Source organism: Colossoma macropomum, unplaced genomic scaffold, assembly GCF_904425465.1.
Source record: "Colossoma macropomum unplaced genomic scaffold, Colossoma_macropomum, whole genome shotgun sequence".
NCBI lineage: Eukaryota > Metazoa > Chordata > Actinopteri > Characiformes > Serrasalmidae > Colossoma > Colossoma macropomum.
Window position 1 is genome coordinate 22,229,869 of NW_023494795.1, and position 72,089 is coordinate 22,301,957.

At 38.6% G+C, this 72,089-nt stretch overlaps 3 protein-coding genes and 2 non-coding genes across 8 annotated transcripts; 4 read left to right on the top strand and 1 right to left on the bottom strand.

Annotated features, from left to right (window-relative positions):
• Positions 1–18,791: 18,791 nt before the first annotated feature.
• Positions 18,792–23,792, bottom strand: rnaseh1 (ribonuclease H1). Of its 4 annotated transcripts, none has more exons than XM_036581870.1 (9): positions 23,687–23,792; positions 23,296–23,400; positions 21,997–22,118; positions 21,714–21,875; positions 21,488–21,587; positions 20,456–20,510; positions 19,658–19,742; positions 19,367–19,491; positions 18,792–19,097 (listed from the first exon to the last, which is right to left on the bottom strand). In XM_036581870.1, exons 2-9 carry the CDS (start codon positions 23,361–23,363, stop codon positions 19,011–19,013), a joined length of 804 nt encoding a protein of 267 aa, XP_036437763.1. In that variant the 5' UTR covers positions 23,364–23,400; positions 23,687–23,792; the 3' UTR covers positions 18,792–19,010. The 4 variants fall into 4 exon arrangements, with proteins under 4 accessions (XP_036437763.1, XP_036437765.1, XP_036437764.1 ...); XM_036581872.1 differs by having other exon boundaries at positions 23,296–23,388; positions 23,736–23,754; XM_036581871.1 differs by having other exon boundaries at positions 23,296–23,388; positions 23,687–23,753.
• An 894-nt stretch (positions 23,793–24,686) lies between these two features.
• On the top strand, positions 24,687–27,973 carry rps7 (ribosomal protein S7). Its single transcript, XM_036581873.1, has 4 exons — positions 24,687–24,760; positions 25,434–25,517; positions 25,786–25,857; positions 26,268–27,973. The coding sequence occupies exons 2-4, from the start codon at positions 25,443–25,445 to the stop codon at positions 26,475–26,477; spliced, it is 357 nt and encodes a 118-aa protein (XP_036437766.1). The 5' UTR covers positions 24,687–24,760; positions 25,434–25,442; the 3' UTR covers positions 26,478–27,973.
• Positions 25,949–26,169, top strand: LOC118816349. The gene has a single exon (XR_005007865.1). It is a non-coding gene; the product is annotated as a small nucleolar RNA SNORA73 family (small nucleolar RNA).
• On the top strand, positions 27,424–27,642 carry LOC118816350. Its single transcript, XR_005007866.1, has one exon. It is a non-coding gene; the product is annotated as a small nucleolar RNA SNORA73 family (small nucleolar RNA).
• A 3,266-nt stretch (positions 27,974–31,239) lies between the features above and the next one.
• On the top strand, positions 31,240–39,788 carry allc (allantoicase). The gene is made up of 11 exons (XM_036581874.1): positions 31,240–31,476; positions 31,609–31,659; positions 31,742–31,829; positions 35,743–35,862; positions 36,225–36,310; positions 36,400–36,532; positions 37,356–37,511; positions 37,824–37,897; positions 37,975–38,083; positions 38,229–38,356; positions 38,516–39,788. Exons 1-11 carry the CDS (start codon positions 31,387–31,389, stop codon positions 38,684–38,686), a joined length of 1,206 nt encoding a protein of 401 aa, XP_036437767.1. The 5' UTR covers positions 31,240–31,386; the 3' UTR covers positions 38,687–39,788.
• The last annotated feature ends 32,301 nt before the right edge of the window (positions 39,789–72,089 follow it).

Consider the following 72,089-nt stretch of genomic DNA (forward strand, 5'->3'; position numbering starts at 1 on the left):
TAATTGCATTCAGCCAGAGCATTTGTGAGATCAGGTACTGATGTTGGATACTATGGATTAAAACATCACTCCATATGTGACAAAAGTGCTCCATCCCTCCAGTATGCAGGTCCACTGCTTCTAGAAGACTTTATACCCCTCTAACTGACACACTGGGCATGGTGACTCATGTACAGTCGCTCTAGAGAATCCCATTCTATTGCCAATGCTTTTCTATAGAGATTATACAAGCTGTGTGTATGCAGTTGAACACCTGTGTCAGTAATGCGTGGACCGTACAGTAGATGAATTCACTAATTAGAGGGGGTGTCAAGATAGTTTTGGACACATGGTGTACATTCCTCTGTTCTGTCTATCCCATCCTCTGTCCTTTGTCCTCACTTCTCTTTGTTAATCACCAAAAGGAGGACTGAAGGTCCCTTACAAACCCTGCAGTTTCCTACATTTTCACACACACACCTCGCTACCTTATCCTCGGCTTTATCTCATTCATGTATTTCTCCTTCATCTCTATCTCTTTCTCTCTCCGCTAATGCGCTGATTCTCGGCAGGCCCCAGCACCCTGCAGTGTCTCTCCCTGTATCTTGCTCTCATTAAGATTAAACGCGGGTCTCTGTCAGTGTGGACTGGAAGCCTTGGGCTTGGAGGCTACTCAGGTTCACAAGTTGATTGTGGCAATTATGATTTTATTTTTGAAAGCCCCTCAAGTGCCAGGGGAGGACCATTAGCACAATTTGACGTCTAAATGCAACTCAGCGTTATTTTTGCTAACAAAATCAACTTGCTTCAAAGATGAGCGTCACTAAGAGATGAAATTTCATGCTGCTGTTTCTCCCTCAGTAAGAGCCGAGTTAGTCGAGTTTCAGCTCTGCTGGCATGAATGTTTTATTTTTTTGGTTTAAAGATTTAAAGGAATATATTACACATTTTTTATTTCTCTTCTTTATTTCTTTGATAATTCCCTTATGACTTATGTAAATATTTTTACATAACCATTTTATCTCTTATTTAAAAAAAACTATGACAACATAACTGTGATGAATTCAAGGTTTTGAATGCAACCAAATGATTGGATTAGTATTCAACCCTTTTAGACTAGTACTTGGTAGAACCACCTTTTGCTGCAATAACAGTTGTTGTTGATGCTGCCACCCCCATACTTCACTATCAAGATGGTGTTTGCTGAGGAATGAATAGTGTTAAGCTTGCACCATGAAAAGAGTTTTGCCTTTTGGCCAAAAAGCACCATTTTTGGCCGATCTGACCACAAAACTTTATCTCACATTTTATCTGGGTCAATCTGGTGCTTTCTGGCTAACCCTAGACATGCTTTGATTTGGGTTTTCTTCAGTGATAGCTTCTTTCTAGCCACCCTTCCACACAGGCCAGATGTATGCAAAACTCTTGATACCGTTGACTGGTGCACCTTCACTCCAGTCTCAGCCACTCTATACCTCCTTTAAAGTGATTGTTGGCCACTCTGAGGCTTCCCTCTCAAGTCGTCTTCTTGCTTTGACACTCCTCACAGTTGATCCTCACAGTGCCCACTGTGATATACAAACACTTGGATATAATTTTGTAGCTTTTTCCTGTCTTGTGCGTGTCTGTTGCTTTATCTCTGTTTTCCTTAAAATGATGTTTGGTCTTCATTTTCACAGCTTTCCTTCAGATTCACAGTGACCAACAGTACTAGATTTAAGGGGTTGTTATATCTAGAAAAAGTGACTTTTTTAATCATTTACAGTTTGTGTCCTCGTTAGGGCAATGTCTGTGTAAATTCACAGCACAGGTGTTGAACACTTATGCAAACAGCATTTTTCAGTCAGTATTTTTTGTCACAGATGTTTTTTACATAAAAAAAATACCACTCTCTACTTTTAGCCCTCCTGCAAAAGCTACTCCCCAAAACACATGAACATGCATGGCCTACATAATTCAGGAAAATAACAAATTCCCCCATAAACAAAACAAACCAGATAATTACCTGTCCAACAGAAAAACAGCAACTTTGGTGTTACTTTCAAGGCCTTTCAGCTCCCTCAGGTTTTGCCACTATTGGAAAGCCACACTGATGTTCACTCTGGTTTGATCTCTTGCTTTATCCAATTTGTTTTTCTTCTAAGCCTTTTGTAGTTCTGCCTTTCTTTTGTTCCTTTAGCAGTGCAAGCTGTGTAGCGCACTACTTTTTGTAGCTAACTACATATTTTTGTAGCTAATAGCTGTAGCTGCTACAGTTTTAAGAAATGCAGCTACTAGCTGTAGTGCCTGAGGTGCCAGAACATAAAAATAGGGAAAATAGCTACAAAGTAGCTAACTACTAATGTTTCAGTAGCTAGCTACTTTCAGGGCAGGTACCCAGGTTGGCCATCCAATCATTACACTCAGTCCAAATGAAATGATTGGACAGGCCTTTTACAGTGCCAGGGCCTCCACAGATAGTGATTTTTTTTCTTTTTATTGTCAGAGTATTTGATTTAAATAAACCACCTATAATTTTCAGTCTTTTAAAATAAGAAATGACAGCATGGTACTGAATACTCGCAGAATCTTAAAGGACCTATATATGCTTTTGGAATCTTGTCTGAATATTTTGGAGCCATGTACAGACAGGCACATAGCCTGTAGTCTGCAAAGTAGAATGTTGCACTGCTTTAGTAGTAGAAAGCAACCTTTCATATATTCACCTTTCTCTCATTTAATGTGTCAAATTCAAACACACCAAATACACAAAACTAAGCTAAGCTACCAACTTGGTCAGGCTAAGTGAACTTCTTGCTAAAGGAACTGTGCATTTATTCACATATTTATTGACAATAATGGAATTTCAGTTTAATAATTTCTTGTTAAAACGTCCCACTGTCACTTCCCAGCAGGGCCACCACTCCATATGGCCTACACAGAACACAAGCTGTGCTGCAGTTAGGGGATGTTGGTAGGGTTCAAACTGTAGGAGTTCAGGATGTACGGTTGAATGAAGTTATGTATAGCAAATTAATTTAAGATGTTAAACATAAAACATTCATTTACAAATGGATAATTATTATGTTAAAATTTTAACCTAATGACCCATTGAATGGACCCCAGCCTTTTGTGTCATGACATTATGTTACGACGAGTGAGGGGGAAATGGTATGTCTTGAAACTTGGATGTTTACATAGTACATCAAACTCTTGTATTTCAAAAAAAGAACAGGAAATTCTGTTTTTTTTTATGTTATGGGCCCTTAAACTGAGGCTGTGCAGCTCAGTGCAGGATGCCCCCCTGACTCTCTCTCTCCTGCTCTCATCATGATCAGCTTCATTGCCCTCCTCGCTGAAGATGGTAAGGAGGGAATGGAAGGTTAATATACAGAAGTGAGTGGATCCAGCTCAGCGCTCCTGCTAGCGTCCCCTGCCAGGCGGACCAGCAAGCGTGTGCTCCTGATCCTGAGACGGAGGGGGCCTCTCCCATCAGGGTAATGATATCTCACGCCTGGTTAGAAGCCGGCTGCATAATTAGAGGAGCAGGGGACTGATGGATGGGGGAGCTGTGTGGAGTGGCGGAGAACGTTGCTGCCCCGCTGACCTTGTCATCATTACGGATGGCAGGGTCAGCCCAGGCAGCATCAGCTCCTGCAAGCAGCTGCTTCCTTTAATGGTACCATTTGTTCTTCACCTTGTCCTCACTTGCTCTCCATCTCTCTCTCTCGTTCTCTATCTCCATAGATTCATGGTCAAGGGCAGCTGAGAGCTTGCCAGCTGACCACTGGCCTCTCTGCAGGATAATGGCTCCTGCTGGTCAGACAGTAGTTAGAGTAGAAAGTGGCCTTTGCCGACCTCACGACTTCTTGTCTGCTCACCTTTCTTTTCAGTCCCTTTAGAGAGACCATTCAGTAAAAGGGCTTTCAGAATTTTTAAAAGTTAATATGCGTTTGGAATTTTGAAAAAATGTATATGCCTTAGGAATCTCGGAAAGCTTATACGCTTTTTGAATCTTCAAAAGAATCTTGAAAAGTGTATATGCTTTCAAAATCTTAAAAAGCCAGTTTACTTTTGGAATCCTGAAACTGCTTTTGGAATCTTGCAAAATGTATATGATTTTGGAATCCTGAAGTCAATTTGCTTGAAAAGTTTATAAGCTATCAAAATATTGAAAAGCCTATTTAGGTTTAAAATTTTGAAAAGAGTATACGTTTTTGGAACCCTGGAAAGTCTACACGCTTTTGTAATTTAAAAAACAACCACATGCATTCAGAATCTTGAAAAGTCTGTATGCTTTTGGAAATTTAAAAAGTCTTAAAAAGTGAAGGCTTTTGGAATCTTGAGAATGTGTATGTTTCTGGAATCTTAAAAAGACTACATGCTTTTGGAATTTTGAAAAGTCTGAAGACTTTTGGAATCTTAATAAACGTGTATGTTTCTGGAATCTTAAAAAGACTACATGCTTTTGGAATTTTTAAAAGTCTAAATACTTTTGGAATTTTGATAAATGTGTATGCTTATGGAATCTTAAAAAGTCTATATGCTTTTGGAATTTTTAAAAGTCTAAAGACTTTTGGAATCTTGAGAACGTGTATGCTTCTGGAATCTTAAAAAGTCTATATACTTTCAGAATTTTGAAAAGTCTAAATACTTTTGGAACCTTGATAAATGTGTGGTATGCTTCCAGAATTTAAAAAGTCTATATGCTTTTGGAATTTTAAAAAGTCTGAATACTTTTGGAATCCTGATAAACATGTATGCTTCCAGAATCTTGAAAACTTTATATGCTTTTGGAATCCTGAAAAGTCTAAATACTTGTAGAATCTTGGAAAACGTGTGCTTTCGGAATCTTGAAAAGAATATATGCTTTCAAACTCTTGAAAAATCTATATGCTTTAGGAATCCAGAAAGGTCTAAATAATTTTGGAATTAGTAAAATGTAAATGCTTTCATAACTGTCCTCAAAAACAGATAAAATTCTTTGTCTTCGCTTGCTCTACATTTCTCTCCTTCTCTGTAGACGATAGGTACACCTTCAGCCCCTCCTGGGAGAAGAAACAGTCAGAAGCTTCTTTTGGATGCTATGAAATATAACTTCAAGCTCTTAAAAATTCTAGAGGAAGCATTTACTGACTGGTCAGTTGATATTAGTGTTGTAGAACTCGTGTCTGGTTTCTAAATAAATGGTCTCAGTCTCAATATTATTTTTACTCAGTCTTGTCCTGGTCTTGAGGTAAAAAGGATTGAAAAATTGTTCATCATTGTATATGATCATCATTGAATACAAACAACATCTTCACACAGAATAATCATTGCTTCCTCTAAGCTAGTTTTAGTTCTTTTTTTGTCATATTCTTAATCTGGTCCTAGTTCCCCCTAATGGCCTTGACTAAACGCTATTTGACATTTCAAATGGTCTTTTATTGTATTCATTTTGTTTTCATCCCCATGAAGACCATCTCATTGAATGAGATGTTCCATTAACAGGTTTGTGGAGCTACCAGCAAATCTTAGATTAGGGACCAAGGATACCCCTAACACAGCGATGGAATGATAATGGGCTCTTTTTCTTTTCTCTTTTTCTGTATTTCTCTCTCTCGCACGCACATACAGTGTCTTCCTCAGTATTAGGAGGATGAATCTCCTGCCGCAGGGTTCAACTCAGCTCTCTGGCGGCTTGATGAGTGAGTCGCAAACAGTGTGAGGCAGCCTGGAGGCCACACGGCACTGCACACACTCTACTGAATGCTCACGCTCAAGTGGCATCTCATAACCTGGCCATCTGCACGATTCGGGTCAAGGACACAACGTCTTCATTGTACACACCAACCGCAGCCAGTTTTGTGTACTGAAGAAGAGCAAGGTGACATTCTCTTTTAATGTTGAAGCACTGCAGTTAGAAGTTCAGCATATAAAATCTGTCTTTTACTGTAATTCACAAATTAGTTAGAATGATCACAGCTTAGTGTGTTTGGATGTCTTGGAAAGCTATGTTCATCTGGGGTAACATGAAAGCTCCACAATAGACAGTGTTCACCGCCGCCATATTGTTTACTTACCACTGGTTAGTGTGCGATGACAGCGGCCACTGTTTGTACACTAATAAAATGTAGCTGTTGTGTGCTGCACGGCTCATGGCTATAGCAACAACAGCAAGAACAAACAAAATGGTCTAAGCTTTTTTAGCATCCAGCTGCCTGATGTCATGAGGGGAAAGAGGCCGAAGAGCTGAGCCAGTGAAGAAAAAATCTTTGGATGGTGAAAATAAACAGGAGAAAACATTATTTTGTCACAACTAGACAATAAATGCAGTTGATGCCAGAACAGTAGCACAGCTCATGTTAGCTTAAGCTAACGTCAACCTAACACTGGTTGACCACATCAAACATACAACCCCATTTCCAAAAAAGTTGGGACACTGTGCAAAATGTAAATAAAAACAAAATGCAATGATGTGCAAATCATTTAAACACTATATTTAATTGAAAATAGTACAAAAACAACACATCAAATGTTGAAACTGAGAAATTTTATTGTTTTTTTTAAAAATATTTGCCCATTTTGAATTTGATGCTAACAACACGTTCCAAAAAAATTAGGATGGGGGCAACAAAAGGCTGGTAAAGTTGTGTAATGCTAAAAAAAAAAAAAATCACATGGTGGTTGACTGACAACAGGTCAGTAATATGACATGGGTACAAAAAGGCATCCCAGAGAGGCTGAGCCTTTCAGAAGTAAAGATGAAGAGGGGTTCACCACTCTGTGGAAGACTGCATGATCAAATAGTGCAACAATTCAAGAATAACATTTCACAACATGAAATAGCAAAGAACTTTTGCTTTTCATCATCTACAGTGCATAATAATATTAAAAAATTCAGAGAATCTGGAGAGATCTGTATATGCAAGGGACAAGGCAAAAAAATAAAAAAATGCTGGCCATGACCTTTGGGCCCTCAGGCGGCACTGCATTAACAGACACGATTCTGTAGTGGAAATCACTGCATGGGCTAAGAAACACTTCTGAATACCACTGTCTGTGAAAACATTTTATCACTGCATCCACAAATACAAGGTAAAACTCTCAAACATAAAGAAGAAACTGTACATAAACAGGATGCAGAAATGCTGCCACCTTCTCTGGGCCTGAGCTCATTTAAAATGGACTGAGAGGAAGTGGAGAAGTGTCCTGTGGTCTGACAAATCAACATTTGAAATTCTTTTTGGAAGTCATGGACATTGTATTCTCCGGGCTAAAGACCACTCAGCTTGTTATCAGTGCACAGTACAAAAGCCAGTATTCATGATGGTATAGGGATGCATTAGTGCACATGGCATGGGTGACTTGCACATCTGTGAAGGCACCATTAATGCTGAACGATATATACATGTTTTGGCAACAAATGCTGCCATTCAGACTATGTCTTTTTCAGGGAAGGCCTTGTTTATTTCAGCAAGCCAATGTAAAAACACATTCTGCATGCATTACAACAGCATGGCTCTGTCAACAATATGGCTTTTTCACTGGATTTTGTGAATACTATCTGTATATGCTTTTTCAGCTCTTAATCCTTTTTCACAATGACCATAAAATGCAATTTCTGCCTGGTTTGGAGGATGTCCAGTTTATAATTATTAATTTTTTTCTTCAATAATGTTGATGGAATGTTCAATAATGAATGTTCAATATTTTAGTGACTGTTTAGGGGATTGACTGTTTAGTATAGTGACTGTTTTGTGTAGTGATTGTTTTACTGTACTGATTGTTTAGTGTAGTGACCGTTTAGTGTAATGACTGTTTTAGTGTAGTGACTGTTTTGTGCAGTGATTGTTTTACTGTACTGATTGTTTAGTGTAGTGACCGTTAAGTGTAGTGACTGTTTTAGTGTAGTGACTGTTTAGTGTAATGACTGTTTTAGTGTAGTGACTGTTTTAGTGTAGTGACTGTTTTGTCTAGTGACTGTTTATTGCAGCGACTGTTTAGTGTAGCGGCTGTTTTAGTGTAGCAACTGTTTAGTGTAGTGACTGTTTTAGTGTAGTGACTGTTTGGTCTAGAGACTGTTTAGTGTAGCGACTGTTTTAGTTCAGCTCTTAATTCTTTTTCACAATGACCATAAAAATTTCTGCCTGGTTTGGAGGATGTCCAGTTTATAATTATGAATTTTTTCTTCAATAATGTTGATGGAATGTTCAATCATGTATTTTATTGACTGTTTAGTGTAGTGACTGTTTAGTGTAGTGACTGTTTTGTGTAGTGACTGTTTAGTGTAGTGACTGTTTTGTCTAGTGACCGTTTTGTCTAGTGACTGTTTTGTGTAGTGACTGTTTAGTGTAGTGACTGTTTTGTCTAGTGACCGTTTTGTCTAGTGACTGTTTAGTGTAGTGTCCGTTTAGTGTAGTGACCGTTTAGTGTAGTGACTGTTTTAGTGTAGTGACTGTTCAATATAGTGACTGTTTAGTGTAGTGACTGTTTTAGTGTAGTGACTGTTCAATACAGTGACTGTTTAGTGTAGTGACTGTTTAGTGTAGTTTAGTGTAGTGACTGTTTTAGTGTAGTGACTGTTCAATATAGTGACTGTTTAGTGTAGTGACTGTTTAGTGTAGTGACTGTTTTAGTGTAGTGACTGTTCAGTATAGTGACTGTTTAGTGTAGTGACTGTTTTAGTGTAGTGACTGTTTAGTATAGTGACTGTTTAGTGTAGTGACGGTTTTAGTGTCTGTTTAGTGTAATGACTCTTTAGTGTAGTGACTGTTTTAGTGTAATGACTGATTAGTGTAGTGACTGTTTAGTTTAGTGTCTGTTTAGTGTAGTGACTGTTTATTGTAGTGACTGGTTAGTGTAGTGACTGTTTTAGTGTAATGACTGATTAGTGTAGTGACTGTTTAGTTTAGTGTCTGTTTAGTGTAGTGACTGTTTATTGTAGTGACTGGTTAGTGTAGTGACTGTTTTGCTAGTGCCAATTTTAAGCATAACTCAAAAACGCTGGCTAGTACATGACTAGCAAACACACATAAAATCATAATATTGTACATTACATTATTTTTCATTACAACACAAAACATTTACTTAATTACAGAGAATATGTGTTTCTGTAGTGACAACTCTTAAGGTTACACCTGATTTACAGACTTTGTGACACATTTACTTCAAACCAATGTGATCTACCTGGTCACCATGTGGCCATGAGGGACAGGGATGCAGTCTCACTTCCTGCTCTAAAATGCCGGGTTGTGGCTAAAATAAGGCACCGCCTATGAACTAAAACCTAAACTAAACTAAAATGTGGTACAGCATTTTTTGAAATTTTTTATCTAATATCAAACTTATTGTACATCTAAATCTTTCATATACACTTTAAAATAAATTAAAAACATCTTTAAAAACCTAAAAAACACAAAAAAATAAATTGACATTTAGGGGTTAGGGTTTGGGACAGCCACCCCCAAATAGAACATGCCCTATACATGATGATTTTGTGTATTAGTTTTCAGTTAATGCCTTGAGTTTAAACAGATCGTAAAGTAATCCTTGTAAATATCAAAGGCCTGAACTATTAGTTTTTTTTTTAAGTTTTTTTTTTTTTACTAATCCAGTAGAATGGTCCTTGCATGAAATTATGAACATTTTGTGAAGAATGAATAGAAATAGACGTTTTTGGAGATACAAGGTTTTGTAACAACAGCAGTGATATCATGAAATTCTGTCTTAGAATTATAACACTTATATTTCATTTTAGGTACATTTTCAAGCCATTATATTTATTACCTCTAATAAGGCGGGACCTGTACACCAACATACTGAAATAAAGTGGTTTGAGAAAAAAACACTCAACAATTCTTCCTGTGCAAACAATGAGCTTTTGTTGTTCTGAATATGGAGGTGTGTGTTTATAGGAGCATTCCTGAACAGGTGTACTGAGGGCATGAGAGGGTGGAGGTGGGGAAGAGAGAGAGAGAGAGAGAGAGAGAGAGAGAGAGAGAGAGAGAAGGAAAAACTCAGAAAAAGAGAAAAACAGAGCAACAGATAGAGACAAGGGAGACAAGTGTCAGAAAGAGAGAGAGAGTGAGTGAGAGAGAGAGAGAGAGAGAGAGAGAGAGAAAGAGAGAGAGAGAGAGGATGCAGCAAAATGCCGCAGTGCCAATCCTCACCTTATTGGTCCCCCTCCATGAGTTTAACTCCCCTCACAACCATCTGTAAGCCAGACAGGCCAAACCCAGACCAAAGCACAGCAACATGCACTACAGGAACACTGGGGGAAAACAGCATCTTCGCCAGGCCTGATTTGAAAAGGTTGAGATCCTGATAGCAATTCGCCAGTACTGGATTGGTGTTCAGTGTCAGGCAGTATCTTTCAGACATCGATGTGAGAAGACACTGAGCATCGATCCAGTACGAGTGCTCTGTTAAGGTACTTGTATTCCATCATAAATATGCAGTAGAGATAAGTGGGAGATAATTACTATTTGTTCTATGCTGCCATCTTGACCTTTTTTGCTCATTATTGAAAATTCTCAAAAAAGTAATAGAGGTTAATGAGAAGGTCATATATGTTATGTTTTGTCATACAACATTCTTTTTGCAGAATTGTGCAAATTTTGAATGACATTATTTAAGAAGGTTTATAAAAATGCACTGGTACAATTTTATAATGACCATGACTAAGAAACGGTACTAAATGTGATCTCTCATTTCTGACTGATAATCAGTTAGTTTACTAATATCAGTATTGTCAGTACTGATACCAGCCAGGTCTATCAGATCAGTGCTTTACGAATTGCACCCTCAGATTGAATTTTTGCACCCTGTTGGGGTGAGTGTGCAGATATGTATCATATCTTTGTGGGACAGGCAGTTACTAATGATCTCAAGATAGATTTCTATGCAAACGTTTCGGTGCCCCTTGTCAAATGATTGATTTTTTAAAGTAAGTTAACACATCCTCTATGGAGAACACACTTTCTGCACATTTTAATGCACACTTACTGTTTATTTACTGAATTTAACATTGGAGAAAAAAAACAAAACACAAAAAAATAAAATGTGGCCTAAACAACAGTTAACACTTTCAAATTTTATATCTTATATTTTCTCTCAACACATAATCTGACCAGGGGTGTTTGATCTTTCGCATAAGACTGTACTTAGCCCAATACTGCTTTGAGACAGTATTCAGCAATGGGTCTGTTTAGTGTGGTCTTTTGCATATTAGAGAAATGGGGCACACCTGGACACTTCCCAGAAAGCACAGGAACACAAAAATGCACACAAGAACACAAAAACGTAAGCATGAACTCTGGGGCAAGGATGGGGGACAACTATGGTCACTTCATCGCTAATGCTGGATAACTTATGCAAACCTACACTCAAAAAAAACTTGTTTTATGAACTTAATTCAATTGTGCCATTTAATCGAACAGAGCACAGTCAGTATACACAAGTTTTGTTACCTCAACGTAAAGTTCAGTTGTTGATGGAGCAAAATTAAAACCCGAATGCCAATTTATTTCAGTGTTTTTGGAATGAAATTCTCTTTGGATCAACATAAACAGGTTTTCATTCACTGAAATGGACAAAAAACATTGGGCCTTATTTATCAGTATCTTCCTGGGTTTTTTCTTAAGTTTGTTCTTGAGAAAGAAAACATCTGCATCAGATTCATGAAGTGTTCTTAAACTGCACAACTGTTCGCACCTTCGTGCTCTTGAGCCTGTGTACATTCTGTTCTTAACTAAGATCAAATCCCAAATAATAAAACACTGGTGAATGTCAGAATCTTTGTAAAAGTCTTTCAATAATGTCTATAAATGATGGTAAATATCAGATTGCTCCTGTGGTTGGGTCACATGCCAGGTACCGAGAGTTTTTTACTGAACTGGGAAAACCTGTCTTTATTTACTGTGCACCAGCGAGCTGGAACTCACTACAGGAAACACTAAAGCTCAGCTCACTGGTGTCACTCAGTCATTTTAAACTTTTACTTTGTAACCACCTCCACTCTGTCCACAACGGTTTTACTTGATTTTCACTATTATTGTCTTATTTTCATTATTTTAGTTATGTTATTATTTTTCCCCTTTAATTTTTTTTATTTATTTAATTATTAATATTCTTACTCTTATTGTAATTATGATTATTTTCTTATTATTTCAGTCATTTTGGCTAAGTTCACATTACCAGGCTGAAGTGGCACAAATCCAATTTTTCTGCCCTAATGTCACTCAGATCTGATGTTTTCAGGGCTGTGTGGACACAAATCTGATCTTTTCAAATCCGACCTGAGCCACTTTCATATGTGGTCCTAGGTCGGATACGTATCCGATTCGTGGTCATGCGACCTTAATGAGGACGCTCAGATCGGAATTCATGTGCCTTTTTTCACTGCAGTGCGGGATCATTCAGCGTTGCCATGGCAGCAGCGCCGAACAGACGTTAAAGTCTGTAAACGGTGGAAAAGCAACACATCTCACCTTTTTCGCCTTCGTCTCGCTCTAATAATAAACAGCTGAGAGCAGTTCAGAGTTATCTTCACAGCCAGGACTCATTCTGCTCGTTTGTTTGTTGAAGATGCACGTGACGCACGTGATTCATTCACGTGAGTTACTGAGTAGGATGTGCGCATGCGGGTCACTTCAGGACGCCGGTTCGTTCACATTAATGACAGATTTGAATCACTTAAACACGTGTGAACCATCGAAGAAGAAATTACTTTACATTTTATGTAAACCAGTCACTTAAAGACAACACAATAGACTTATTTAATGTTGACACATTTCCAGTTTGTGAGTCCAACAACCCTGTTGGTTAATTTTTTGAGTGTAGCTACCAAACAAGCTTACCATCACCTTTATTTCTAATGCACTGATTTAGTTCTGAGCTGTGTTGTGAACTCAGTGAGTTAGTTCTCTGCCTGTTCTTCAGCACAGCAGTGTCTGCACTACTTCCCACTCCACTGAAACATCTCCCCCACACCTCATCTGACTAAGATCACTTCTACACCCGTGCTCACTCCTCTCATCTTACCTTCATTCCACGTGCTCTGATCCTTCACACACACACACACAGACACACACGCCCTCCCAAACTGCTCTCTTTACATTAGCGCCACCAAACAAAGCAGCCTTCCTGACACAGTCTTCTTCTCTCCCGCCTCCTCGTTTTTTCTCCTCCCGCTCGAGGTATCAGAAAAAGTCGCGCGAGTTCTGAGGCGGGAGTTAGTTAAGGCTCATCCCGCTCCAGACAGCTGTCATGGAAACAGATGTCTGCTAGGTGACGAGGCGCGCGCCTGGCTCCCATAGCAACGGGCCCGTTTGATTGTGACTCCTCGCGCCGGCTCCGCCATTGATGTTCCCGCCACAAAGGGGCCGCGCGCCGGATTCGTTAGCAGGAGATTCCCGCCACGCCGTCCTCCATGATTTGAGGAGCCGAGTCAGCTGCGTTTGAAGGCAGCGGAGAGACCAGATGTGCGGTAATGACGGAGGGTGTGCGTGAGCGCGCACGCCCCCCTCCTCCATCCTCCCTCCCTTCATCCTCGACAAATTACTGCGACGTGTCGGACTATCAAACGGCTCCTTTCATAAACGCACGCGTTGCAAGCAGTTTACTTCTGTAAGCGTGTCAGAACAGCCCTCAGGTGTGTGTGTGTGTGTGGCTGGGGTGGGGGTCGGGCTGGTGGGCGAAGTCTGCCTCATGTCGGGGGCTGGCTGATGTCAGAGCCTACTAAAGCTGAAATAGCAAATTTCTACTGAAAGTAAAAGTTTTTTTTTTTTAATATCGTACTATTACTTTATTTATTTAATAAGTATTATTTTATTTAACTTTACGCAAATCGGATGGCACATAATGACATGAGGTTTTTACTTTATCAAAATTAGCAATAAAATAAATCAGTTAAGGGGTGGGCAACATGATGATATTTTATCATTATCGTGATAAATTATGTTACAATATGCTTCCATATAAGCATATCATAGATATCGTCAGTACTGTTATTATTTATATGTGGCACTACAGGTTCTGTCTTGTCTGTTCCAACTTAAAAACTCTCAGAAAAACTAAAATTCATGCATCGAGTTTCTGACTGCCAGTATGGCAGTGAACCTCCAACAGCTCAGAGCATTCGTTACTGGTACCAACAGTTCCAAGAAAAAGGTCACCAGCATCACCAGATCTCACGCCGTGTGACTTTTTTTTGTGGGGGTACGTTAAGGATTCTGTTTATGTGCCACCACTCCCAACAACACTGCATGATCTTCAAAATCGCACTGAAAGAGTCGTGAGTACAGTGACACCCGACATGCTGAATCGAGTATGGGATGAATTTGACCATTGCGTTGATGTTGTCCGTACAGCTGGAGCAGGTCATATTGAGCATTTGTAAAATTACATGACTTTAAGCTCACCATTTACAACTTACTGCTTTGTTCTATAATGATTTACAAGTGAAATAAATCATTTTGAAATTGGATGAATCTTTTCGAATCCCCCTGTATTTTGACACGTTGCCCACCCCTAAAATAAATGCACCATATTGGTGTGCCTGAAATCAGTAGCCCTATTCACTAAATACTAGAAGAAAAGTGCATTTTAAGGTTGCGTAGTACCTCTGATCAAACCCTCAAGTGTGCTCAGTTTTTTACTTGGACTTGAATTATGAAGAGTTTCCACAAAATTAAACAATTTTCTTTCAAAATAAGGCAATTTTATTCATCTCTTATAATTAACTAAAATTGATTAAACTTAATCAACTCTCATGTTTCCAACACAACTCATTAAAGTTTATTAAACTTGATTTACTAGTGTTGGCTAAACTTGTGTTGGTCCAGCATATCTTACTAGAGTTGGTTGAAAAATGGTCACTATAGTGTCCAGTCAGGTTTTAAACCATACTGAATAGGGTAACACACCAACAGTGGCTAGGCCAAAAGAAAGACCAGAAGTTAACCAAAAGAAAGCCACATACACCCAAAGGAAGATAGCCTAAGAGTAACAGAACACATACATGGTGAATAAAACACAAGGGGAAAGTCATGTCTAATATGCAAATAGATGAACCCAGGACTCAAAATCTTATCTCCAGAAACATTCTCTCCAGCTGATAATGGCCTAAACTAAATGATAAATGATAAATGACCAAACTAAATTTCAGTATGCTGGTTCAACTCAAAGATCCCATTTTAATACATGAAATCACAAGAAAATCCCCAACTCAGAACAACTAAGAAATGTGGGATGCATCCTATTTTCAGTACCACAGATTATTTGGATATCTGTCTCATGACACCAGGTGGAAATCCCATGAAACTAGGAAAAACACAATTCATTCTCTTTTATTCGACTTGACTGAGTTTGGCTGATTTACTGCTTGGGATAATTATGTTCTTTCAGTGCTGATACTGTAAGCGCAACTTGAGCCAGTTCAATTAATATCAACTTCATTTGTTTTCTAAACACGTACAAGAGCCAGTTCAGAGTGGGTATGATGCTTTTGGACACTATTTAATACATAACTCCATCAGGCTGCTAGGTCAGGGATGGATTTCTGACTGGGCCAGTGAGGCCAGTGCTTAGGGGCCTTTGACTGCTGGGGGGCTAAGGGGTGCTTCAGACCACAAGACCCAAAGTGGCTCAAAGACTGGGGACAGTCCACTGTAGATGCAAAAATTAGATTAATGAAAAGCCATTGAATACGCAATGAATATATAATTTTTTTTCTGCTGCTGTTCAAACATAAACAAACACAAGCTATTCATTAAAGTTATTTTTCAGGTCTAGTTTTCTGTTATTATTATTACTTTTTGTTATTGTCAGAGTGTGGGGAGCCTCAGAAGACGCTTGTGCACGGGGGCCTCGTGAGACAATGACAAATACAGATTATTAAGAAATGTTGCATCCAAAATTGAGTCGCCAGCCATTTCACTTTATTATGGTTTACATAGCACAACATTCAAGTGAGTGTGAACTAACTTAAAGTGATAGTTCAGTGAAAAATCTAATTCAGACAATTATCCCCTCACTCCAAATAAAGCCAGTTACCCAAAACATGGGTTTGTGTCTGAAGTTTGTTTCTTTAGTTTTGCACAGATGAGCTAGCAAAAATGTAATGGAAGCTTTCACCTCAAAAGGTTTTTAAGCAATCTTAAAAATACTTGCTTATGTGGTTCCTCACAGTGTATGACATGCTGACATACAGACAAAATTCAGCCTTCAGTATGGCTGCAAGTTTTTTTCTTCTAGCATTGCGACACTCATTTGTTCATTTTTATAGATAGTAATATGTCATGTTGTGAGGACATCACATAACCTAGTTTGAGTACTTTTCATATACTCTGGTTTTAACTAATTTTGGCAAAGTGTTTAAAATATACATTTGAGATTTCAAATGCAACTCTTTCAACTCTAGTCTGCAGAGCTTCCATTGTGGACTGTTTAATGTAGTCTAAGGAAATTAAACCGACCAAATTCCATGTTGAAAGTTAACACTATAAATTTGGATGCATGTTATTGTTGTTATTTATTCATCATCTAACTCGTTTATCCTGGGTTGTGGGGGGAGATGCTGGAGCCTATATCACCGGTATCACTGGTGGAAGGCAGAAAACACACTGGACTAGGTGCCAGTCCATCATAGGGCACACACACACACACACACAAACACACACACCTAGAAGCAATTTAGTATTACCAACTGGAAACAGATATGGGGAGAACATGCAAACTCCACACAGAAAGCATCCTGGTCACCCAGCTGGGGAATTGAACCCAGGCCCTCCTTGCTGTGAGATGACAGCAATTATATTGTATTGTATTGTATTGTATCAACACTAGCATGTTAGCTTGAGGCTGGAACATTAGACTTGGACACCATAATGCACAACTGTTGTTTCAAATATCGTACTTTTATGATGTTGAGTACTCTAAAAACTAAAAGCTGAAACATTAACATATTATCATAAGACATATTTTCTTCCACTCCTAATTATTGCTGTATTGAAAAACTTTAATTGAGATGCCTGAATTGTGTGTATCATAGTCTGCCATATAGCTATAGTAACTACTCATGGAGTGGCCTATTTCAAAGATCATTTGGTATACAAAATACATTCTATCGGCAAAAGTATGTGGACATTTCTCCTAATTATTGCATTCAGGTGTTTTGAGCCACACCCATTGCTAAAGGGTGTATAAAGTCAAGCAATCTCCACAGACAAACACTGCATCAGACTGGGCTATACTGAAGATCTCAGTGACTTTAAGAATGGCACTGTCATAGGATGCCACCTTTGCCACAAGTCAGTTTGTGAAAATTCTGCCCTCCTAGATCCACCCAGGTCCACTGTAAGTGCTATCATTGCAAAATTGGAAGCTTCATAAAATGGGTTACTACAGCCAAGCAGCTGCACACTAACCTAAAATTACTATATGCGCAATGGCAAGCCTCGGCTGGAGCAATGGAGGGATAATGGTCTGGGGCTGTTTTTCAGGGTTTGGGGCCCTTAGTTTTGGTAATGTTAGGAGGGTAATGTTAATCATACACTTTACAAAGACATTTTAGACAAATACATGCTTCCAACTTTGTGGCAACAGTTTGGGGAAGACCCTTTCTATTGCAGTATGACTGTGCCCAAGTGCACAAAGCACGGTCTATAAAGATATGATTTGATGACCTTGGTGTGGAGCAACTCCAGTGGCCTGCACATGGCCCTGACCTCAACCCCACTGAACATCTTAGTGATGAATTGGAATGTCGACTGCAATTTCTGAAGAAATGAACAAATAAAAAAAAAATTATAATAAAACTTTACATGTCAGTTAAGTTTGTGGTCCAAGATGTCTCTGTATTTAAAATTAACAGGTTAACTTTTGACAGCGGCAACTATGAGATTCTTTTGAGGGGAGTCAGCTGTGTGAGGTGATGCACATTGAACCATGCTATGTGTAAGAAGCACCTTCTGTCTGGCCCAGAGCTGCTGCCTTAATATTCTAATGTCAAGGACACGAGTCTCCACAGGCAGGAACTCACACCTGCATTCTTCTCGAGAAGTAGAATATGTTCTCACTCTCTCTGCTGGGAAGCTTATCAGTATTTTAACCAACACGCAGCATTGCTGTCTAGACATAGGCTTACTGCAGAGGGCTGGGGAGAACAGTCATCTGGCCACAGAGTGGAGATAAATAGCTGAAGCTCAGAGGACACCATCATACCAGAAAGTGCTGCCCAAAGAGGCTTGTCTTTTCTAGGTAAATGAAGCCAATGCATGTAGGCTGCAATAAGTATTGATGAAGGATATAAACAATGTATGACTGTCATATTCAAACCATGCTATCTCTTTGGTTTTGACAATTAATCATGTACTTAAACATACCCAGTAATCAGATGTAAAAGCTGTTTCCCTCAAACATTTCGTATAACATTCTGTGGACACAGAAGAGTCATTTCAATATCTCTAAAGCAAAAACAAACTGTGTTTAAATATACATATGTATAAGAAAAAAAAGAAAATAGGAGCAGGTTTAAATAAAAATAAAATGTGTGATTCAATGGGCTAATATTCTGATGTTTACTTTTTTCCTCTTGATAATTGCCATAATAATCACAGAACAGATAAACATGTGAGTAAAAAGTAGGATAACTTGCTTGTAGACTTACAAAAATTAAGAAACGCAAAACTTTTCAAAGCGGAAATAAAACAAAAACATTATAGGTCCTTCCAGTGAAAGAGTATTTCAGTCCCACCATTCTATAGAATAACCTGGGGCGCCATCTCGTGTTAAAATAGGGTATTACAGCAGGTGGAAGCTATGGAGGAAATAGCCACCCTTTGATTCCTGCAAAAGCATGGATATAAGCTCTTTATTGACATGAAAATCAAACAAACATATTATTACAACTTCTTTGATAAGTAAAAGTTAGGAGGAACTTAAATCTTTGTCAAGGATTGAAAAAAATGTGCAGTTTCACTGTCCATTATGGACTAATAACACAAACTCAGAACAAGCAAACTTTCTGAATTGCCTCAGAAGGATGAATATTAACACACAGCAGCCTTCAGCTAAAACTCGGGCTTTGCTGCTCCTTCCCTGGAGAGTCTGTCTGCCTCTTCGTTTCCTTTGTAACCAGCATGGCCTGCGATGTGCATCTGAAAGCAAAGGATAGAAGAGTCTAGCCTTGGTTTACTATGTCTAAATAGATTTCTTCAGGGCTTTTCATTCCTGTAGAGATCACATATGGCAGTGTCTACCACACATGTAAAAAGAGAGATTCTGTATCATGTTAAATGTAATGTCTAGATGTAATAGATGCAAATCCCATTAAACTAAATGCTTGCAAAATTCCTTTACATGCCTAAGCTGTGACGCCTTGACACAGATTAAACAGTATAAATACCTCCTACATCAGAAAACATACCCATATAACCTCAAGCTCTCCATTCAGTTTGTCAAGCTTTTGGAAGTCCTCTTTATTGACCACTTCTCCACCCGTTCGTAGCTTCCAGCCATTGATCTTCCAGTTCTTCACCCAGCTTGTGATGCCTTTGTACAGCAAAACACAAGGGTTACATTAGCTAAACTGACCCTGCATAAATGAATACCATAGGTTTTCCCCTTATACACAAACTCTCAGTCAGTTGAGACTTAATTAAAAAATTAAGACTTACAAATTTGCTATGAATCAACTCAGACTGCAGGTTGTCCATACCATTAATTGTGAACTTGCTGTCTGTGTAGAGCACAAGCTTTTTGATGTTCTTGTCTCTGGCTTGCTCCAGTGCCTTACAGGCTGCCTGAATCAAACACAGAAAATGATCACTTCATCAAGTGGAGACAGAACAGCAGCGAGACAAGCAGTGTGTTTAACAAAGGCCCTTTTTACACTTGGCAATAACATCCAATCACTCTGATCTGATCATTATCTAATCAAGACACAGCACTTTTACACTTGTCTTTTTCAAATTTAGTGTCTGCAACCAGATGTTGAATGGATCTCATTTCCCCTGTGTGATTTTTACTGAGGACAGAATATTGCACAACTTGCCTGCAGAGAGCCTGTTAAAATCAACAAAATAAGTCTGCTGAATCAGTCATTACCACAGAAGTTTAATGTCTGCGATATGTGAAATTACATCAGTTTTACACTTTCCTGTTCTTTAAAGATCTCTGTGTGTGTGACGGCGGATGTGATGATGAAAGTTTGAGAGCTAGCTGAGTGGATGTGTTTGTTCATGGCAGTGGGTGGGAAGGGGTACTTGCTCAATGTGATGCAGAGGCAGGAACAATATTAAAGGGTGTGGGTGGAATGCATGTGACTTTAGACTGTTAATGTAGACAAGCTACACTGCATTTGCACACGCATGCAGAGATCCAATCACACTGCGTGCTCAACTACCTCGAGATCAGGAGAGCTAGAGCCATACACATTCCTATCACAATGCCAACTATCAACAGGACCATAATTTCCTGCAATACTTCTGGAACTGCACACACACAAACCTCCTACCTGTAATTCAGCTCTCTGGTTCGTCTGTCTCCCTGGCAGCCTCTCAGCAACATTACTGTTGAAAGTAAGCAGCAAAATCACTATATTATGGCCAAAAACAGCTTTTATACAGTTCCAACACTGCAATGCTTGGTTTATTAGGTATATATTAGAAAGAAACTTTATTAATCCAGAAGGAAGCTGCAGAGTTACAGCAGCTACAAAGAGCACTGTCCCTGAAGTATAGACAGTTGTATGAAAAAGTCAAGTTACATGTTTTGATGATATCGTATGTGAAAGTAAGTAAGCACATCCTCTCCATGGAACAAACTTAAATATGACATTCTTCTGCAAATTTTAACACAATTTCTATTTTTGGATCCAACACTGAAAAAAAAACAAACAAACAAACTGTAAAACAGGCCATAGCAGGCCACATTTTATGTTTTAGATTTACCTTTTATTTTGGGGGGGAAATGTTGTATTAAAATATGCAGGTGTGTTAACTCATTTAATTTTTCAATTTTTAACTAAACTTCTGTATACAACTGTATATTATGAAAAACATACACAAATTTCATAATTTACAAGACTCAAGAGACTTAACTCTGTGGGTTAGCAGACTTCTTAAATTTGTTTTTACTTGAATGCAAGTAAATACAAATTAAAGGAGTGCACCACTTACAATGAGCTTTTGTTAACTGCACTAAAACTTCTTTTCATGATTTTTCTCTTCAAATGCTTTTATATTTACCTTGGTCTTGTAAATCAACCTTGGGGTTAAGAGAGGTGCTGCATAAATTAAATGTGAGGTTCAAGAGACTTAGTTTCACATTTTTACTGTGTGTTGAATTAGAATTTTATTCAAGCTAAATAACAACACTTTTCCTTCAACAAGTTTCAGGTGAGCAAATTCTTTGTTCCGACATCACGTTAGAGTTGCTGCTTACTGACTTCAGTTCTGACAACTGTGGCACTAACGCAAATTTATTTATTACAGCTGTTGATGCTTAAAGTCCCTATCATTGAGTATAATTAAACTGCATTACTCACAGAGGGTGATCAGGACCCCAGTACACTCCGATTCCTGCACGAGCTCCATTCTTCCCATTGCCCGAACAACAGCCATCTGTATACACCACCACGGCATCACCTACAAACAAAACCATCACAAACAACACAGACCTACATTGGTTATACTAATATTACATGGCTGTTGATTTAAATGAAAACTCATACAGCCAAACAACTGCTGACAGAAGAAGTCTGAGACCATTACCCATGTAAGTAAACCCATCAGTACTGCCTGCAGCAGCTGAGGCATTTGGTTGAGTTGGTTCTTCAGATACTTTAAATCGTTTCAAACTTGTTCCATCATCCTTGATATCCTTGCATGGTCTTTTGGCTCCAACTGGAACACTTTTAGGCAACTGAGTATCATCTACAGAAACAGTAGCCTTAATCAGTATTAACAGCATTATTAAGTAAAATACGATGGTTTAAGAGAAAAGCATCTCTTCACAGTTTAAGAGAATATGAGTAAATGAAGGTATCCCACATACCGTCTGTTGTCAAAGGTATTCCTGTTGGTTCGTTCCTTACAAAAGCCCAAGCATCCACTTCAGAGGCAAACTTTTTATACTGGGCACGTGGAAATTTGTCAACTTGATGTTTGCATTCTTCCCTTTAGGTCGGAAGGCAGAAATGTAAGGTCATTATGATGAAAAAAACAACAAGGTGTGTTCAGTAAGGGTGAGCAAATGGACCCTGATCAATACTCAAGACTCTGACTTTTTTCTTTATCTTCACATGAAAATATACAGAACTGAAGAAAAGTCAGACGACCCTTAATTTATTCAATTTCCAGTTGAAAACAGCCGTCATGTACAATTTAATCTTTTTAGGAGGAGGTTAGATACAAGATAATCCACTTGCAGAAGGAAAACGCAAATAAAAAAATAAGTGGAAAAAAAACAGGAGTTTTGGAAAATTCATACAGAAACTGGAACTCCTAACAACCCTGCTAGGCCTGGTAGACCACCAAAAACTGCGACCATCACATAAACTGTTCTTAAAGCTTTCTTCTTTGAGACTGGAGAACATCAAGCTCCACTCTTGCTTCAGATCTGAAAAAAATCCACAGATGTTTCTGTCCATTCTTCCCCTGTGAGAAGAAGAATGCGTAGCTCTCAATGAGAAAAGGAAATATACAAAAAGAAGACGATTTGCAAATCAAACTAGGAAGTTGCTAGTGGTCTCAGAATAATGGACTGACCAGCCCAGAGACCTTAGCATCTCTGAATGTGTTTAGGATTACTTGTAATGTTTGACATAACATTAAATAAATGAAGGGCGGCATCTGACTTGTAGTTGTAATTAAAAAAATTATGTATTTTTATGAAATGAAAATGTGTCAATGCTGAACAACCCCTGCAAATATATACATATAGGCACAGACAGCCACAAGAAACAGCATGACTGCTTAATGAGGCAGGTCATGTTATTTCAGTCCACCAAACGTTGCTTAAACCAGTCTTCAGTCCTCCTATTAAGAGCAACTGAGGACGGGTTTGAAAACTACTGCACTAAACGGTGAGTTAAGGCGGCAGTTTATTCAACACTAATGCAAAAGCTTTTAGATTTTGTTTCTGATGTCAGTATTTGGTGTTTTTCACTGTAGAAATCACAGCGAAGTCTCCTTCTTACACGTACATGAAGACTTTTAAAAGCACATGGAAACACAAAGTACTGGCATCAGGTTATTAGCCAAGATATTAAGTTACTTAGTCTCGGATAGAAAAGAAAATAAGTGGTGCCACTCCCTGGTGTTCAAAGCAATGCTGAAGAGCTACCATGCTCACCATGACTGGTATACTCCGGGATTGTGGCCCTTCTTCACGGCGTAGAAGAAGCTCCCCTTCTTCCCCATCTCTTCAGCGCTGACGCAGAGGGCTCTGCGGACAATACTGCAGAAATTGGGCAGTCTCAACATAACCCCCTCACTCCCCCCCTCACACCACAGTCATCACCAACTAAACGAAGCAATTTACTCAGGCGTGTTTAGTTCACTTGCATATTTAACCTCTTACACGGAGTAAACACAGGCCAATGACGGACAGGGTAACGTTATAAACGAAAACGTAACCGGCTACGCAGCCAGTGAGATATTAAACAGACCTCTCGGTAGAAGACCGCTTAGCTGAACAACATTAAGTAAACACGCAGTAAATCATAAACTGAATAAATACACACGTTTTCAAAGCTGAGAAGTGTTTCTAGTGCTCGTAGCACTGCGACTAACCATGCAGCCTTCTTCACTGACTTTAAGGCGCTTTGCATCTGTGCGGCCTTAGCGCCCTCCTCCGACTGCAAAAACGCCTTAGCACTGTGCTGTGGAGTGCCCCATTTCCTCATACTATACAACGTTGAACACACCGTTCAAGTGATGGCAAGAACACTTTTAAACTGAAAATATTTATTTCACCTTCTTTGCACGGATTTGTGATTTTCCTTCCTTCCATTCTAATGCTTGACAGTCGCTGTTGCCTGTTGGACACTTATACTGGACAAAAATTAACGACAAATTAAAGAATCTGATGTTTGTAAACTTTTGACGTTTCCTTTATTACACAGACTGCAAGGACACCTGCTATATATTAAAATCAGTTCAATTTTCTTGGATAATATTTTGTTCGTAAATTGAAGGTAACAAATGGAACCCCAAATTGCAAGTCATTTAAAGATGATCTTTAGTATATGCATTGTAAAAAAAGAAAAAGAAAACAACGAAATAATTGATGAACAATGTTACACGATATATAGTATAGCATTTACCTCATGCAGCATGTGACGTTTGTGTTTTCATGTTGTATTATATTTGTTACTCATATTATTTGTAACTTTAAATAATATATTGATGTCTTGTTATCCCACCCCCCTTGGTAATGCTCAGTTAAAACTAGTCCAAACTCTTTTCTGTCCTATACAACCTGTATGATGTCCTTGATTTTCTCTGATCTGTAGCTCCTGGTTCCTCTATTTATACTGGCAGTGCTAACTAGTAAGTGGATCCTCATGGTTATAAAATCAAGGCATTGGAAAGATGGAAATGTGACTGTCATTAAACGATTCAGGCACAACTCACTTTAACTTACTTTCAGCTGAATCATATTTATTTTCTAACTGCATTTTTGTCGGCTAAAAATGAAAGTGCGCCTTCTATTGGCAGAAAGGGTATTTCTTCTTCTTCCCATAATGCTCACGGCGACGCGCTTTTACCGGCCTCTCGCGAGATTTCGGCCTCTTCCCAGGCCGTCGTTGACTGAGGTAGGTTACTCGAATGTGATCAGTTGGGTGGATAATGTGTTTAAATGTTTAAAATTCGCAATTTATTGCGTTTATTCGAGATATAGCGTATAAGCATATAAGGATACGTTAGATAAGGGTGTTTATAACACTGGATGGCAAGTCAAAGAAGCATATTTTTGGTACTCTGAAATGGCTACCCGACGTGGGTTACTTTATACGGAGTAGCGGGCTGAAAGGCTCAGGCCTGCATCAGCCTCATACGTACTAAGGGTGTATTTTAGGCGGTAAACCGTTACAGGGCTATTTTTTAAGTAATTACTTGGAGGTTTATTCCAAACTGGGGTTAACTAGCTTTAAGTTCTGCTTCTTAATGAAGTGCCTGGTCGTTAGCTGGCGATGCTAATGGTGTCATGCAAAGTGCCTTCCTCACCGGAGCTTTAGGTTGAGACGTTATTAAAGTGTATTCGAATAACTTAATGTCTAACTTAACACCGGAGTAAAGCGTACTTAGATGTGGCATGTCTCCTTGTGCAAAAACGAGCTTATAGCCTTTAAGCTTGGTGTTAGCCAAACCTGTAAAGGCTTGATCAGGGTAGATTCTCGCTAGCGGAGAAGTAGCTTAATGTTACTTTAAGGTTAACCTACTTGGTTACACAGGGATGTTAAATGTAGATATTGTTTTGTGTTTCAGACATAGGCCATGTTCAGTACCAGCGCGAAAATCGTGAAGCCAAACGGCGAAAAGCCAGATGAGTTCGAGTCTGGCATTTCCCAGGTAAGACTGTAAAATAAAGTTCATTTTTTGCCTTCATAACTGCAGTACATTCTGGACATGGAGTGTTTCTGCTAGGCATACTTTGGTGGCTTTTGCTTTCTAACATGTTTGAATCAAACGATCAGTTACTTAACTAGCCTCACTTGAATTGATATTGGTGCAGAGGAAACATTAAAATGTGTCGGGCAGGAGTGCTCCTGGACCAGGGCTGGAACGACTGCACTGTATAAACGTTGGCATCGGTTCTGTTCAATGTTCTTTGTTACAGGCTCTTCTTGAGCTGGAGATGAACTCTGACTTGAAGGCTCAGCTGAGGGAGCTCAACATCACAGCTGCAAAGGTTAGGCATGGTCTTTTTAGTCTTGTCAACTCATGTTTTCTTAAGTTTCAAAAATTGAGTTTGAGGTTTTAATGTATTGAATGAAAAATAACCAACGTGGGCACCCTGTGAGATGGCTCTCATATGGTTCTGTCTGTGTGGCGTATGGGAGCGTAGCACATTAGTGCCATGACGTACAGTCCCGTTCCACGACGTTGGATAGCATGCGTGTCCCCGGCTTTGAGCTGGTGAGGACGGCGCCCTGTATATTCCTAGGTCTTCTCAGAGCCTTTCAGGCTGTTACTGGGGAGGTAAACCATGCAGTGCACAATCTTAGCCTAGATTTTGAGAAGTAGAATTGATGCTAAAAGTACAGGGTGCTTGTTCACGTCTATGAGCAACCTGTTGACAAACCGGCTTTGTGCTTTCAGGAAATCGAGGTTGGTGGCAGCAGGAAAGCCATCATCATCTTTGTGCCTGTGCCCCAGCTGAAGTCCTTCCAGAAGATCCAGGTGCGTCTTGTGCGCGAGTTGGAGAAGAAATTTAGCGGCAAGCATGTGGTCTTCATCGCACAGGTAAGGACACCACCACACCCACATGCCATGCTTTCGACAGCTGTAATGCTGCGCTGTTGTGTATAAGCCTAAGTGAGGCCAAAGGAGTGACGTGTTTTTAATTTAAAACATAAGTGGGCTAGTGGTGTGAGCCGTATCATTTATATAGAGGGCTTATTTGAACTTAAAGCAAATAAGGAATGTCTTGGCAGACGATGTAACTAAAGTTGTATCCAGAAATGTTGTGTAAGTGGTCAGACTTCAGCATTGAGCCCATTTTCTTCTTGTGCCATCTTAATGAAGTGGAGTTTTTTTTTATTGCTGATCTTTATTTTTAAACAAATGTGCATAACCTCCATCCTGGATGTAGAGTACCACTGTCCAGCAAATTGTAGAGGTCTTCAGTCTTCACAGGGCTTGTGTGGCCGCAGGTTATTACACCACACAAGTGAAAGCATAACCGATCAACTATGAAAACTGAGACCAGTAGAGTTTCTGCTTGATTGAAATTAAAACTTGCACTCACACCAGTCCTTTTAAGGATGAGATTGAAGACCCTTGTTGATTTCCCCTGCTCCCAAGTGAAGCAACTAAAGAAATAAATCAAAGGCCCCATCCTGAGTTGAACTAGGTGGTGTTAGAGTAGGGAGAGCATCGCAGCATGCATGGCAGTGGTACTACAGGACCAGACGTGAGAACCATTGGCCTATTGCATTTCTTTTCTCTTTAATAAATGGTTTGTTAGGCTTATCTGAATTTACTGTACTGTGTAAAGCCTGGTTTTGTAGTGATATAGCAAAATGGCTAGTACTGTAGCGTTAAGGTTATTCTTTTACATGAACATTAACTTCCCATTAAAGAGGAGCTATCTGTGTGGTTAAAAAAATGCATGTAAGATGACTAAGTGTAATTAATCGTCCTGCTCCAAGTCAGTTCCGTTTTAGTCGTTAAGGTGGTCTTTCTCATCAAGTAGCGTTGCACTACCTTTGTAAATAATACAAGACTTTAGGCAATGTTGAATGACTGTACATAACCAACGTGGGCACCCTGTGAGATGGCTCTCATATGGCTCTGTCCGTGTGGCGTATGGGAGCGTAGCACATTAGTGCCATGACGTATGGTCCCATTCCACGACGTTGAATAGCATGCATGTCCCCGGCTCTTGGCTGTTGAGGACGGCGTCCTGTATATTCCTAGGTCTTCCCAGAGCTCTTGGCTATTACTGGGGAGGTAAACCATGCAGTGCACAATTTTTCTTGTTTAAGCTAGTCCATAAGCCTGGTTCTGGCCTTATGAAGCCTTTGTTACCAGGAAGAAAAGGCTTTGTCAACTTAGACATGTAATACCATATGAGTTTGAAAACTTTTCTGTGAACTTGTAATGAAAAAATTGACTCATTTCTAGTAAATTGACTGAGCTTGCATGCAGTTACTTGCTCTGTCTAACACTTACATTTGTTTTTCAGGTTGAGACCTTCGCTGGTGTGTACAAGAAGCTCACGGGCAAAGATGTTGTATTTGAATTCCCAGAATTCCAACTGTAAAGAGCAGATGGCAAAATAAATTTGTATACCATCATGTCTATCATCATGGTTATTCTTTATTCATCTGAACGGTTGACATTGACTTACCTACTGATAAGTTGTGTACAAGGTTACTTGCTTTGCACAAGAACTGCTTACAAATTGTTAGCTTTGAAGGTACTTGCTTGTTTACAAGTAAACAAAGTAAACAAGTGCAGGGATGCCTAAAGCTCTGAAGTGTGTTTATGATTGTATTGATGACTGATAAATGCATTTTAAGCACAGGTGTTTATTTGCTGCTGGCGGGGGGGCGGAGAACAAGCTAGCGTCTGATTTGGTTCAGAGGCAGTGCTGGCTAAATCCAGCACCAGTTCCTGTGGTTTTTGGGTACTGTGCATGTGACTTGAAGTTGGCTTACTAGGATTGCAATTGAGACTTGCTAAGCTAGCTCTAGTAGAATAGCGTTTTGTAATTCTAAAGTATGTCAGTGACAATTTCATATCTGAAAGTTTCTTGAATTAACAAAGCTATTAGGGAAGCATTTAGTACCAGTGCTTTTTTTGTGATCGACTTTATTGCATTTTTCATTGTTTTACAACAAGGGTGGGGAAAGGTAAGAGGTGGAAAGCAGGACAGTGATGTACATTTTTAGGAATACACATCAGTGCTTTTGACTTTCTTGTTGCACTCTTCATACATTGTTTTTACAGAACCACTGGATATCAGTAGAAATTGTAATAATGAATGATTATTGAATTTAGTCATTTCATAGGTTAAATAAGTTTTCAGGACTGGTTTTGCATTAACAGTGTAGATGCATGTAAGCAAAATCTTTAAAATGTGTCTGTGTAACAGTTTCACTGGACTGTCATTGGTAAGTTGAATGCAATATCCCAGACAGTACTGTTATGCACAGATGTATTGCAGATCATGAAGTTATTGGGAGGTTGTGGACAGGAAATACTCGACATAATTTTTGCAATGTTAAATTGTACCTTTAACAGTGATAAATATCCATAGTGACATGGCTTGGATGAGTGCAAGTAGTGCAGACTAATTTCAGTAAGAACACTTTTAAAGTCCACTGAAAGCAGGATAGAATGACCAGTTCTTCAGCACAACCTTTCAAGTGCAGAGTTATGAATTGAGTGTGTGTGTGTGTGTGTGTGTGTATATATATATATATATATATATATATATATATATTTTTTTTTTTTTCCCTCCCCAATTTCGTAATTCTGAAGCTCTATGAATGACTTATCTTTTGGTGTTTTGTCCCAGTCAAAGTGTGGGATGCTATTGGGTTTTGGGTAACACTAAAGAGGATGTCTGCAACATTGTAGTGCTCATCAGAAAATGATGCTCAAAGTAAATTTGTAGCAATGATCTGGAATTGAATTATGAAAGTGAGAGCATTCAGGAAGGTGGCGTGAGGAGAATGCTGAGATGTTTGGTGCTAAAACAGGTAAAGAATGGATTACCTCTTAGTTATAACTCATTCTAGAAATCTTGTTAACTGGGCTCTGATGCACTAATTTGCCTATACTAGTTAAGTATAGGTTTGCCGAGTAAAGCTCAAACAAGTGTATTTTACAAATTAATTAAGCATTAACTTTGCATGTTGCATTTTGGGTGGTCCATTTGTGTAGTATGTACCCAGTACTTAATGTAAGTAATCATTTTGATCAGGTTTCCAGGTGTGACATTATGATCTTTAACACTATAATCATTCCTCTTTTGCTTTTCCATTATGCTGACATCTTGGGTGCTAATGATGACTGTGATGATGAGCCAGACCAAGATGACGTAATGCTGTGGTTCTCAGTCCTGGTCCTGGAGTACCACTGACCTGCACATGTTACAGTTTTCTCTACTCCCACTTCACCTGATGCAACAAATTAAGTGGTTAGCAACCCCTTCTTACGGTGAATTGGATGAGTCAAAGCAGGGAGAACACTAGAACATGCAGGGCAGTGGTCTTCCAGGACCCTGCAGTCAAAAGAGCTATCCCCCAGGAGCTAAAGAAATAATAATAAAAAAAAGGTTATACATTAAGTGAAACAGATCAGCTGACAGCAAGACAGAGCACATGACCAGTGTTTGTTTCCCATGCCCTGCTCCACTGCATAATATAAAACGCATGAACCTTATGATGAAGTTACAGTTTTAAAAGTTAACGTTTGCATTTCATGCTTTATATTTCTACGGCCGGTTTTTTTTTGTTTATTTATTTTTTTTTAAATCTTAAAGTACATTAAATGCTACATAATCTCATAGATAGAGACAATGAGAGAACATTACATCAAAGAAAATTACGTTAGGAAAACTTATATAAACCCTACATGGGACGAATGCTACATTTTAGTTTTGTAACAAAATGTGTTAAAAGTGTGTGGATTAGAGTGCAAGTGTGGTCGCAGTGGTCAAGGGGAGGGGAAAGGGCAGCCAGGACACCAAAATGGTAAAATCCACCAATTTTAAAACCAAAGTGCTCCAACGTGAATATTTACAGATACAAACAACTTAGACAAAAAAAAACTAACGTGGCTCTGGGCAGCCCTATTTACTGAAATAACTAGATACAACAGTCTATTAACGACAAACAACAAACTGTATGAGTTAAATCGGCCCTATTTCAAAATCTCTCTCCACACTCCAGCTCACTCCCACTCTGCCGCGAGGCCAGGAGAATCCCGCGTCTCGCTCGCGGGCGGAACCATTCCTTCCTGAAGGGTAAAGTGCTTGAACACATATTCTTTAACATGGCAGAGAAATGTATTCCTTCATCCTCAGTGTAGCTACATACAGTCAATCTAATTCACATGTCTCTTTTTAACAGTTTCACTTTGTTTCCTCTCCACAGGAGATCATCGCGAGCCGAGGTGAACCTTTTTACCCGAATACAGGTGGATTCTCCCTGTCGCACCTGGGGACTCCAAAGGTAAGTAAAACGCTCCATCTGTTAAACAGTAGTGTTTATTTCGGTCTTTTACAGTCTTTATATTTCAGACAGACTGTATTTAAGGTCTCTGTAACTCTTGTTTCAGAGTCTTGCCATAAAATAAAGTTTATTTTTGCAATTAGGCTTATTATATGCCCTGTACCCTACACTCCCCCTCCCCCCAAAAAAGAGAAAAAAAAAACAAAAAAATAAAAAACAATCATTTCAACAGGACCCTACTATTTTTGGGGGGCTTGCTAGGTTAATAAAGGGTTTCAATTACATATATTACATATATGTAAATGAGCTGCTCATACACCGTTACAGGCAGCCTGTGCTCCATGTTACTTTGCAACATGACTCTGATGAGACCGCCTACTCTGATCCTGTGTACTTTGCTCTGTTCGACCTTTCAGTAAACACAGTTTGTCCACCTGACAAACTCAGCAAGAGCAGGTAGTGTTTTTCTGAAGCATTTCTGTCGCATAAATCCTTGAAGTCTTGTAATATTTTCAAAGCTTTTCACACTGAGGATGGCAGACCGGTCAGCTGTGAAATTGAACGCCAGTCAACCACATTTTCTGCAGTTCAACGACCTGGCCTGTGAGGCCATCGGAGGAAAGGTAAAAACTGACCATCTGACCATACATTCAACACCCCTAAATAACTGTTGTTTAAAATGATACTATCAGTTCCACAAATCATGTGAATTTGCCTGTGATTTGATGCCTGTGATCTTATGTCCTTTACGCTAGGTAATTTTTGCAACTGATGAATGGTTTGCCCCTGCTCAAAATCTCTTAAAGGTATTAAACAGACAGTATTCACACATTGTTCAAATATACAGAGAGTTTTTTCTATCACTGAACTCACTGCTTTGTTTTGAAGAGAGGGCCTCCGGAGTTCCTAGCCTCAGCTTTCACAGAGTTTGGCAAATGGATGGACGGTTGGGAAACGAGGAGAAAGAGAATTCCAGGTATTATTCCTTTTATAAGAAAAAATTCCAGTGGACCTACTTAGACTATTTCCAGTCTAATCATTGATCCACTTTATGGGCTTGGATAATTGCAAGTAGTGTGGACTAATTTCACCTTGCACTAACACCTTCACTTATCCATTCCCTTTGATGATTGATCAAAATGAAGGGAAGAAAGACTTCATGAAAGTATTGCAACTGGATGTACAATATATGTCCAAAAGTATCCAGGTGTGCCCTCTAACTAGTGACTTCAGCTGCTTTAGGGTACACCCAATGCTGACACAGCAGCACCCCCTAGTTGGAATATTGTGCCTCCTCAGCTGTGCATTCCTGTTTTGTCCTGCAAGGTAATCCACCCTACAAACTGTACTCATAGGCACGAATTTCCTAACTGAACGAACTATTTATGCCTTTAGGTCAATATTTTCTGGTACAAGCCAATATATACCCCGGCCAAGTTACATATTTTGGCACTTTTTGAAAGGAAAAGAAGTAAATACAACATTTACTGAAAACTATTTTTTTCCAAAAATAAAAAAAAATATCAATTGTAAATGTTAATGCACAGTTATTTTATATATAAAAGTACAATAATTGTGGCATGTACACATTTGGACACATTTAAGTTCTAAAGTCTCAGAACATATTTAACTAGGCTTTAATGACTTGTCAGGATTATTTAGGCAGGTCAAGAATTGTCATCAGGAATTGTCAGCTGTGTTTAATAAATTATCTTAACAACTTATTCCAACACTCAAAACCAAGGGCTCCTCAAGCAGCTGGCTGAGGGTCTGAAATTTTTAATTGATGCCTACAAAGCAGGGGAAGGCAAATGGTGTTTCAAGCTCACAATTTCCACTGTCTGAAATGTCATTAAGAAATACCATTTAAGGCTCCTGTCTACTCATTTTCATGGATTTCTTTCAACTATTAACTATTTGAATAATCATGCAAGTCTTGGAATGTCCAGAGCCACCAAATCATTAAATATGTCACCCAAAATGAGTATTCCATTTTGTTGCCACTGTGGAAATGAGAAAGGCTTGTTGGCAGTAAGTAATTTATAATTATGAACTATTGGGGAATATTTTTGCTATGTTGTTGTTGTTTTGGTTAGTTTTTCTGCAATCCAAATGTTAAGAGTAAGTTGCCAATTAGTGGACCATGCCATTCCTTTAGAGAAATGTTTGAGTAGATACGATCTTGTAATCTGTGTGGAGCAGCCAGACTTTCTTCAAGAGGCCACCATGAGATTTGAGCATTTGAATTTAGCCAGACTGACAAAGGATGAAGAAAAAACAAGTAAAAATACAATTTGAACTTGGGGTCCTCCATCTGATTTACCATGCTGGAGAGTTGTGAATTTAATTAGAGGTTGATTTTTTTCAGCATTGAGTCATTTTCCTGGAAAATATGAATATACATAATCTAGAAGATAGATAATACTTAAATGTTTAATGTCATCAAGCATGCAGCCGTTTTCAGCATCCAGCATTCTGCTCCATAATGTTTTGTTGCCATCTTGCAGGTGCTGTGTTAAACACTGCTTGCTGTTGCTGGGACAGCGGTCTGCTTTTGTACATGCACAGACAGAGAAAATGAAAGAAATCAGAGTAAGGGTACGCATGCATTGAAAAACCCAATTACTGAACTAAAATCCAGCTCTGTTTATCAGATTTTAAGAAATCCATAACAGCCTTAATCCGATCTAAGAAATTGGTGTGTGCTGTTTATGTGACCACTTGAATAATCAGATAACTCCTGAAATCCGATTATGATGGGATTATTAAGTGCATGTAAACCCACTCAATGAACTGGCAGGGAAAAAAATGCTGTTGGCCTTTTCTGTTGGGACATTTTTAAAATTACTTTTTCTCCTGTTTTCTTCAGTTTGATTTGAGTTGGGTGGGACTCAACTTGGCACAGATGATATCAGATCTGCCAAAGCTACTCGTGTTCCAAATTTGTTAACAGTGCTTCTTATAAAGGTTTATTACATTATTGTTCGTAGCGTAGCTAGACCCTTCTTCCCACTTGTGTGCCTTGGAGATGCAACAACATCTAAGTAAGCCAGAAGCTTTTTGGAAACACGTGCTGTGGACTTGAGTATGTGTGTTTAATGATTTAGGCTAGATTCCAACCAAGGCAAGTCTAATGCTGAGTGGAATAGGTTAGCGCTAATGCTCGTTAGCATGTTAGCTTAATTTCACTTGTATCATCTACTGTTCATGTGTAGATAATCACTAATTGGTCCTGTCGTCCTTCCTGTGACACAAGTGTTTAATTACACACACAGAACATCTCCATAGAAAATAATTGGCAATAGAATGTGATTCTTAGCCTAAAGCCAGGGTTACACTACACGATTTCACCCTGATTTTGGCCCTGATTCTCAGTCTGGCTAAATCTGTGCTGGTTGGCTCCAGTTTGCAGATGTTTAGGTCAGTTGGAGTCAACAGTTGGAGAAAGAATTGAATAGTGTGCAAAAGCTGCAGAGTCAGATTTTTGGCCTCCCGAACGCGGTTCAGACCAGTCAGAGTTCATCAAACGTTTGATTTTTTTCAACCTGACTCTGAGCCTAATCTAGTAGTGTAATTTGGTCAGTGACTCAATCTGAACGGACTCCTGCAACGGCCGATGAAAACTGAGAGCGTGAAAGAAGAAAATACAGCAAGTAAACAAAGAAAAATGGCAAAAAGTCTCACCTGCAGAGCGAAGCTTTTTAATGAGTTGAGTTTAAGACATGAGCACACTCATTTTTATGTATATTTAAAACCCACATTTTTAGAGCTCACGTGAGTTCAGTGAGTTCTGTTCGGTTGAACAACAGCTTAAAAGTTGAGTAGTATTTCAGTCGCCCAAACAAATCTGCAAAAACCAGACAGTGTGAGATGCCCAGTCTTTTTCTAATCTGTTAAAACTTTAAACGTCATGTAGTGTAGCCAAGGCTTAAAGTGCCAAGTGTCAGCTAGAGGGGTATAAAGCCCCCCAGCATTTGACATGTGGAGCAGTGGAACTGCATGATGGAGTAATGAAGCTCGTTTCAGTACATTTGGGATGAGTTGAAGAGGCATTTGTGATTCAGAACTAATCATTCAACATCAACAGTAAAAGCATGTGTGGATTTCCAGTGTTCTTTACCAGGAAACTTTTGTTTCTTCTGCTGGTACCACTCATGATTTCACTGTTGGTGTAAGGATAACTCATTGATTCACTCAATGGGACTTTAAACTCAGAAATTCTCAAAGAACCCTCTGGACAGCAGCTCACTATCTGTTGGATTATTCCATCACCAAAAACCTCCAGACCACCTACGATTCCCACAATAGGATCTGTCATATCACTCCAAAAAAACTATGAGAGTGTTCCTTGTTTGAGAACTCTGCTGAGCTGTAGAACCAGACTTAAGGACTTATTTTCTAAAACTAAAAACACTGAGCAGTTGTATGTTATTTGCATATTGGTGTTTGTTGTGTGTGTGTGTGAGTGTGTGTGTGTGTGTGTGTGTGTGTGTGTGTGTTTTCCCAGTTTCCACACTTTTCCATAGCTCATGCAGGTTACCCTTAACACATAGGGGCCTCTCTGTGGCCCCTATCAGGTAGAAGGTTAAAGTCTCTGATGTCACTAATGTACATATCACTGAATGTAGTCAGTTCCTTACAGCAGTGTTCCAACATCTAGTGTAAAGCCTTCTCAGGAGCAAAACAGGGGACGCACTCCCTTTTAATACCCTTGACTATGGAAGACATGTGTACAAACTTCTGGACATACTGTGATGCTCTTTGATCTTGTGATCAGGGCATGACCTTGTCAAATCTCAGGGCTCCTGTTTCTGCCACTTTACTTAAATGTTATGTAGTGATCTCATGAAAGATGCATAAACAGTTTCTCTTGTCCTGTGTGTGAAAAGGTCACGATTGGTGCGTTGTGCAGTTGGGAATTCCTGGTGTCATTCATGGATTTGATGTGGACACATCGTACTTCACAGGAAACTACCCACCTTCAATTTCTATTCAGGCCGCTTGCCTTGGTATGTATGGAAAACCACAAGAACTGGGCAGTGGTACTGAATTACAGTAAAATAATGGTAAATCTGAAAAAATTTTCTTTGGGGACTGTTTTACCTAACAAAGTAAAAATAAACATTTTTTGGCATGCATTAAATGGCTAGTTTTGCTCAGAAAACAGAAAAATACAATGTACTTTGTAAAGTAATAATCATAGACATATATATTAGAGATCTAGATAGCTAATCACATCATTATATCTTCAGTGGATACATTTGTATCAGTGTTGCTTGTTCCAGCCTAACTATAGATTTTGAGTAAAATCTCAGTTTGTATAAGAGACGAGTATTAATGAGCTCTAATGTTCTTTATATGTGTGTTTCAGATGAGCTATCTTTGCCATCTTTAGCTCTTGAGGGAGACCGTACAGGAATGGCTGCTTCAGAGAGCCAGTTTGAAGCTGTATCACAGGTAATTCCATATAGTGTGACTCCATGCAGGCCGAATTCTCTTACCAAATGGTATAAGCAAATGAATGGACTAGTATTTGTGATTGCCAGCTTCACTCAGAGAATTGGGAGGAGCTCATATCAGTGACAGAGCTGAAGCCTGGATATGCTGATTCATGCCACAACTACTTCAGTGTGACCTTCCCTCACAGAGTCACCCACATTCGCCTGAACATGTATCCTGGTAACACATTTTCAACGTTACGGACTCAGTATTTAGGGATAAAGATTGATTTAACTAGTCATTATATTTAAAATATTTACTAAGTAATATATACGTTGTTTTCTAGGTTGTTACTTGAGTAGATTAATCTAGGCAATCTAGTGTGAATTTAAAAACAAGAAATAGCTTGGGCTCATTGTTTCACCATCATAAAATGAAACAAATAACAATTAACTATGGGATAAGTGGTTAGTATTTTCTTGCCAAACTTTTACTTTTCCTACAACTTCAATATGGAGAAAACCCTCTGTATGAATATGCACTGTCAGTAGCTTGGCGCTAACATTGCAAATCCCATAGGGGACCTAGCAGAAATTAGCACTATTTACATGACACCCTTATCGAGAGCTACTTGCAATTTCACACGTGTTTGCAAATGTAGCGTTAGGAGTCTTACCTAAGGACTCTTAATAGGATAGTGTGACATGCATACTCGGGTGGGAAATCAAACACCCAGACAACTACTTAGAGGGCAGCAGTATTACCCACCACTATATACCAGCCGCAGGAGTATTGAAAGGCTAACAGAGGTTTATTAACGCATGTTAATGAAATATCTTGTTACATATCAATATTTAATAACTTTATAAGTAGCCTTTGTTTATCTAATTATTGCTAAGCAGCTCTGATGTCTGAATGTATATTTTTGGATTTACAGTTTGATTCACAACAGTGTAAAGACACCTTGCTTTAACACATTTTTTCCTACTTGTTCAGTAATGATACTTTTTCCTACTTAACCATAGTGCCGGTTCAAAGCAGTTATTTTGCTGACTGTTAACAGATGGAGGTATTGCAAGACTGCGAGTGTATGGGGTTGGTCAGAGAGAATGGTCCACTGCATCCAGTCAGGAGGAGATGGATCTTGTTGCCATGGTCAATGGCGGGGTGTGTGTGGGCTATAGCGATGCACATTTTGGTCACCCACGCAACATGATTGGTACTGGTTTCCTTTACTTGACACTTCATAAACAGCATATACCAAGACCTAGCTTAAACATGCGTTAACATTTAAGTAACAGTTAACTTGATGGGCCCTGCACAATGCAAGAAGCCCATCAATTGACTACTGTCTTTGGGTTTTATTAGAAGATACTGCACTGTCCATTTTCCCAGTTCTCATTTCCAAGTGAATACTACAGATCACTATTATATGAATAAATTAAGAGCCATGAGCTATTTAATGAAAATAGTGAGGCAATGTACAAAAAGTAAAACAAACATCTACATCTGTATTTTTGCATGTTTTCAGGTTTGGGGAGGGCTGACAACATGGCTGATGGGTGGGAAACAGCTCGGCGCTTGGATCGTCCCAAAATGTTAAAAGTACAACGATTCACCCAATAGTTGCTGAATTATGGGAAATTCTATGCCATATGTTAACCACGTGGTCTGATTCTCAGGTGGACGAAAAGGGAATTTTGCAGGTTCCTGGCTTTGAGTGGGCCATCTTCAGACTTGGGCATCTAGGTGTGATCAGCAATGCTGAGATAGACACCAATCATTTTAAAGGTAGCTTCCTCATCATATGGCTTATGCTTAGCGATTTTATTCCAAAAACAAAAATGAGATTTTTGCTGTGAGAAATATTCCATGACATTTCTGTGGAATACTTATTGTAACATCGCATCATACCCATTTTTGTATAATTCTTGAGGTAATTTCCCCGACTCGTGTAAAATTGAGGCCTGCTGTTTGACCTCCGAGGAGGAAAAGACTTTCATAAGCTGCAAGTGGAACAATAGCAAAGGCCCCAGATGGCGAAATCTGCTTCCTCCTCAGAAAGTATGTCTGTCTTGATTTATAACGTGCTTTAAAAACAGTTTCCTTTAAATAGTGTATTTAAATTGCATGGTGCCTTTAAATAACACTGGCTAACATCACCATTGCAAATTTAGTTAATCATGCAATTGTATCATGCATTGTATCTTTTCTCCTCTCCAGCTGAAGCCTCACTACAGGCACTTCTATTCCAGAGACTCTGTGCTGCAGTGTGGGCCTGTAACTCATGTGCGGTTGCTCATAGCCCCTGATGGAGGGGTCAGTAGGCTTAGGCTGTGGGGTCATCCAGTTTTCAACAATTCTGCTAATCTTGGTCAAGCCTCAAAACTGTAACCTGATGATGTGTGTTGAGGAAAGGAAATTCTTAATGTAATATAGCATTGTGATCACAGGATACTTGAGTAGAATTCTTTCTATTTCATGTTTCACGTTCTGCATTTTCACATGTGAAAAGATTTAAAATTCTGATTACTGTCCTGTGTCTGAAGAGTTTAATGCCTTTCAAAGCTAGTTCACAGAAAGTGAAACACTAATTAGTTAGAAATTCATTGCCTGATGCCTGAAACATTGGTTTTCCATAGTTCTGAGAGAAAGTTTTACCTAAAATATATTTTTATAATGCATTCATGTTGGAGAGGTACATGCATGGTATTGTGAGGCAACATAGCATTTAAAAACTCAAACTCTCTGGTTTCCATCACATGAGTAATTGGCAATAGTGTTCATGCCAGCTATTACTTAGTCTCTTCTAACTGGTAACTAGCTTAACCTGTTAAATTGTAACCCTTGACTTCCAGCTGAGTGGTTCAGTGCTGTTTGTCTTTCCTTCAAATTATCACATAAATCAACAGAAGACTGTTGTAGTGCACTTACTTGGGAAAAGTTTTGTGAGTAATCTGCAACAGGCTGTAAGAGCTTTTGATGGTTTTCTTTCAGCAGTTACTCACAGAGTGTATGCTATACTTTTAAACTTATATAAGATAACTATGTTTATCTGTTATAAATAACATAACTGTAGGAATTAGGTGTCAAAAACAAAGAGTTCCACTGTTACAATCTCTCTGATTTAAGTAGGTGCATAAAATAATTTATTAACGTGCATTTTGTAAATTGAATTTTAGACTAGACAAGTGAAGCTTCTGACCATTTCAGTTAGAATATTTTACCTTCATTAATATGAGTGCCATGCAAGCTATAATCCAGAAGGAGAATTTTACTTTCTTATCTCAAAATCTGATTTTGGTACATAATCACTGACTGTCTTTAAACCACTGTCGGCTCAAGAGGGTAGTGGGTGTGCACAGCAGTGTTATCACCGCTGTAGTTTATTATTTATTGGTAAAATTGTGGGCATTTTAACTTACCCATCAATGTGCTGTAACCTTTTACTCTTTAACAGCCTCAAAAACACCATTAAAGTTTCTTTTTAAGGGTTTGTGTCTGCTTCCTTTCCTGGATTGTTGTTGGCCTCTGGGACATGGCTAAAGATTTTAACTTTGTGTAGCTAAACTAGTTTGTAGACTATCTTGTAGGCTAAAATCACTTGTTTCAATCAAAATCCTTTTTAAGTTGGCTGGCTTGGTTAAAAAAGATGGTTGAATTCTATCTCTATGCTTAGTTGCACAAGAGTTACTGCTAACCAAAAGCACAACCTCTGGATTGCTAACATTTTGTCATGTTGAACCAGTGCAAAAACATGCTAAAAACACCAGTTTCAGCCTAGATAAAAAAAATTGTTTGACAGTGTCAGTTTTGACTGTTCAAACTGTGGTAGCTTATTGATTCAGAATGTCCAGTCATTTGCTGTCTAGGATGGCTTGGTGTGGCACAACCCAGAGCTGGGGCTTTACATTTACAGCTGTTTGTAGCTGTGTTGTGTAAGTGATGTAAATGGTTGCTTAGGGCCCAAAGCCACAGGGGCCCATGCATTATATTATTATTATTATTATTATTATTATTATTATTATTATTATTATTGTTGTTATTATTAGTCAAAAAAGAAGCATTTAAAAAACGTATTCTTTTTTTTTTTTATAACTAATGAAACCATGATAGTTATTAGTATTGGACTCTTTAGACCGTACTCTACATCATACACCTTTGCGTTCTTCCAGAATCTAGTCTGCACAGTTTAATGCCTGCTTTAATGAAGCCAGAGTGAATAAAGACTGAAGAGGGAAGACATTACAGGTAGTTTAAGATGTTTCAGTGCTCTTATGAATAGTGTTTTCAACCACACAGCATCTGATAAAACACATGCATTTGAAATGGCACAGCATGTTTACGAGAATATGTGGACCTATAAAGTCATCATTTAGCTCTCCATTTCTGTGAAATGGCTTTAGAACAAGAAGATATCTTAGTTATGCAATAAAGTTTGGACAGACAGCTATTTAAGACAGTCTTCTGGAACAGTGCTGAAATGTGGATGAATTTATATGTTTCACAGTTGTAGCCCTGATGTACTAACAGTTTCTGAAGAACGAAGAAGAGTTTTCCCAGGCTTTCTTGTTATCATTTTTGTCATGTCTTTCTTCAGATTAAGCCAGTGGTCCACAGCAGGATAATAGTGCCAGCACAATGTAGAAGGATTTTACTAGAGTCACGCACTATCAAGCCGGTACAGATTTCCTGGTTTCGCTACAGTTAAGACACACTGGCAGATACATAAGGGTGGATGCTAGATTGGATGCTTAAGCCTGGGAGAGGAAACAATTGTCTTATTTGACTCTGAGGAATTTACCAAGAAGTTTGAGCAAGTTAGGGTCGTGTACTAGAACCATTTCTAAAGTTCAAAGATTTTTGGACTGTGAATGTAAACTGTTACTCAGATCAGAAGATCTTTTTCATGTTTTGTTTCCTGAGTGTTTATCAGCATGTGAACATTAACTGAAATGCATTTTCATTTTCTATATTTTCTATAAATGTTTTGTTCCAAATGGCAAAAAATTAGAAGATAAAATTCTCGCTGTTTTGTCTTCAAGAAGAAATATCCATCAAATGTGAGAACACATATTAGATGTTACTGTGCTCTTAAAAATAAATGTCCCAAAAAGGCTTCTTTTGGTTTCCTACAGAGCCTTTCAGTGATGGTTCTGTATAGGACTATTTTAGTAAATCACATGCAGATTTCACAAGTGTGAAGAACCTTTGAACATTTTAAAGAACCTTTACATAATGTATACCTGTTTAGGTGAAGCATTTGATGACCATTTGACTTAAAAACATCAAAAAACTGTAAACATGGTCATAGTGGAACACTTTGTTTGTAGTGTTATAGTGTTTAACCAGTGGAGATGTCCTTGTGCCTCCAGCTTGTCTTCTTATACCCAAGCACACACTCAGAGAAATGCCAGTGTTGCAGTATATACATGACATAAAGTTTCAGGTGCCTTTTTTTGAGCAGATAATGTTGGCATTGGCTTTGAAATGTGTTTTATATTGTGTTTTATTTGCCTAGACCAGGGGTCGGCAAGCCAAATGTTAAAAAGAGCCATTTTGTCTTTTCAACATAAAATCAAACCACTTTGGGAGCCAGAACATTTTATGTCCATTTCACCATCCTGATTGTAAATTTGCCTCAGTATGTGCTAATGCACTAATATAGGCTGTATATATATATATATATATATATATATATATATATATATACACTTTTCCCGCATCTCCAGCAGGAAACTTTTCTGCCAAAGTAGAACAATTTCTTGTAAAATGTCTCACAATGTTAGATTTTCTTATTAAGCTGAAGTAATCTTTTTGTTTGAATTTTCCCATTCCACCCTAAATGGTGCCTGGGGTGCCAGAATGTAACTGCTGCACCATTTAAGCTGGAAGCTGACTTCAGCTTCACAACTGTGTTTGACAGTTACTCGTTGCAAGTCAAATGTATCAGAAAACCAGATAGAGTGCTTATAGATGCGAAAAAGTCCATTTGTCCTACATATTTCTCTTTGCCTTTTCGTTAGCTACTAGCTAGGCCAGATTGTTGTCTGCGTTGCTATGTGACCAGCAGTCTGCGTGCAAACCTTCAGGGCTAATGGTGAATTAGCAGTTATTAAGGCCATTTATTATTTAAACTGTGGTAGAACAATCAGCAGAGCTTTATTTTACTGCAAAGGAGGATTATGTTATTTTTACCTGAAAATCTAATTCTGCTGTGGAGCCGCAACAGGTCAGTTAAAGAGCTGCATGCTGCTAACCCCTGGCCCAGACTTTGCAAGTTGGGTGGTAGTCAAGTATAAACTTTGGTGGCTTTGAAGAACAACCAATATTGTGTAGCACAAAGGATAGCAAAGCTTCATCCGCTCCTCTACTTTTGCTGGGTTTCCAAAAAAACGCTCATGTAAGGCAGCAGCTTGGGGTGAATGATATGACCATTATTTTTACCCTACATTTCACATGAAATAAATAACCTCTACTTTGCAGAACAATAGTATTTCTTTGCCATTATATTTTGCTGATGGGCAAAATGTGATTTCTTTTTTTTATTCTTATCAGAGTCCATGGATGCTTTCTTCCATCAGAGGTAAGGAAGACAAGAGATCTGGTAGGTTCTCTTCTAAAAAAAGGCAAAAGATATTTTGATGTAACTAAATTACAATTACAAAGGCAGGGTTATAAAATGGCCAATGAGTTAGAGGCCATTTTACCTTGACCATTTGTGCTGCTGGCCACATGTCAGGTGTTCTCAAAAAAATTCTCGTCCTGGAGACCTTCTGGTCTGATCATTTTAGTGTTTTTACTGATCAACCACACCCACTGCAAGTTAGGAGAGACTTGTCAGTTGTCTGATGACTGGAATCAGGTGTGTTGGGAGCACTAAAGACATTAATATGTGCAGTCGGCTTCCAGGACCAGGTATGAGAACCACTGATCCTAAATGTTCCTAATATTCACAGATAATAATGCCCACATAAACGTTGCATTCAAGTGTGGTGTTATGAATACCAGGGTGAGGTCAAATGATTCTATGACCTTTCCAGTTACATATGCTTGAATGTATATATGGAGGCCTAATATTAAGCAGGACATGTTGTTACTGTATAGTTTATGTACCCTTTGATTCGTAATCCTCATAGGTGATAAACTGAGTTAATTAATGGCACCTCCTGTAATATTGGTTTCTCGTATTGGATTAAAATGATAGCAAGCTGACAAGCTTGCCACAATTATTTATATGTCCACATCGAGTGCTTTATGGTTTATTTTTACTTTTCACTCATATTTTTTTATATTTCTCCATGCCTGGTGGGATGAGAAGCTGTGCAACTGTAGTCTCTTTACAGTTATCTTTATTCAGCTGTGAAGTGTGCTACTCAAAAGTTAGGAATGTCTGTTCTCATAAATACACAAATACAAATCAGATTTTGTTGCAGATACATAAACAAAATGATTCTAGCAGATGCATGTACAATGCAAAAAGTTATAGCATAGGTAACTACCAATCTGTCTGAAGCTGGAAAAAGTAACTTGACAAAAATAACATTTCAAGTGTGTCTACAGCTGTAAATGATCCCTCACTGACCAAAAAACATACAATAAAGCATTTCAAATAATAGTATTAAAAACAGCCCAAAATATCTTCTATTGCAAAGTAGTGATCAAGTCAGAGAACTAGACTGCTGGTTGTGAGAAAGGAAAGAGTTCCAGAGGTGGGGAGCTAGTCTGAAAAATGCAAGTAAAGATTGTCTTTCTTCTGTACAGTTAAAAACAATACTTTATTTAAGTTCATTTGAATGAGTAACACTCAGACTGTGATTCAGGTTTATCATGAGCATACTGTTTTGAGTTGTTGCTTAAAATCACAAGATAACAGAAAAAAAGCATATCAGCATATTTATGCTGCTTTGAACATGTGCACAGCTTCAGATGTCCTTGAACAGATTGACCATGTGGAGACTGAGACAGCACCAGACATCCCTCATTTCTCTGGAGTGAAACAAGCTGTATTGTGATTAATTACAATGCATGATGCTCACTCATGCACCACATACACTTAAACACACACACACATACACACACACACATACATACACACACCCAGAGTTGTCACTAATCCAGAGCTCCATTCAGAGGATGAAGATAAGTGTGTCTTGTGCTGAGCTGAAATGAGTGAGGGGGAGTGAATCACCGACTCAGCTTCTTTGGGCTGAGAAAAGGTCAATGTAAAATATCTGATGTGTCTTTATTAGCATGAAAAATGATGGTATAGATAGTATATCCACAACAGCATCTAGCCTAGTAGCAGACCTTTTGTGATACTCCCCCATCCAAATGAGTCTATCACGCTTCGTTAACTTGTTTGAAATAGGGAGTTATTGGAGATGCAAATGGCTATGGAGGGTCTCTGTTGGCCTCATCGTAAATGAGCTGGCTATTAGATTCAATATCACACAGAGATGCATGTCTCTCAGCCTATACTGATGGGTATTTACTGCATGCTATTAATCTCTTATATCGAAGTTACCTTAAATATTCTTTGCTGTATTCTACTGGGTGTTACTAGTTTTAGTTAATGTTTTCTGATGCACATAACGTACAGTTGCATGTAAACGTTTGAACACCCCCAGTTAAATTATGTTTTGTCAATTTTCTAAGAGATCTGCTGAATTAAATATTTTGAAAACAACATAAAATGTATATGTAAAAGTTATGCCACATATTATTGTTTCGTTTTTTTTTTTCAACATATTAAACTTAACATAACATAAGTTGTTTCTTGTAGAGGACATAGTAACTTATTTTCACTTAGAAAATCAACAAAACATGCACTTTGACCAAGTCTGCATTTACTGTAATAACTCTTTGAATACACTTCAATAGGGACATGTGCAGTGAGGTATGTCTTCCACTGGTTAACCCCTTATTTTTGGACTGTAACACAGTAGAACTTTTAGAACCACTGCTGCGCTTTCCTCATACTGTCATATGACCATTCTGTCTATTATACCAGTTGCCAGTTATTAGATACATATACCTTGTACCTACACTCAATGGCCATTTTATCAGGTGCACCTACCCTATAGGTGCACCTTGTAGGTTTGTAATTACTGACTGTAGCCCATCTATTGCTGCACAATTTATCAGCCAACCTCTACTCAGTCCACGGATTGAAAGAGACCACCATAGGACCACCACTGACCAGACATTGCACTGCAGTGCAGCTGGGATTTTTAAACCTGTAAACCTTGGTGTTATTGATGGGTTGCCAACAAAAAAAGTTCCACCCAGCAGCGTCCTGTGGCCAGAAACTGACCACTGATTGGCCACAGGATAGCTATTGTAAATTGTGCATGGAAAAAAAAAAATTATTATACCTACTAAATGTACCAACAAGGTGTATGTTTCTAATAATGCAGCCAGTATTGATAATGTAAGAGTACAGCGTGTGTGTAAGTTGTCCTTCCAGTGCTCACCAGTGAGGGGCAACAGAGGCACAGCAAACTTTGCTTCATGCCCTCAGGTAATCCGAGATTGCTGTAAGAGAGTGGCCTGTGCACGTCTGGCTACTCCGCATGACCTCCCCTTTCTCTGTCCCTCCGTCTGTGGCCAGGCTTGTCAGCCTGTGGTATTGGCAGGCTGTAATTGAGGTACAGTCTGAGTCACCCTGGCCTTGTGTTTTCCAGCCACTGCCTCTCTCTGCTGTTACAAGACCAGAGTGCCTAAGGGGCATCAGCCTGCTCCTCTGCTGCTCTGGTGAGGGTTCGCATGTGTGGGTGCACCTGCTGTGAGGGCATGTCTGTGGGAAAATGTAGCGTAGATGTAAATGAGTGCACTGCTCCACTTCTCTTATACACACCAGTGCGGTTACTTGATTTAACTCATGAAGGGGTCTGATAATGAGCTGATGTCAATATTATAAACTTCCCTAGACTAGACAGTTTGTATGTAACTCAGCATTAACCCTGTCAAATAAAACATCTCGCTGGTAATCTGTTCTGAGAATTTGGCGATGGCTCCTTAAACTTAAATCTGCCACCGGAGGAATTAGAGCATGTGCACGTTTACGTTAACCAGAGTGAAATGTATCAGAGCTTTCTGTGTGCTGCTGTGTTTTCTATCACTGTTTAAAAGATGCACAAAGCTTTGTTTATTGTTGGATGCAGTATGATGGTTTCTGGTCGAGCATGCAGTCTTATTCAGAAGGCAATTTGGATTAGTAAGCACATATTGATTCGTTTTATCGGGATAATGGTAAAACACACCTGATGTGTGACGTATCCCTATTCATTTGTTTTCTTGTTCAAAATGTTTTGCTTAGGAGACATTCTTTACATTTAAAATAAAGACAACAACAACACTGAGAAATCATGTTATTAACAGAGAACAGCAGATTTAATTGTTTTGTCAATGATTTAATTTTCAAAAGAAGCCAGTCCAAAGCACTTTATAATGCTCTGTAATGTTTACATGATACATATGGCCTTTAAGGCAGATTGCCATACAGAACAGGTTGCAAAAGGGGCAATATGGCTTCTACTGTTTTTGGCACCATACAATAAGAAATTGCTTATCTCACACTTAAATGACTAATAGTTTATAGATTAATCAATTATAGAAATACTGTTCAGCACCCTTTAAACATATAGATCCATATAATCTTTACTATTAAGACTGAACAATGACAAAGATATCAGTCTCTCAGGTACACTGATGACAATCATACACTGTGTAACTATATCTAATGGCAGAGCCATGTAAGCTTCAGTCAGTTCGAATTAAAGGGGCAGGGTTTAGCTATTTCTTTGTTTTACAAGACTAACTTATTCCAGCCATAGTTTTTTTTTTCTTTATACACGAGATAACAAGAGGCCTGCGATTAGCTAGCATCTTTCTGAATAATGGAGGGAGGGGGGCATCCTTTCCCATCCAGGGACAGTAAAGGTCAATTATGATCGAACTCACAATCTCCTAGTGATTGGATTGAATTCCAGCGCCACCTGGAAGCTCCGCTGGTCCATTAAAACAAAGATGGTAGAACATGCATAAATGTGCCACTGAGCAAATCCCCTTAAAGCCACACTATGTAAGATCTGGGGATTTGGAGACCTCTCTGGTGGAAATGGGTAATTGCACACAATATGCAGAAGAACATTTTGTAACATCCTTCCCCAAGCAGATGAAAATAACTGCGAGCTCATTGAAAGAGTCTTCAAAGAGAATGCTTTCAAAACTTGGTAAAGGTCTTTCAAGGATGTAAGTGAATTATCTACTACTGTCAACAGGTCTTCATTAGTATAATGCTGAAATTGCATTTGAAACTTTGAGAGATCAGACCAGTTCTTCTTTTTGAGCCTGTGCATGAGATGCTGTTATGTAAAGATGTGTAACGTCTTCCTAACCTTTTTTAAAATACTATTTCAGGTTTTCCAGGGTGACTCAGGATACAGGCAAAGTATTTTAGCCTGTTTGTTTCCTCCTGACTCAGTGATGCTACTTTTTTCAATTTTTATAAAAAAAAAAAATCTTATTGCAGCTTTAAAATAAATAGACGCTAAAGCTAACTCTCCAGGTCCTACATACCTCTGTGGTTACCTCACCCTCTCCCTGACTTTGACTTACTCAGCTGTTCCCTGGGCACCGACTTAGCGGCTAACAACTCAGCAATGTGAGTGTGCTAAGCTCTAATAGTCACAGAGTGATACTGTACATGATGATGGAGGAAAAAACATTAGTCAGCAGAGGAGAACCACTTCTCCCGGATGCAAAGATTTGATATGTAAGCCATGAAATTTAGATTTGTAACTCTTTCTCACCAGCTCTCCACAACCTCTTCAACACACTCACACACTCCCCAGTCCCCTCCTTGCCCTTGCCTTTCACTTTGCAGCCCTGCCCATCAATACCTGTCGGCTGGCTGTCAGAAAGAACGATATTCCCAGGAACTCTTTTGTTTTTTTCCTCCTTTCCTTCCAGCATGTTTGGATTTTCTCTGTTTGATCTGCACTGTTAAATAAGACGAATGCCATTAGAAATTCATGGCTGCTCCGTGCCATCAATAAATGATTAGTTTGCGGCGCTTGCCAGTGATTGATTGGCTGCACATGAGATGTATTGGAACCGGACTCAGTCAGTACCAGGCTAACTCACTGGGGAATATCTAAGCTTATCAGTGCCTGACCAACATCAGCAGTGTGTGCAGAGAAGAAACAGCAGCTGGCAATGAACGCAGTTTATTTACTGCTACATGTCGCTGCTTTTTTCTTGTAGTATTTTTGCTAAAGGTCCACCAATCATGAATTTTTATGGCCAATTCCGCAACACATGAATTAGTTGGCAATTTAAATAAAATGAAATCAAATCAAGCGCTACATCAAAAAGAAGAGGCGACTGGCTATTTAGCACAAAGAGTCATAAATAAAAATGCTATGGAATTCTGGTATAGTATGGTATAAGTGTAGCTGCATTATTGAAATACAGCGCTAGTTCAGTTACCTGCCTCACATTATTTACATTACATGCAACACACATCTGCCAAAATCATAATCATAACTTGGCTTATTGCTGATTGCTTGTTCTGTATTATGCAAACATTTCATGATGAATGAACCAATAGAAATGGTGCAAAACTGAATCTTGTTACAACATCCGTTACATTAAACATACATCAAAGTTACACATGTGCACAGCTTCAGATGTGCTTAAACAGACTGACCATGTGGAAAATGAGGCAGCACCTGACATCTGTCAGACATCTCTAAAGTTACTGTTTCCGTGATATGAGGGTTTTTTTTGATGACAATAGTATGTTAAAGATACGTTATGGTAAGTGTTACTTTATTGCACTTTTTTCCTGAAAAAGATCCAAAATCAGCATAAAATAATTGCTTTTGCATACTATGTTCTTGGCAGGTGTGAAAATATTGCATAACAGCACAAAGTGTTCTTATATTTTAAAATGCTCAAAATAAAATGACTGTAGGATGATCGCCAAAACTCAGCCTTACATTTCATGCACTGAAAAGACAGTCCATTTGTGCTGAGAACTGCCATACAGCGAGTGCCGGGAAAACGGTGTGACATAAGTAGTGTCTATGGATGTCTTTCAGAGCGAGAGTTTTCTGCAGAGATGTGTCAAAGCTAGATGATTATGGAGAGCCAGTTTTTCACTCTGTATAGATTGGATATGGCAGTGGACGATCACGACCTGAGAGCTGAAGCTTTATTGACATTTGAATTAGCGAAAAATGTTGAGTACATTGGAAGGCCACTTAGTGCTGGGAGACTAGAGCTCAAATCCTTCTGGGATCATGTAAGTCCCGAAACACACATGTACACTGATAAAACAACATGTGACCTTCTAGATGTTGTGTTTACTTCATGTAAAACAACTAATTAATTGCATGTTTTGTGTTATCATCAATGGTGGTGGACGTATTTTTAGATTTGTTTGAAGCAAACAGCAAAAATATGTGATCTTTTATTATGTTGTAAGGTAATAGACATGCTTTTAGTCTTGTTTTGTGGAAAATAATTCCTTCTTACAGTTGTTTGCAAAAGTTCTAACACACTGGTCATGTTCCATGTTTTGTTGATTTTCTAAATGAAAATAAGTTAACACACCCTCTATAGAGAACACACTTAAATATGGCATTTTCTTCAAATTTTGTGCACAATTTCTATTTATTTACAGTTTAACACTTTGGAAAAACATAAATTATAAAATGTGAACTTTTGCACAGGTCACATTTTATGTTTTTTTTTTCCTAATATGTTAAAGTCAACAAATAAACAGTATTCGTGCATTAAAATGTGCAGAAGTGTGTTCTCTGGAGAGAACGTACTTATTTTCACTTAGAAAAAAATCAACAAAGCATATGTATATATATGACCAGGGCACACAAACATTTGGATATAACTGTACTTTTGCTGTGTTTTCGTCATTGTTCGACATCAAAACAAACAGAAAAGAAAGTCAGAAGTGCTGACTTAAACCTGTTGATTCAGAATGTAAATTGAATGTAAATGTAATTTGTCGCATAGCTCTGCAAGTAACAGTGTAATTACTTAATTACATTGAAATAATTATGCAGTGCTAATTGGATGCATAGCAAAATGACAATAATACCTCTATTCGTGTAAGGTGGAGCGCGTTAGTGTGAACATTTGCTTGTTTGTCCTTGCAGTCTGATGTGTTTGATGTATTTTGCGAACCCCAGATTCCATGCTAATTCTGAGTTCTGTGCCAAGCAGGAGAGGAGAGCAGCCAAGCAGCAGAGAAATGTCTCCACAGCTCCTCATCTCCTCTCATCAGGGGGTATGTGAGTGTGTGTGTACAGTGAAAAGTCAAATCATGGCCAGCAGCCCCTGCCTCAGAGAGCAGGCAGCGGGAGCTTTGCAGTGAGGTGAATATTTGTGCGGCGCTCAGCCTCAAATAGGATCATAAATTAATTCAGCACTTGCCGGGAGTGGTTTCAACCTTGTCCCGGGAAGTCCCTATCTCTCTTTGCTCTGCCTCCTTTATGATGCTTGCGGGACTGTCATCAATCATTCATCTCATCATAACCAGATTAGACTGGAGAGCAGGTGACGTAAAGCGTTTACACACCCACACACACACACACACAGACACACACATATATATCTATATCTATCTATATCTATCTATCTATCTATCTATCTATATATATATATATATATATATATATATATATATATATATATATATACCTCCTTATGTCTTCATAGTACACATGAAGAAGATCAAAATCAGAGCTACTACTGATGTATGTTTGACCATTACTTGCATTACTTTGAATGTTAACAAGACCATTTCCGTGTGAGGCCCTGACTCATTCTCTGAAGGTGTGCGATCCTGTCTGTGCAGTAATTTATATTCCCATACAAAGTTTAATTCGCCTGGCCTTGTAACAAATATAATACTCTTTCATTGAAAATGGCTGCCTTTATCTGCAGTAGCAAATGTTGGTTTGTCTCAAACTGTACAGGAAAGCACTGACTCCTCCAATGGAACCAATCCATTCATAGCAGCTGCTGACTGACAGGACTGCTGTTGCTGGTCAGAAGGTCCCTATTAAATCTATCTGTCCATTCACATATTCTGCCACCAGTCAGCATCACTGTCAGTTGCACTTACAAAGTCCGCAGCGTTTTCACTGTTTGCTCAAATCACTTTTCAAACCTCGGCTGTAACCACAGATTCTGACTGTCTATTAGTCACATTCTTAAAAGTAAATGTACTAAAAGGGAACAATGCCATAGAATGAGCACTATTGGTTCCCTAAACAGTGTTTCAACGGATGCTTCTTTAAAGGGCCCATATCCAACATTTTTCTTAGATTTATGACATTTGTGTGACATCTCAATCATTTTCCATTTTCCAACGTCTCTGGATCCACTACAATTAAACAGGCTGTTTTTGTTACTATGCTTTTAAGACAGACAGTAATATATATTAATGACCTCTGCTATTAATAGCTGTTCTCCATTGTGCCTCCTTCTAAAATCAGTCTGGTAAAGAAAACTCTCTTTATAACGTAAGCATGAAGGATTAAATGAATTCTTAGACTGAACAGGCAGATTAAAGTAAATATATTGGTATTTGTGACATCACAAAAACAGTGAACTGACTACAGGCTGTTTTTGCTCCGTTCCCATATATAGACCAGTGTTGAAGGAAGCTAATTTGAAACAGTAGCTTTTCAAGCTTCACGTTATTCAGGATTGTAAGCAGTTAAGCTATCGCCAAGCTGCTTCTGATTGATGGAGAATGTGTTGTATATGGTTCTATACAGAACCTTTTTTAAAGTGGTTATGTTTAGTTCCAAAAAGCGTTCTTTTATTGTTACAAAATCAAGCTTGTAACAATAAAACAACCCTTTTTGGTGCTATATAGAACCGTGAGTTACTATACAGAACCATATACAGCACATTTTCCATCAATCTGAAGAACCATTTCACCATGAAACGGACCATGTAAGCATGAAATAGTTCTACATAGAACTCATAGTTCTAAATACAACCATTCCCTTTATTGAAGAATCCTTGAAGATGCTTTTTAAAAGTGTACAAGCTACTGAAAAAAGGAGCTTACTATACTGAAGCTACTTCGAGGGGCAACATTAAATATGTAGAAAAAAAGAATACAATGTTTAAAGTTATGTTTAGGCAGTGAAATTGGATGACAGTAAATTTATTTGGACAACAATAAATTAAATATAAAAATAATAACTGATGGCTTAAACTCTCTGACCAGTCACAGTTGTCTCCAGTGTTGGCATTGCTGACAGAGGGTCATGTGTCCCAACAACTGGAACTGGATTGAAAGCATCTTTAGAAAACAAAGAGTTATTAGAAAATCAACAAAACATGGAACATGACCAGGGTGTTAGAACTAGAGTAAATAGTAGGGATGCAGATGATTTCTTTTTACAAAACATTTTCAGCAATGTACAGATATTTAGACTTATTTAGACCGATATTGTAAACATTTGAGGAGGTGTTTATTTTACTCTGGAAGATCAGAATGTTCAGGTCAGTGGTTCTCAAACTGCTCCTCAGGGACCCCCAGACGGTCCACATTTTTGATCTATCCCAATGTGTTGTGAGTTGGGATCAAGCAAAATGTGGACCGACTGGGTCTGTCTGATAATCCATGTAATTTACTACATTTTTGAAATGTCTATTTATCAGCAGATATGTACATAAATATTAGGTATCGGCATGAGCCCACAATTCCCAGTGCGACCCTAATAAATTGCAGAAGTCAAAGCAGCTTTTCAGCAAATTGTGAGTTGGAACATTAGCAAAAGTCTGACCACTGGGTGTGAAAACCCTCCAGGATGTCAGTCAGTCATAGTGAGTGGACGCAAAGCTAGAGCGACAGGTTCATTGATTCCCTTCATTGGTGAAGAAAGGTAGAGGAACCCATTGGGGAGAGCAGAGTAAAAGGATCACTCACTGGCTGACCCACTCGCTGAGTGGCAGGCAGCAGCAGTAATGGTGATTAATGGCCTCTCCTTAGAGGGCAGCGTGTTCAGAACCAGGGAGCGCAAGGAGGAGACCGCAGGAGCCACAGAGGTACCAGAGGATGTCCAGCTCAAGGTGGACTTGCTCATCGATCCAATACTCTTCAGACTTTCTCTGCCTCAGTGACAAACAAGCTATATAAACAAGGCTCCAAACTCAAACACTGACCGGACTGATGCTATCAGTAAGTTTAAAGGATGTTTGAGGATGTTTCTGCCTTTGTCGTAAATGCTGCTAGATGGAGGTCAAAGTGGTGGAGGAGCAGTGGGATTCTGGTGTTGCTCAGACAGACAGTCTCTCCATATTCCATATCTCTTGCCACAACCAACTCTGACAAGGTCAGTTAGAATATGCTTATAAAGTGTTCAACACAATAACTTCTAATCAATTCATTTTAAAGAACATTTAGCCTCTTAATCTTCACAGACCAAAGATGAAAAACCTCCATTTTATTGAAAGTTTCTAGGAAGAACTGTTAAATGGTATAGACCATTATAGGAAGATTCTTTGAACCTTTAAAGCTTCACACTCAAAAATGCCTTTTTCAAACATCGTTCTTTAGAGTAGTGGTTCTCAAAGCAGACCTCAGGCTCCAAACTCCCAGCCCATAGGGACAGAACAAAAATGTGGACCATCTAGGGAATGTTTAGGAAAAGTGGCTCCTCTGTGGCATCACTAACCATCCCTTTTGTTTAGACTATTTTATTTTATAAAGGGCCTATTTCATGGGAAACTAAATATTTCTCAGTGTTTTAGAAATAAAATAGTTTGTTTTAGCCTTTAAACACTATTTCAAGCCATATCGCTCACTCCATAGTCCATATAATCTTCATATGGAAATAAAGCTATAAAAACTGCCAGTTTAAATAAATTATTTTTGTGATGTAATAAAAACCAGCGTATTTACACATTTTGCCCATTCATCCTACAGCAGTTTAGCCCTGCCCATTTACACTGAAGTTATACATAGTGTTTCAGCCTGGATGGTTTTTGGAATGAGGTACAATACAAGACAGCCAAACAGAAAAGAGCTAATTTAAATTTATCAGTCTTGAAGGTACAGTAACAAGAATAGCATGATTAATTCTGAGGGATAAAGAGAGGATGAAAAATGGTCATGTAAAAATATAATTTTTTGGTATATAAAACTGCACAAATGCTGTAAGTGGACTCAAGAAAAAAGAAAAAACATGAAAAATGTAGGCTACTGACCCCCTAAGACTGAATAATAAGCTTTAGGATGTGGATATACAAAGATATTTAAAGAGGTCAAACATACAAGTCATTTTCAGTCGGGACCTTTCAAGAACCATACTAATAGTTAAGCTGGGCTATTCTGTCTCCAGTAGGACTTAACAAATGTCTACGTAATCCCTTAAATCCCAGGCTTACATACTAAGGCTTATTATTCAGTAACTACAGGGACTTCAATGCAACCTGGCTGAGCTTTTCTTAGGTTATAGAAATGTGGCTAACACTTTATAATAAGGGTACATGAACTGGCAGCAATTAAGGCATTTACTAATGAATAACTAATCAGAAAGTAATGAGTCATTAATCAGGAACAAATGAATAAGTCATATATTAACAACCACAAGACTAAATTACTAACGCATGTACTAATGAATGAAGATGAAGGTAATAAAGGCTTTATTTAGTACCTGAATTAATTAGGAATTCATGTGTTAATTAAGCATACAAACAGAATGTTAGTACACATTGGTGAACTGCTAGAGGCTCTGTTAGTTTCATTCTATTCATGCAATTTAAGATTACCAAAAATACAAAACTATGCAGTGTCAATTCTCAATTCACTATAAAGAAAGCAGTGATTACTGATAACTCATGATGAATTCATAATGTTTGTGCCCCCTAAAGTAAAGTGATGAACCAGTCACACTTTATTACTCATTAAATACTGATTCTTCATAATGAATTCATGTTTGTGCCCCTGAAAGTGATGAGCGAATCACAATTTACTACTGATTATATACTAATTCTTCATGTAAGTTCATGAGCTAATAAAATAGCAGGGGTTAATCATTTTACTTACCAAAATGACAGTCATTCTTTTGCCCTCTCAAGAACAGTGATGAAGGATAAGTAGCTACAATATGGCTCATATGAAAACATGACATTGACGAAATTCACAGGAATAAAAAAGCATATTTTATTATCATCTTATGACTTCTACACAATACACAGAACTAGAGCACGTGAATCTGTCACTGTAACACGGAAAATGAAGAGAAACCAATACATACTGGTTCTGTAGTTCCACAAACATCTGTAAAACGGACAGAACTGCTAGCTAATTAAAGTCACAAAGATATTCATACTGCAGCGGTGTTTCCAAATAACTCACACGAGCTGAAGATCGAGTCTGTGACTCAGCTTTACTGAAAAACTCAGAACGGAGTACAAAAGAAAGGGTAGAATATGGCGCTAAGTTCGCGCTCGGCTAAGCGCAGTTAGCGCGCCCTCTCGCTGTCTTGGCTCAGTCTGTTTACTACTGGGCCCTGTGAAGCACTGCCACCGCACACATAGCCCTTCACAATAAGAGTCCCTGTCAAAGGAGGATAACAAATGAACCAAGCAGCATAAAATTAACATGTGATTTTAACCAGACAGAATAGACGCGCCTGACGCCACATATTACTACTACAATCACACGACGCTCGTGAGAAACACAAACACCTTACTATTAAATCCAAAAAGGTTTATTGCAAATAACTAAGCACCAAACCAAATATTTCAGCTACTTTATAACGAATTTAGAAATAATAGTTGCTGCAAATCCGTTCTGTTTCACCACAGATAACAGCTGCATGTTTTACACCTTAGTCTAAAAAGAGGTGAGGCACGAACATACTAGCACTCACAACACTCAGACAACAATAGCACGTGTAAATATTATATCTGCGATGTAAATTACGTATATAATACAGTATGCATATGCATAACTCACTTTTAAAAGTAAGAAAATTGCAAATAGGCAAAAAGAGAAATATTGAATTTTTTTATTATTTCAATTATTTTCATTTGCTGCTCTTAAACGTTGTACTAGAGATATTCACTCAAGACTTTATGGCCGCTTGACATATAGCATTTAACGCAATTACTGCCATTTACTGGCAAAGAAAAATAGCAGTAATTTCCAGCTGCGGAAACAGTTGAAGTGTTACGTGGCAAAATGCTGTGTTTCCATTAATAAAACATTTAGATATAGCAAATTTTTTAAAAGAATAATAGATGTATAATGGGAAACACATTTTCATTTTCTGAAGGTGGTATTTCTCAGAATAACTGTGGCATATATTAAAGATAATTCACAGTTTTAATTAAATCAAATGCCTATTTTCAGTAAATAAACTAGTTTACAGTTTATTAAACATACAACACTTTATGTTTCTGTTGTAACAGTATGACATTGCAGTATGACATAGGTAATCATAAATTGCATGAATAGAATGAAACTAACAGAGCCTCTAGCAGTTCACCAATGTGTACTAACATTCTGTTTGTATGCTTAATTAACACATGAATTCCTAATTAATTCAGGCACTGAATAAAGCCTTTATTACCTTCATCTTCATTCATTAGTACATGCATCTTGTGGTTGTTAATATATGCCTTATTCATTTGTTCCTGATTAATGACTGATAAATTCCTGATAAATTCCTGATTTCTGATTAGTTATTCATTAGTAAATGCCTTAATTGCTGCCAGTTCATGTACCCTTATTATAAAGTGTTACCGAAATGTGTAATAAAACTTTGGGCCTGCTGGTGGGCCCTGGCCATTTATGAGGACAAACACTCTGGGTGCCTTACAAACATTTACACACCAGTTGATGAAGCAGCCCATGGCACACAGCTCCAAAAGCCCCATAGAACAACTGAGGAACAGGTATCTGGATACTTTCTATAATACTATAGGATACTATAGCAATGGCATAGCAAAACCTTCACAACCACGTGGCATACCATAGCAATGGCCTAACAACACCTTAACAACCACCTGGAATACTATAGCAATAGCCTAGCAACCACTTAACAACCACTATGCAATGCACTAACAACCCAATTAACTTATCAAAAGCAAGCAACAGTGTTCTGCAACTGCTTTAACGTTTTAAGCATTATTAGCTGCCTTTGCCAAGCCAACATAAAGTTTGTTCACAAACTTTCCTTTTCTGGTTGTGATTGCTAATTTGTGCTTTTCAGATACATTTTAAAGTGAATGTTTTTATTATTCAGAGATTTCTAGTTATTTTGAACTGTTCCTCTATCCCATACCAAAAACAACAATGCAACCCTCTACCCCTACACAAATCCTGACCTGCGCCTGTATGAAAATGAGATAAATGTAGTTATTTATTCACATTTAATTGTGCCAGCTGATTTATCAGTCAGTCAGCTGAGCATTTCTCCTCAATTAATAATATCAAATGTGTCGATACCACCCAGGGACACTTGATCAATAGCTCAGCCTGTCCCTCTTCAACAGGAATTAGTGATGAAAAAAAATTAAATCTCCATTGATTGGCCTCCATTGATTTACTTTAGACTTTTCCACTGCAATTACCCCTCACACGTCCAGCGCTGTTTTCCAGCTGAGGTTAGAACCCAGCGCGTCGCCTCTCTCTCTCTCTCTCACTCTCTCTCTCTCTTCACGCTCAAGGTCAACTTTAATCAAGCTCGGGGCCTGTCAGTGGCTGCCGACAGCCTCAGCTGCAGCCGCTGCTAGTCCTCTGGGTGCCGGCGTGCAGGCTTACAGAATTACCCCGCTGTTCATCAAACACCCAGTCGCTCATTACTCACCGCACTCCTCCCGGAGTCATTAGGAACTCTGCAGCCAACACACTCGCTGCAGCTGAGCACAAGCCAGCTCCTCACAACCACAGCACCAGCTCGGTTTTGGGGAGGCTAAACTTGTACAGGCTGTGGGAGTTCTGGTGTCATTTGTTTCAGCAGATGATGTTAATGTCAACACTGTAATTGATGTTTGAATTTTTTTTTATGCAAAGCACCTCATGGACCTCGCTTGTAACTTACTTACTCACTCACTCACTCATGTTTAACAAGACTGTCCACAAGGGGGGATTACTGGCACTCTAGTTACTAGAGTGAAAACAACCTTGTGTTAGCTGAAATGAGTCCATTGAGCATTGTGGACATGTGAGAAGTGCAAGCTTTCTAGGACTTTTGGGGTACTACATGCTGGTGCTTCACATCAATGGCACTTTATGTCCTGGTTCTTATGAGTTCCTAATGCATGCATGAACCTGTTCTCACTGTTCATAACTAGGCCTACACAAATATTTTGCTCTAAATTGACTAAGTCAGCACTTCTGACTAGTGATGCACCGATCCAATATGCTGGATTCATATTGACACCAGCACTTACCCTATTAAACAGATCGGATATCAATCACATGTGACCATTCCACATTCAATATTGTTTCTTAATAAGTGTCATTATAAAACAGCACATTATCTAGTTACCTACTTTGTCATACACTTCATTTACTCTGGCTTGCTGAATCAGAATTGTTCACAGCAGTGGTGAGAGGAGCCAGACATCCAAAGAGTGAATGCCTCTGAAAGCTATCTCACAGAAAGTTCCTACATGAAATTGTTAGGAACATGCCTGCTGATGTTAAGGCATTGTTTTACAATGGTTTTGAGATAAGGTTTTGGCCTAAAACATATTTTTTTTATCTATTTATGGTGGAGGGTGGAGTGGTACTTGCTGGTTGGTGCAAAGCCAAATAATACCTAAATAAAAAGATTAACCACTTTTTTGGCATTAACAGCATTACATATAAACTCCAAAGACACATGTAGGTTCACTCGGTCATTTTAGATAGTAAATCAATTTTGGATTTGTGCTGTAGACTTCACAACAACAGGCTCCTATCACCATCACTTTCACAGTAGACATATATCGTAGATTTCAGTACCATTGATGGAATGTATTTTGATGGTAATGTGTATCATTTAAGACCCAGACGAAGATTTGAAGTTTCATAGGTGAGCAAGCAAGTGAACATTTTTAAAAGTATTTTATTGTGTTTAAAAGCTATTTTTATTTTATTTTGGCAGCTATATGTGATTTTGTGATATGAAGAAAGCTCACTTCTTCCCTTTTCATTCCTCATTGCTTGCTGCAGCCCAACATAGAGTCACATTTCACATACAGAAAGCCAACAGTGTCCAAGGTAATCTGATAGCAGAGATATGGGGAAAACAATATTTTATTTGATTATATTAATTAGCAATATCAGAGCTGATTTCTGTTCTGACATGAAATGGCCACTAGTAGGCCTGCAGAGAGGTTGTCTACAATGATCCATTTCACAGCAAACATACTAAATGACTTTGTTTATAGAAATTTTGTAAAAGCAGTCACAGTGAAGTGTACAGATTTTAGATTGACAAAGTAAACCTAGCACTGCATTGGACTGGCACTCAAATGATACCCTGCTTTCAGGTATTGGAATCAGTACTGGGAGATAAAATGTGGGATTGCTGCTTCCCTACCTATCTGTGAATTGGAAAAAAGTATTTTGTTAACAGGTTTCAAAATAAGAGTGCTATTGATGGCAGCTGTTGCCAAATGTGCTTTGGTGTGCACTGGTTTTGATGCTGAATGCTCTTTCATGTAATCTGATCATAGGCAGTGATATGTTCAAGCCCTTTAAAATGTAGAGCATGTTTCTAGACATGAAATAAACAGTGCACGTTTTAGTCGCTTTCTTATGTGTCTGAGCTCAGGCAAGCTACAAATTCTCTCACGTATGTCTTTTAAGAGCTCCTCAGATGTTCCCTGCAGTCTGTAGATCTCTTTTGATGGCGCGTATTGGTCCGTATCCGCATCGGTTGCACAAACAGACTAGAAAGAAAAACTTCAAAGGCCAGCACCTTAAACCCAGCCGTTCCTGCAGTTGGAGCTGCCTTTATGGCTCCATGACTTTATGCTGATTATTAAAGCCAGGATTGCACAGGGAAGAACAGCCGTAAAGGTCACCTTCACTGAGACACTTTATACTAGTGAGTGGCACTTGTCCACCCTCAGAACACAGGGCTGTGCTTTAACTGAGACAGCACAGATGGCATGGTTGTGATTTCTGCACCACACAGCTTTACTGTCTCTGACCTATTTCACTACACCTGCCATTCTAAGAATTCAATGTACACACTGGATGAGTGATAACTGGGCCTGTGTTTAAAAACAGTCAGATACAGAGCTCTCTATACTGAGCTGTTAGTGTTTGCTAAAGAAAGAGTGAATCCTGTTCTGAGATTTTTTTTTTTATCTTCTTGTGGGTATATCCACATGAAACACTTCCCAAATCGTGAAATGATGGACACTTTGGAAGATTCTTTCAGTCATTTACTTGGTCTGGGTGGTAGAACTTCATCCTTTCTACACTGGGAGTGCATTATCAGGAGGAGAAACTAATTAAAGTCAAAAGAAGTGAGATCTCACAGGCTGATTATAAACATAATGACATTAGGTATAAAGCATTACTTTATATTCACAATGTCATCATTTTTTAGTTTTCTATGAGTGTTGCTTTGAATTTACTTGATTCAAATGTATAAAATACATTACATCAACACAGTTCTTGCCAAATGTAAGTAAAACAAAAGACAGTAATTGTGTAGATGTTATATATTTATTTAGCATGGAGCCATTTCAATTCAAAGCCACTTTTTCTGTACACCTGTGACAAAAGATTTCTGTTTGTAGAAAATACAGTCCACTAAAAACGTGCTCCTCCTGCAGTAACTGTGCTGCTGATTGCAGATGTGAGGGTTCTATTACTGAGAAAACATGTAAACGTGTAAACTCTTCATTGAGTTAAAAAGCCATTTTTGTAACATGAATATGGACACGAAATGTCAAGAGATCTTAGTGAAGGCTGTCTTGAGAGTTGGTGTCTATATCCATGCTACAACAAAAGTCTGAAAAGCACCATTATTCTCAAGTTTTTAAACCCCACTCCATAAAGCATCCCATAAAAAATCCCTTGAAGTTTGTTCCTATATGTTAAATGTCTGTACATTTTTTGAAGGGCTAAAGTTTAGTTTTAATCTGGGCTTTAAAAACGGTGCTGTTTTCCAATCTTTAAAAAAGCAATTAACAAGGATAATAATGACCAAATATATTTTTTTACAAGATATGTTGCATTTTCATGTTAAGTCAGCATGCCTGTCCACACTTGGTGTGTAGAACCGCTCAGTGAAATCTCCTGTCCGTTTCGCATTTGGCCTGGCTCCTTTCCCTCAGTAAAAGAGACATTACCATAGTCCACTCTGCAACCTCTCTCCAATGAAAATGTCAGTGGTCACCCACCTCATGCACGCTCATTTATTTGCTCATAACAAAGTGGATTTATAGCTGCCCTCCTGCCTGCGGCTTGACACTGACAGCACACACTGAGTTACTACTTTCCACCTGAACAAGCTCTCGCCTCTCCCGGATTTTACAATATCGGGGCTCTTTCCGTGCAGGCCTTCGAGTGAGGGGCTGCTGGAGCTGTGGCGCTCTCTCCTTCAAAAGCCATCAAGTCTGTGAGCACTGACCCGGCAATTTACTGTGACAGTGGCAGTCTGCTGATATCTTTCATAAAACACCCTGATTGACGACAGGCAAAAAAGGTGTGTTCAGTCATCATGGCAAGCTGTAAATTCACAACCACACACGCGCACACATACGCACACGGCTAGGACCCGGTGTGTCATGGTTAAACTGCTCCACATGGCCCGTCTCACGCACACTATATCACTCACAAAGCCCAGACTGACTACCTGATGATGGTGCCCTTCACTCTCATTGGGATTTTAATCATTGTGTAAATCACAGGTGTGTCTGTGACAGCGAGAGAGAGAGAGAGAGAGAGAGAGAGAGAGAGAGAGAGAGAGAGAGAGAGAGAGAGAGAGAGAGAGAGAGAACAGCAGCGATGAATAAAGAGCTGCTATAGATACTGTTAATCAGTCTTGGATGTCCCAGGTGCTGCTATTGTTAATACCATATGTACTCACGTTATGGAAATTCAGCAACATTCAGGATTCATGTGGTCAGAGACGTTTCACAGTCTGACATGCCTGCAGTGTCCATACATCACAGAATCACTCTCACTTAACCCCTTAAACTCTAAGTCTCCTGTAAACACATGCCTTGCCCAGTGGTTTTATAGCAGTTACTGCAATAGTAAACCTTAAGATTCTTGATAATAAGCCTAGAATTTGACCCTCAATGACTGCTATTTCTGGTAATAACAAAAGCATATGTAGAAGACAAGCATCGAGACGTTTCTCTGTCCTGGCACCCAGGTGGTGGAACGAACTCCCACTGGCTGTCCGAACAACAGACTCTCTCGTCGTCTTCAAACGCAGACTGAAGACACATGTCTTTTTACAGCACTTAAGTGAGCACTAAGTTACTTAAGAACTTTTTGAAACATATCGTACTACACTTATTGAAACGTATTGTGCTGTGTTCAATTCTGTTTCTTTTTCTCTAGGTATCAACATGGGCTTTTGTTTCTAGCAATATCTGAGCTCAGGACTACCTTTCTCTCTAACCTCTTGTAACTAGCAAAGATACTTTCTCTGAGTAGACAACAAAGCACTTTTTGTAAATCATTGAATTAAAGTGTCTGCTAAATGCTGTAAATGTAAATGCTTATTTCTTACAAATTAAACAAGCACAGACATTCTACTGAGCATGTACCTTCTAAACTTTCAATCTATACCACACATGTTAAAGTAGAAGAGAACTTATTAAGCTCTGAATTTGATGAAAAGTTATTGATGTACATGCTGTCTTATTTTACGAAAGAAAAAAACATTATCATGTTTTTGCTGTGTGTCTGTGAATTGTTCAAATCGAAATAGCCTCAAATTCCAGGTGATATTATATGCATATACATGTAACCACTGTATGGAGTCAGTCCTCCTTTTTGAGGGATATCTGTCTATTTTCTCGTAAATCATAGCCACAAAAAGTGTGTTCAGGAACAAGGTGAATTCATAAACATGTGCAGTACTGTACAAAAGTTAGAGCCCTCTGCATTGATTTAATTTCAAGTCAAAATGGCCATAAAAGTTACACATTTTTCAGCAGAAACCTCAACACTAAATATAATATCAGCATTCTCAGTTTGAATGTCCATTTTCTGGTGTCCATTTTCTGGTGTCTTTTTCATTTTCTCAGTGAGGGCTTCTTGACAGCTACACATCCTCTCAGACTCCTAGTGCTGAGTTGTCTTCTCACAGTGGAAGGATGGACAGAAACACCTGTGGATTTTTCAGATTTGAAGAAAGACTGGAGCTTGATTTTCTCCTCTCTTAACGATGTTAAGTACTGTTTATCTGATGGGGACAGGTTTCTCTTTATCTTAATTCAATGAAGTGTGGTGTCTGACTTTAGTGCAGTACTGTGTAACGAGTCATTTTTGAATAAATACCCCAGAAAGGACTTCAAAGCTTCAAATTCAGTTTCTTTAAAATTCAGTCTCTTTATCACCAATTTAATGTGTCTTGAATATGATATAATACAAGCGAGCTAGCTTGTATTATATCATATTCAAGACACATTAAATTAGTGATTAGTGAATCATCTAAATGTGTAATTACATTTAAATAGTATATGCAGCCTGAAAATAATAACTTTTGCCTTTGTGTTGGTTAAAAAGGCAACACTCATCTCACAGCCTACAAAGTAAAGAGTGTCCCGTGTGTGTGTGTGTGTGTGTGTGTGTGTGTGTCTGTGTGTGTGTGTTTATCTGAGGTGGTCCTTCACCTTTGGCCGTGTTCATTAGCCGCTGTTGCCGGGCCGCTCGCTGTGCGCTGTTGTAGAGCTGCAGAGTGTGGACAGGAGAGGTGGAGAACATGTCAGGCTCGTCCGCCGCTGCCACACTTTGCTTATTTTTCCCCCAGGCAGCCATCAAGGCCTGTGAGACACGCTGAGATTAACTTAATATATAATTCATCATCCCGCGCTCTCTCTGACAGACCGCTCCCTATCTAACTCAATTTGGCATTAAAACCCCTCCACTGCCCCCCAAACTCATTTTCAGTGTAACAGAATCTGTACTTCCCCTCAGAGTACAGCACACAGGCAGACACCGTTCAGACACACCACATAAATAACACAGGCCTTCCTTTCTTTCTTTCTTTTTCTTTCTTTCTTTCTTTCTTTCTTTCTTTCTTTCTTTCTTTCTTTTCAGAATGTAAAGGAACTGAAGTATTACTGTGTCAGAGTGAGGCAGCATAGAAAAGACACTCTTTTAAGGACTTGCACTGTAAATTTGCATCCAAGAAAACACTAGTATGTGTGCCTTTTTATGCACTTGTACTAAGGAAATTATAAACACATTGTGGTTTATGGTATACTGAATATCTTCAGAAAATACATATATATTGGATTTGTATAATTTTCAGTTCTAATACAAAACCAAATAGCACTAATAGCTAAGCAAATCTATTTAGACTGAAAAAAGTGTGGGTTGTAATGGGGAATAAATCACTTTACAGATTAAAAGTGAGCTGAAACAACTAATAATGTAATGCTAGTTAACAGGACAGAACGCAGTGTGCACAATTCATAGATGTTAAATCTTATAAGGTCTAATGAAGCAGAAAATGAAGGTTTTTAATGCTTTTACCTCTTAGACTGAAGCAGCGCCTACGTCCCTGGCAACACAAAAGAGCACAACATGAGAGCTTTCATACACATTGTTACCTGCTACGTGCTGAAAATATATCTGTTCATCAGCCGAATGTCAACAGCAACATACCACCGTGTCTTAAAATAAGCAGTTATAGGAAATGTATGTTTCTTAAGTACAACAGCATCATTAAAGCATAAATGGCATCCTATCTAAACACACAAGCCTTGAATGTTTCTCATTAATGCGACTCCCATTATATATTGTACAGCTATATATAAATATATAACAGCGCAGTTTAGAAAATTGACAACTTTTTTATTATCATGTGTACATGTACTGAAGAGACATGAGAATTATGGTGCACGGTTGAGTTTTATATTAGGTCATTAACATTATGGCGGGCTGTGTGGTATGCCTGTCTCCCTAATGGTTTACACTGGATGTCATGAGCTATAATATAATCTCATGAAGATTTGCCCTGTTATTTTATGACACCGTGAAAATTAAAGGCCACTCTCTAACACGCTAATTAGCTGCTGGCAGTTCGAGTAACTGCCCTGCTCCTTTCAGAATTTTTTTATAGAGCACCTTCAATTCACACAACTGCTTAGAAACCACAGCATGAGCTTACGCATTCTGCTCAAAGAACACGTTCTTGTTAGAACTCTGTATCCCCCATCCATTGTTCACTTTCTCCTCCTTTCAATTAAGCCAATCACCGAGGAGAGAGCTAATAGTCCTCGCATTACCTTTTTTTTCCAAGATGCTGAGACCTCAAGGGAAGTTCAGCCTTGCATTATTCTTATTGATGAAAATGAGCCACAAATTGCATTCATTTGGAGACAAGGCCAGAGAATGTCATTTAGGCTGTGTGAGGTCAGATGCTTTGAATTCAGCTGTATAGCTGTAGTCGATCTCATAAAGTGCTAGAAAAACACAGCAGAGGATGCTGCTGACATACAAGAAGCGTAATAACACTGGAAAATGAGTGTGCTGGGCCATAATTGCCAGTACATTCCACTGTGCTGTGAGGTTTGCATAATTTAAATGTCCTAATCCACCTAGATTCTTACGTATATTTTTGTATATGGGCAATGGCAGCATGTTATTGTTATTACAATAAATTACATCCTGATATTCTTGTCTTCATGAAAAAGTAATAAGTAAAACAAAACATTGTAACTCCATTTTGTCATATTTTTCAGTTTTTGACATATTTTGAAAATACCTTTTGCCCTTTACAATTGTGTGTAAATTTCATGATGAATGGACCAAAAGAAATGTCCCAAAATGACTTGGAAAAATGTTTGGTTTCATTGACTTACATTAGAAGTAAAGTATGTTTTTACCATTTTGGAGATACAAAGTTGTGTTCCAGCAGCAGTGATATACTATATCAACACAATTATTTGCAACAGTGAGGAAACTGAAAGACAAAACTGTGATGATGTCATAGATTTTATTCATGTTGAAATGAGCTATCCACTTTATTCCTCTATATGCCCCATGATGCTTTGAGAACTTCTACAGAAGTGTAAAAAGACAATATATTAAATGCCAATGACATTCAGAAATGTGAATAATCTTTTTTGTCGGGGTGCTTTAATACTTTTGTGCTGATGGTTTTAATACATCTGTGAACAGAGAAACTTGAACCTGCATGGGAGAAATGCTTGAGTCAAAGGATTCTATTCAACATAAGTTACTTCTTAATATGTTTGATGTGTTTTCATTTCTACTTTTAAACTTTGTTTACACTGTCAGGAACAAGCATGAAAGCATAAAAAAGTGGCACTACATATCAGTTTTTAATGTAGAAATTAGTTAAACCAGTGCTATGATAATGCTAACCATTTGTTCACCATGGTATGTTAGCACCACGCTAGCAGGGTTAGCTGAGTTCGGATTTTGTTGTTAGCTCTAGTTTAAATATAGACATTTTAAGTGGGGAAGGAGTGGACATCACAGTAAATATAGGCAGACTAAAGAAACTAGCATTTATTGCACTTTTTTAAGAGGAAAAGATGAAGAGAAAAGGTACAGCAGTTTTAATTTTTCCTACTAAGCCCATGTGAATATTAGCAATGTTAGCAAGTAAAGTGACAATCAAGTAAACTGCTCACCAAGCTATGGTGGTGGCGGGTAGCCTACTCGTTGTCTTTTTCTCATGTCTTTTAGCGCACCTCAATGATAGCAATATACAGGACATACGCCTGTGAAATAATGCGACCAGAAGGATAAATGTTTTAGATGATGTATGTGTGTGTGTGTGTGTTTGAACAGCCTTAGCCTGTTAGCTGTTTAGCTGGTCTGCTGACTGGTTTGGACTGAATAAATGTAGTTATAAAGAAAATATAAATGTAAATCAGTTAAATAGAGCAATCAGTGATGTTCAACTGACAATATGTCATTCAATTGCATCTAACAGGCATGGATTTCAACAATAACACCTGAGCTTCTTTAAGTAGAGATTCTGAAACCACAATTGTATGCAGTTTGAAGAGCTGTGCTTTCTTGAGTGGCTTAAGCCAGTAAAATTCATGTTTTAACATCAGCTTTATGCTGTAGTGACAGCCACAAACTGCACGTTGTCCCAGAATACCTCAGAGACATTTAATAGAACATGAAACGATAACGAGTAAGAACACGTACGTTCCTTGGCTTAGCTAAAACAGTAATGGATGACACTTCTGTTACTCAACCGTCTATAATCTCGTTCTCCCAAATTATTACGCTGATAATATAAGTTTTGTATTAAAAGCATATTCATTAGTATTAGTTCTCACAAGAGTTTCCCAGATAACAAGCATATATTGGTATGCGGGCTTGATAAGGTTGGCACCCCGCTAATTGTTTGCCACTGTTGGTCCACCCTTGGACCACCCAGATTACTAACCTGCATACAAGCTGTAACTAGTTTTGATCTCCTCAAACAGATTTTAAATGCATACAGTCTTTTATCTTGGAAAATAAACTAAGACAAATGTTAAAAACAACTGAGAGAAAAAAATATAATGACTAAGGCCTGATATAAAATGATTTTATAGAAAATGATGTTGCCAACACTGTGCTAGATTAAAATGATTTACTAGACTAATTTACAAAGTATAACTAAATAAAAGAAGGAAGGAAAAATAAGTAGATTGGACTGTGAGTGGAAAATGAGTGATGATAAGTGGAATTTTGTCCAATAGTCAAAGTCAAGTCAAAGTTTATTTATATAGCTCTTTTTACAACAGATGTTGTCACAAAGCATCTTTACAGAAAAATCCGGGTCCAAGCCAGCGGCAACTGTGGCAAGGAAAAACTCCCTGAGAGCAAGAGGAAGAAACCTTGAAAGGAACCAAGACTCAAAAGGGGAACCCATCCTCCTCTGGTCGACACCGGATTGGAAAGGTGTCGACCTGCTCAAACACCAGTGGGCTGCCCGGAAAACGCTGAGAAAAATGCCAGTGGACTGCCAGCTTTGCCATCAGTGGGCCAATGGTGGTCCACTATGCTCTTGCTATCAGGGTTATTGAGGCATCCTGCTGCTGTCGGGTCATGCTGCCATGGGAGCTCAGTTGGTGTTGCAATGCAAAGATGCTCTCGGGCGGTGCTACACTAATGGTGACAAAGATTTGTTGTTGTAGAGTTAGTGTCTTCCATGGAGAGGAAGTCCTGTGCCTATTGGTGACTTTTCCTGCTAATCTCACTATGTTCAGTTGTGCTGGGCTGGCAGTTTTCCTTTGCTATCTGTTTCTGCAATGTCTTATTCTATGCCGATGCCACAATGTTATGTATCAAGAAACTGTTTTTTAAGTATCATAATGCTATATTTTGCCACCATCCACCCGTAAGTTAAAGTATGGGTGCAGTCAAATTTTTCTCTAAATTTCATTTGAGAAGTTTCATCTGTCATGACCCTGAGCACTGAAACAAAAACCCAAAGCTTGCCATTTGACATTTTCATTACACCCTTGACTCTGACAACTAACAATAGAGCAGCTCATATTCAGACAATGACACCAGCATTCAGGCCTAAAGCAGCACTAAATCATCTCCTCTTCTTCCATGGACATGCACAGGGCTGCAGATCTGGAGCTGGAGGAAACTGACACAGGTAGTAAATCAGAGGGCCGAGTAAAGGTGAGGACGCTGCCGTCTGGCTCCAAGATTAGGCACAGCTACCAGCGGCCTCTCCCCGGGGACAGAGAGACTGTGGTGCTTGGGCGGCTAAAGATAGCACACAGCTTCTGACTGCTATGCAGTGGAGGTCCGCAGGCTGATGCAGAAAGACAAGGTGAGACTGAGCACACAGCCGCAGGTCAAAGACAGATAAAAGCAGGATGACTCTGCTTTGGCTTATCAGGCATGGGCAGACCAGGCCAGGAGAACTGCAGAGTGGATCAATGGTGGAGTTCATTCTGTATGTGTGTACATGTGGATGATATTGAGTTTAGCCTCATGTAATATGAGATTGATTGAATGTATGAAGCTAAATAGGAAGGATGACAGTGCTCGGTGTGAGGGTATGTATTTTATTTAGGTTCATTGACTTGTGGATATGAACTGGGCCCAATTTTAAAGTGACAGTCTGGCCAGAAATCAAATTTACTCAATTTTATAGCCAATAAACCAAGACATATTTGGTGTCTGAAGTTTGTTTCTTTAGTTTTTTAGATCACAGTATGTCATACAGTTTCAGAAACCTTATAGGCTAAAGAGGCAAACCTCAAACACCAAACGTGGCTGATCAAGTACATTAAGGAGAAAATCATGTAAATTTGACTTGAATTTTCTTTTCAATTAGACATAACTTTACTACACTCAATAAGAGAGACCTTTACTCAGTGAGTGAGCTGAAGGCAGCAATGGTGTCAGGAAGTACTTAAAGGGGAATTCCACCACTTTTTCAAAAGTTCTTCAAAGGTCAATCATCAAGATTGTGTAGATCATCAAGATAAAGAAAAAACAGTCATTCAGAGTGGTTTGATGTGAAGTTGTTCATTGTAGAGAAAATTATTGACTCAGATTTCTCCACAGATCAGACACATTGTGCCTGCATCTCATGTACGAAACTGGTGCATAAGCCTAAACATGCAGGTTATGGGCTGCATGCTTGGGATAATGCAAAATGTGCTCCTCTTTCTCATGCATTGTGCAAAAATTAGGTGAAAATATTATACATGCAGCTGATTACATAATTTGCTTGATTTAAGTTTTAGCAACTCGCAGCGGCTGCTTTTCCTCTGCCTTTTAAAACCAACGTAAATTTCCATCTCAAAAGACATTTTATTGAGTGACTTCTTTTAACAACTGCACAGACACAGCAATAAGTCAGAGGCCTTGAACATGTGCTGAAAGAATGTTACCATTAGAATATCACTGTATAAATCACGAGACGATATGTATGTATGCAAGAAGACACAGAACACAATATGCCATGATGCGGCTGCAATATGTGTATGCAGTCCGTGTTATTGTTTTAAGTTGAATCCTTGTGAGTGTGAAAGCCCTTTATTTGTTAACACTCTCTGTCACTGAGTTTCTTTCTGTGTCCTGTCTCGAGCTTGTTGACGGCACCGTTATTTCACTGTACCTTTTAAACTGTGCACCTCATGAGTGAGCAGTTAGTGGGCAGGGCTACGTATAGTTTGCATGTCTGCAGTCGTAGTAAATCAAATGTGAAATTCAGGTGCATATTGCAGTCGCATTATAGCACATTTTGCGCTTTTATCTACATCTGACCCAGTGTGTTTGACAACTTCGGGCCCAAAGAGAACCACCGAAGCTAATTAAATATCATGTAGGGCTTAATGCTTGAGTGATATCATTCACACAATAACTGCCACGGAAAGTTAGAAAAGACTCCTTGATGGTGCTACTTCTCTCCTGTCACACACACTCACGCATGCTCGGATAGTCTGTCAGTCTCTCTGGGGAGACAAGAGTTGTTGCAGTGTTTGGGTCAAAGGAAATTCAATACTTCCTCTGTTGTGTGCAATAATTAAAGTATTTACCTTGAGCACACCTATTGATCCTTTTTTTTCACTTTTAAATACGTGACCGAGTGAATAGCACAGTACACTTATTAGCCAGAATACATGTGTAGCTCCCTGATTCATAAGGAAGGCAACATTCAAAAGCTGAATTTAAATTTTACATTTCATTTACTCTTAAACATAAAAGTACCAAAAGGGTAATGATGGCATAGAAGAGCTACCTTTGGCTTTACAGCGACAGAACAAACTATGTATAAAAATTTAAAATCATATAAAACAATGACACAGATCAAATTAAAAAGATAATACTAAAGAGATGCATGCTTTTAATTAAACGCTAAAATAACAGATACACGTTCAAATGTTACTGAAGAGTGTGCACTGAGCTTGACTGTCTAGTAGAAGGTGGAACTGAGTTTCACAGTTAGAAGCATAATAGTTGAAAGAGGCCTCTCTATGTTTTCTGTACTTGACAAAAGATATTTGCAGAAGGTCAGTATCTGCAGAGCACATATTGGAACATAAACGGACAAACTATCTGTGATGTAAGCAGGTGCTTTAAGGTCATTCAGAGGCCTAAAAACTAATATTAGAACTTTAAAATCTATCCTAAAAGATATAGGCAGATACAGTGCAGTTATTTCAAAACAGGGCTGGTATAATCTCTTCTTTTTGTTTTTGTTAGGATCTATGCTGCAGTTTGTGTGAGTTGTAGAGGATGGATTGCTTTCTTAGGGAGCTCAGCAAAAAGCATTACAGTGATCAACTCTGCTGGTAACAAATGCATGAACAAGTTTCTCTGTGTTGCTCTGAGATACAAAAGGCCAAACTTAAGCAATATTTCTCAAATGATAAAAAGCTACTTTAGTGACTATGTTTACATGAGAGATAAAACAGAGCTTAAAGTCTAAGATTGTTTCATACTTCAGGTTTGGTATACAAAGCAAACGAGCCCAGCTTCTTATAAAGCATAAAACTAGAGGCCAACAAGTTTTCTGTTCTTTTACAAAGCGCAGGAAAAGGTTTCTAAATTATTATCCATAATTGAACGTATACTACCTGTCTGGCAGATGGTGTG

What these genes read in the sequence shown, in the direction of transcription:
- rnaseh1 (XM_036581869.1), bottom strand. Translation starts at nt 23,426, where the DNA reads ATGTTGAGACTGCCCAATTTCTGCAGTATTGTCCGCAGAGCCCTCTGC. An exon ending in TGATGGGTTTACTTACATGG is followed by an intron (nt 21,588 to 21,713) that starts GTAATGGTCTCA and finishes TTTTGTTTGTAG; the next exon opens with GTGATGCCGTGGTGGTGTAT. An exon ending in TGGGGTCCTGATCACCCTCT is followed by an intron (nt 20,511 to 21,487) that starts GTGAGTAATGCA and finishes TACTTTCAACAG; the next exon opens with TAATGTTGCTGAGAGGCTGC.
- rps7 (XM_036581873.1), top strand. Translation starts at nt 25,443, where the DNA reads ATGTTCAGTACCAGCGCGAAAATCGTGAAGCCAAACGGCGAAAAGCCA. An exon ending in TCGAGTCTGGCATTTCCCAG is followed by an intron (nt 25,518 to 25,785) that starts GTAAGACTGTAA and finishes TCTTTGTTACAG; the next exon opens with GCTCTTCTTGAGCTGGAGAT. An exon ending in TCAACATCACAGCTGCAAAG is followed by an intron (nt 25,858 to 26,267) that starts GTTAGGCATGGT and finishes TTGTGCTTTCAG; the next exon opens with GAAATCGAGGTTGGTGGCAG.
- allc (XM_036581874.1), top strand. Translation starts at nt 31,387, where the DNA reads ATGGCAGACCGGTCAGCTGTGAAATTGAACGCCAGTCAACCACATTTT. An exon ending in TATTCAGGCCGCTTGCCTTG is followed by an intron (nt 35,863 to 36,224) that starts GTATGTATGGAA and finishes TGTGTGTTTCAG; the next exon opens with ATGAGCTATCTTTGCCATCT. An exon ending in ATCGTCCCAAAATGTTAAAA is followed by an intron (nt 37,898 to 37,974) that starts GTACAACGATTC and finishes TCTGATTCTCAG; the next exon opens with GTGGACGAAAAGGGAATTTT.